At 36.8% G+C, this 60,948-nt stretch overlaps 2 protein-coding genes across 2 annotated transcripts; one reads left to right on the plus strand and one right to left on the minus strand.

Annotated features, from left to right (window-relative positions):
- Positions 1-16,629: 16,629 nt before the first annotated feature.
- Positions 16,630-18,395, minus strand: LOC127095008 (uncharacterized). The gene is made up of 6 exons (XM_051033760.1): positions 18,173-18,395; positions 17,985-18,128; positions 17,648-17,822; positions 17,166-17,553; positions 17,011-17,073; positions 16,630-16,923 (listed from the first exon to the last, which is right to left on the minus strand). Exons 1-6 carry the CDS (start codon positions 18,393-18,395, stop codon positions 16,630-16,632), a joined length of 1,287 nt encoding a protein of 428 aa, XP_050889717.1.
- Positions 18,396-36,281: 17,886 nt separating this feature from the next.
- On the plus strand, positions 36,282-37,730 carry LOC127095009 (uncharacterized). The gene has a single exon (XM_051033762.1). The coding sequence runs from the start codon at positions 36,282-36,284 to the stop codon at positions 37,728-37,730; it is 1,449 nt and encodes a 482-aa protein (XP_050889719.1).
- The last annotated feature ends 23,218 nt before the right edge of the window (positions 37,731-60,948 follow it).

Raw genomic sequence — 60,948 nt, forward strand, 5'->3', positions numbered from 1 at the left:
TTCCAGGGATTGCTTCCTGATGTAAATTCCTATTCAGAGGCCATTCAATCAATGAAATCATGTTATTCAGTATATCTCTGTGTTCATTTTTGTTTTACTGTTTTGTTTGCAAAAATGACGTCCGAATTTTTGATAAACATTGCATCATGAAACATAACAGCTTTACAGGTACATGCTTAATAAACATTTAAAACTGCTGTAAATTTTAAATGCTTTGGATCGTCTATTCAGAACAGGTACACTCGGGGCATTTCCTTAAGGTACCCAGTAGATGATCGCGGATGTTTTGCTTCAACAGTTGGAGTTTGGTATCTTATCCTTGCAGAGTTGGTCCAAGCATTGGATTCTTCAATCCCCGGCAGTTTCTCACTACTACACTCCCCCAAGCTTTTGTTTCAGATTATACACTCCCCAGTAGGGTCGACAGTACCAGACTGTGTATCCCCAGCGGAGTCGACAGTACCAGATTGTGTATCCCCAGCGGAGTTGACAATGCCAGACTATATCTTCCCAGCAGAAGCGGCTGCGCCATAGAGTTCGATGCCAGATCGATGATCTTGACACCAGATCCAGGGTTTCTTTCCTTGAAGCAGAATCTCAGTACCATATCGGTGTTTGCTTCCCCTGCTGAGTCGTCTCTCTCGCAGATTATGGTTGCCAGAACTACCGTCGCTTCCCTCAGCAGTAAGCTTTCACTGCCATTCTCTCCCCAGTCAGAGTCTCGGTATTTTGTTATTGCTAGAACACCGCGTGGCCGGTCTCTCCCCCGCAGAGTTCATTGTGCTGTGTATCTCTAACACCATTGCCAGGGTCCAGAAGATTGTGATCTTTTCCCCAGCAGAGTTCCTCGCCTCGGCTTGGCGTTCTCTCTAACCCAGCATTTCGCGTCCCTGCATGTAGAATCATATTGCATTGCATCCTCCCAAATCGCGTAGCATTTCCATTTTCATGGAGCATTACGCCATTGAAAAATTCAAACATACGCATAAAGCATAAGACATTCTCGGTATCCCAAGTGATAAGCCAGAAGTTTGTTTCTAGTACTCAGACTGGAGGTCCTTCATGACTCATCCTTTATTGTTCCCAGCAGGGGTCGTTGGCCCACGTGCCGCCTCAAGTGTCATTTTCCCTATTTCTGCCGATGCTGACAGGCATGAAAGTTTTCCAGTATTCAGACCGAAGTGGCATTCAGGTCAGTTTTTCCAGTATTCAGACCGAAGTGGCATTCAGGCCAGTTTTCCGATGATCAGATCGAAGAAGTTTCCGACGTTCAGGTCGACGCAACTTGTGGCATTCAGGCCAGTTTCCGGTATTCAGACCGAAGTGGCATTCAGGCCAGTTTTCTGATGATCAGATCGAAGAAGTTTCCGACGTTCAGGTCGATGCAACTTATGGCATTCAGGCCAGTTTCAGGTATTCAGACCGAAGTGGCATTAAGGCCAATTTTCCGGTATTCAGACCGAAGTGGCATTCGGGCCAGTTTTCCGATGTTCAGATCGAAAAAGTTTCCCACGTTCAGGTCGATGCAACTTATGGCATTCAGGCCAGTTTCCGGTATTTAGACCGAAGTGGCGTTCAGGCCAGTTTTTCCGGTATTCAGACCGAAGTGACATTCAGGTCAATTTCCCGATGTTCAGACCAATGTTTGATAATCTGGTATCTTCCGATGCTCAGATCGAAGTCATTTCCAGTATTCAGACTGATGAGCGGCATTCAGGCCATGGTTATTTTTGTGTTACCATTTATTTTGGTATTCAGGCTAACACTCTTCTTTCGGTGTTCAGACCGACTCTCACCGTACCAGACGGATTCTTTGTTGATACTCAAGACTACCTCTTTGCCGATTCTGACAGGCATTATTACTTCATTTTTCACTTCAGTGTTAATTTCCGGGTTTTTATTGTATTCAATCCCTTGATACCTCAAAAGTGCGAAAGTCGTTGCTATCTCCCTTTCGGGTCTCCAGTTGATTGAATAGGGGCAGCTGTAATACCCCAAAATTTACCTTTCATTTTTCTTGGAAGCATGGGATTGTGTCTTACATTTCATTAGCATCATACTAGGTCATACTCATTGCATACTGCATTAGTGACTTGGAAATCAGGGTTTGATTGACCACTCCTTAACTAGAGGGAGACCACACAAAGCAAGACTGAGAATTGAACTTCATTCTCCAAATATACAAGTCTCAAGGTGGTCCAGGTATCTTATGGTGGTCTACATTTCATCAATGGAGGATTCAGAGCTCCCAGAGTGTGCATCTGGATTTAATCAGAAATTAGGGTTTCATGGCTACCTGCAACAGGCAATGTTTGGTTGGAATTATAGAGGCTCATTCATGTCATGATTAGAGAGGCATCTTGGCCTAGAAAGATTCACAATTATCTCAGAAAGATCCATTGGCAATCAGTGCAATCAGTTCTTGACCATTTTGCCCTAAAATTAGGGTTTGGTATAAAATCAGTTTATTTCTGATTCCTTGGGTGAAACTCTTTTCCATGGCCCTCCATATGTCCACAAGAGTCTGCATACAAAAAATCAGCTCTTTATTTGAGCTAGAAGTGCTTCAATTGATCAATGGAATCAGGAATCAGACAGTTTGGGAAAAGTCAACTATGGGGCCAGAAAAGTCAACTCCTGACATTTTGAGAGTGGAATCTCAAAATCCATGCCTAAGGGAGCCTACATGTGAAATTTGATCAAGGTTGGATCATGGATTTATCATTTAATCAGGAATTGAAGAAGTTGCCTAATTTGGAAATGGTTGACTTTCCATTTAGGGCAAGTTTTCATGATTGTTGCACTCACTTTAAGCCCATTTTCCATCAAGATGCAAGCTCCATTTGAAACTTTCTCTAACAAGAAAGTTGTTCCTCTTGTTCCAAGCTTTCTAAAGATATAAAGTTTTCTCCATTTGGATTAAAATTGAGAAAGTTATGCTTGGTCAAAGTGAGACATTTTTCTAGGACACTTTGAAAAATTTCTAAGTCCAAAATCTACAAAATTTGTCAAGACTTCTTGGCCAGATTTCTTGCACTTCAAGGAATCTTTTGAAAATACTTTCTTCATAACAATTATACCTTGCCATGTCCTCTTTCACATCCTTTCTGAATCATCTCATTTTGATCATTCGTTTGAGAGATACACTCATCTAAAGTTGACATCATGAACTGAATCTCTAGGCAGCATTTAGGCCAAACTGGCCCAACCTGTTGGCATGATGAAACCTGAACTTTATGGCCATTTTTCACCTCTTTCCATTCACCATTTCCATTTGTGCCAAACATGAAAAGTATTAAGCTCCATGAACTCTTCCTACTGTTTGCATTGCCTTGCCATTTGGTCATGTTCTCATCAAGATACAAAGTCTCAAAGTCACCCTGTTGGGTTGTTTCCTTGCCAGACCAAGACAACCAAGTCAAGCTGCAAAATCGACCAACACACTCTTTACCTCATTTGGCCATGTACTTTTGTTGTCCACTCACTTAAGTTTTGCCAAAACTAGAAGCTTGCTTTTACACCTCCTTTTGCTTCAAATGTACATTTTGCACATAACCAAACAAGTCACTTCTTCAGCCCATTTATAACACTTTGATCCAACAAATATAAGAGCTTGAAACCCTAATCTGAAGAGGGTGGCTGCTATTGATTCGAGCTAAGCAAGAGCAAGCAAGCAAGGCAAGTTCAAGATCTGTTTTTTTTCATTCCTCTTCCATTGCACAAGCATCAAAGCAGCATCTTTCTTCTTCCTTCATTCCTCCAATACCAAGAGGCAGTGAACTGTTTTCCACTAGGTACCTTTACTACTCTCTTCCATGGCCATATTCATACTTGTTCATTACTTGTTTCTTTCATGTTCACCATGCTTATCATGTTACCATGCTCAACACCATGCTCATTTCCATGTTAATATTGTGCCCTACTTGCTTATGAAGTCCTCAACATGAGACATTGTTTGTGTTGCTTAATGTATGACATTGATTTCTTCATGTCCGTGTGCGTGTGGCTGTCTTGTTGTGCACATTTCTTTATGTTCAAGTCACTATTTTTAATGAAATAAGACACCATGATGTTCCTCTCATTGCATACTTGATTTTTGCTTTTTACTTCGTGCCATTTGGTGAACTGTAGCATGAGCATTGTTGTGTGGAAGATGGAAGAAATCATTTGCGTTTTTACATTTCCCAGCATGCATGGCGCTAGGGCTTTTGTCCTAGTGGAGAAGACGACCACGTGTCGTCATAGAGGCCGTCAGATCATGCGCGCCTGTTATTATCTTGTCCGTCCAGGCCTATTTTGTCTTTTTGTGACTAAAAGCCAACGTGACCGATTGATAAGGTTACATAAATTATATTAATAAAATGTTTTATTTTTCTTGCCGCACGCTGATTAAAACACTTGGACTAGGCTTCCAGCGCAATTGATGTTCCTACCCTCCATTCATGGCCCATGATCCATTCATTCACATTTATTTTCTTTTTCTTTTTTAATTCTTATTTTATTTTTCTGTTTTGTTGGTTTATTCTTAAAAATATTTTCTTTATTCATTAAAATACCCAAAAATTATTTTTCACATTCTTGATGTCTTATTTAATTTATTTTTATTTTTATTTTCATATTTATTTAATGTTAATATTTTATTTTAATTATTTCTTTCAAGTGGTTCATATTAGCGTACTTCTTTTTGTGATTTTTATTTTCATGACTTAGAATTAGTTTTAGTTCTTGATTTTTGGAATGAAGGTTGACCAATGTCTCAAGGTCAACCTTACCTTTTCTTGGAATTTTATTCCCCATTTTAAATTTATTTTGGATTTATTTTTGACCTAGTTTGTTTGGTTGACTTTTCATTTGACTTCTGTTTTATTTCAATTAATTTATACACTAATTCTCATTATTTTTTAAATATTTTTGGGGGATGATGATGTCCTGACCCCACCTCATTTAATTTAATTTTTCATAATTTTCTTGATTAATTTACTATTTATTTGATAATTTTTAAGTTGACTTAACTTTTCAGTTGACTTTTCTATGATTGATGTTTGACTTAGGGATTGCTTAGGGCAATTGAAGAGATCTTTTGATCCTCCCTTGTTCATCTCATATGCCATGTGTTAGAGGCCTTTCATCTTGATTTTATTTGATCCTTGTATCATTTCCCGATTAAATTATTCAGTGATCCTTTGTGTGCATAGTTTCATCTGTCATCTTTTATACTTGTTTCTTTCCATCCATGCTTACTACTGTTTGATTATTTAACATGTTCATACTTCCCATGCATTGTTTAGTGCTCCATTCTTTGATTCTTTGATCTGATTATGCATTTGTTTACTCATCTTATTGGTTGATTAGTTGTTGCCTACTTGTATGATGTAAGAGGCATATATTCTTATTGTTTGATTGCCATGAACAATCCCCATTCATAACAAATGTACCCCTCTCCCATGAAGTGTATAATATTTATTCTTTTATTCTTTATTCACCTGTTAATACAAGAATTAAAATGAACATCCGATAACCATTTCAAAACAAGATCAAAAGCTCGATCCAACGTCGAGTAATCATTTTCAAAACTTAACAGAATCAGCACGTATTCATCCATCCTTTTGTAAGTCGACTGCCTCAGGCATCACCGTTTCTCTTGTAAGTAGATTGCTTCATGCATCGCCATCTACCTCTTGTAAGTAGATTGCTTCAGGCATCGCCATCTGCCCTTATCCGTGACTCCTCTCCTTGCTCCATCCGTCGACTCTTGTTCCGTTTAGGTAGCACCCATTAGGTAGAATTCTCTCTCTCTCTTTGTATGATAACATAGGTAGAATTCCCTCTCTCTTTGTATGATAACATAGGTAGAATTCCCTTATTTCTTTGCATGCTAACATTAGGTAGATGTTCCCATTTGTAAATCCTAACACTTAGGTCCACATTGTATGACAACTCTAGGACAAAGCTTCCCCACTTTTAGACCTTCCGTGCGTCTCCGATCTTGTGGCATGTCAATCCGTTCTATTGCAAAGAGGTAACTGCCTAAGACTCGATTCAGCGAGCTGCGACACCTACTGCTAGGACGTTGAACACATTGCCCACTTTCCTTTGACACAACTGGTGTCCTCTGTTGTAAGTCCATGTTCAGATGGCAACCCTTAACCCCTAGTTAGTCGAACTACGACAACTCTGATTCTCATGTTCAGATGAGATACGTAGGCACGAGATGCGATGTCTTACCGAGTTTGACTGACGACTAACAACTAATCCTTGTTTGCTTTCGCCCTTGTTGCGATTCTTTTCTCTCGCCCTCGTTGCGATCGAGACCTCCCCTTTCTCTTGCCCCAGTTGCAATCGAGATCCTCGTTCCCGTAGTTAGCTAAACTACGTTTTGCTCTGATTCTCATTCCCGATGAGATACGTAGGCATAAGACGCGATGTCTTAGTGAGCACACTTCTCTTTAACCCATAGGTAGCCGAGCTACGAAGACTCTGATTCTCATATTCAGATGAGATACGTATGCAGTGGATGCGACATCCGTGCGAGTAATTTTCTTTTGACCCTCTTTTAGTAAATAGTACCTTAGATATACACACACCCTTTAGACAAGAACAACAAGAGTGGATCCCGTAGAGTACTACGGATACATAGGGGTGCTAATACCTTCCTTTCGCATAATCGACTCCCGAACCCAAGATTTGGTTGCGAGACCTTGTCTTCTCCTTTCTCTTCAGGTTTTCTTCGATCGTTTCCTTTCCCTTCCTTTGGGATAAATAACGAACGGTGGCGACTCTTCTGTCTTCTTTTCTCGCTGGTTGTTTTTCGCGTTGCGACACTTGCTCATGAAGCAACCTCAACCTATGATCAGATTCAATCAAGGGAAGTTCTTTCATTCATTATTTTATGCATATATCAGCCTATGTGAGTATCCTCAATCATTCATTCATCAAGATTCGAAGTTTGGCTTTGAGAAGTTGACCAGTCAAGTCATCTGACTAAACTGAGGATCACTGAGACACAACTTGTGATGTGTTTGTAAAATTAACATGACCCCAAGATAAAAAATGTTCTTAAGAACCATATGAACTACTTTCATGTTCATCAAAAATTCATTTGAAACCTGGAAGGTCATCATTGATGTCAAAACATTATAGGTCATTTTGACTGAAACCCTAATTTTGGGTCAACTTCCCAAAGACCTAACTTCCTTATTTTTTATGATTTTGAGGTGAGACCAATTTCATTGGAAATCTTAAGATGTCTAATTCAAATTTTATGTTGGACAAAATTTCATAATCCTAAAATAAACACATGTGGTAATACAAAACATTATAGGTCACTTTGGACCAAAACCATTGAATTTGAAAAATGTCCAACTTCAAGTGCCCATAACTTTCTCATCAAAAATGCAAATGATGCAAAATTTAAGTCTAAATTGATCATCTTGAAAATATATACAATGTTTATGTTGGAGGTTTTTCCATTTGAGGCTTGAATCATTGAAACATAAGGGCTTGAAGTTGATCACTTTTGGCAAAAAAACTCAAAGGAAACCTAGACATGTTTTGTACCTCAAACTTCAAAGCCAGTTTTCTTAAATTTCCAAACTCCAAATGGATTTCTTCCAAACATAGATTTTGTTCCTTATGTCAAGAGATTTCCAACCATTACTCACATGACCATGTTTGGATTTTCCATGTGTGATTTTCAAAGGGCTTAATGTTTATGATCAATTATGCAATCCACATTGAAACTTCATGCACAAGCTAATACCAGGCCAATTGCACGTCCAATTCAACTCAGTGTGATCTCAGCTTGCAATTCCATTCAATTTTGGGCCTCACATGCGCCTGTACAGGCCCATGCATGGAGGACCCAAATTTCATGCACACGAGCATTTCACTACCTTGCATCAAGCTCAGCTATAAATACATGTGCTTGCTCATTCAAAAACCAACCTCAAGGTGATCTGAAACTCTGCAGATTTGGAAACCCAACCTCACTCAAAGGAATTTCAGTTTTTTCATTTCTTAATTTCAAGCTTGAATTTCAACATCATTAGTTTATCTTCAAGTCTTAATTCCTTAGCCTTGCATCATCATCACATCTCCAGATCAAATTGGAATCAAAAGCTTGAAGAGATCGTGTTGTTCAAAGCTGCATTTCAGAGGTATATCACTCAACTGTTTTGATCTGAATCTTGCTATATAATGTGAATTGCTTGAGTTTGAACTGTTTTCTGAAGTCCTCGAGCAAGAGGCAGGCCAGTGGTGGTCTTAATTTCATGAATCGTGCCATTTCAGTTTGTGCACCTTGATTTTCAAGCTCAAATTTCTCATTAAATAGAAACATTGAGGAAGATCCAAGGTTACAGGGGTGATGTACATCACCCCAGCTTCATTTTGGTACCTGGCTTGTTTATTTTGGTTAAGGTTGAAAACCTTGCGTGTGGTGGCCGGAGTTTGTTCTCTGGGCGGAGAAGATGGTGGTTTCCACCACCATCCCCACGTGGATGCTTCAGATCCCTTGGATCTCTTTCGAATGTTATAATCGTGGCCATTGGTTCATTTGACTTATTTTAATTCATCATGTTACGCGCTTGGCGAAGGACCATGGTGTATCCGCGCCTCTGAGCCTTTGGATATGGGCCACGTCATTTAATGAACTCATCCAAGCACCCTGGATTTTTGATATTTTCTTATTTCTGATTTAATTTCTTTTAATTTCTTTTATTTTCAAAAATTCATAACTATTTTATTTGAAGTCACAAAAATATGAGACCAACACCAAAAATTTTCTTAAAAAATCTAGTTTCATAATCTGATTTTAAATTATTTTTGTGGCTTCATTTAATATTTTTTGTGAATTATTTTGTTTTTAATAGTTTTTAATTCATTTTAATTACTTTTTTATATCTGAAAATTCCAAAAATATTTTGTTAACACATATGGATCATGATAAGTCTATGAAAAATAGTCTCATCAATTTCTTAATTGATTTGAGATTTATTTGAGATTTTAATTCATTTGTGTTATTTTTCATTTTTTTTAATTGATTTTAAATAGTTTATGTTTTCAAAAATTGTTGAGAAAATTTGTCAAACTTTGTTTGACCATGTTAGACCTATGAGAATTTAATTGGACTTGTTCAAGTTGATTTGAATTGAATTTGAGGTTTGACCATATTTTGTCCATTTTGAATTTGCATTTATTTTAATTCCAAAAATACCAAAAAAATATGTTTGACTTGTTGAATTCTAATCTTCATTTCTATTCTGTTTAGCATTGGTTGATGTTGATTTGATTCACTTTTGACCAATTGTGTTTGACATTTGAATGTTCTTTCCATTTCATTTCATCTTCATCTTATTTCTTTTATTTTGGCCAATAAGTTAATCTCTTATGGTTAGTCTTGACATATGAGAGGCTTAACCTTCTTTAATCCAAATCAAACTCAACTTGATCCATGATCAAGTGAGTTGCTTTGTGTCCAAGATAGGTTGCTTCTTGGTCAAGCAAAAAACCTAAAGTCCATACAAGGTTTTCCTTCTTTTCTTTTGGCATGGCAAGTTGTAGGAGCTTGGCTTACTAGTCATGATCTCTAACTTGTGTTTATTTGCCTATAGTTTTATTGATCGACCTCAGATAGGTGTGCCTACTATATTAGTCCACTTACGATTGCTTAACATAGCGCTAAATTGTCTTATGACACACTAACATGACTGCTAACTACTAACTACTAACTTTAATTCAAGCATTTAATTCCTTGCAATTTACTTTATTTCTCATTTATTCATATTGCTTTTCCCTTTGCTCACTTGAGCACATATTTTATGTTTATGCCATTTTCCTTTTGCTCATTTGAGCTCATTATTGTATATAAATATATTGTTGCTTTGTGTTTGTTTTGTCTTTGTTTTGTGTGAACCCAATGCAAAAAGGAGAAAGAACTTACAATTAGGACCTTACCTATGCTTAAAGGAGTTCAAGAGCAACTAGGCCTCATGCCTTTAGAATGCTAAATTGGTTGAAGAGCAACTAGGCCTCATGCCTTGAGAATGCTAAAATCTTAAAGTTGACTTCAAAGGACCCCTAATCTAAACTCATTCTTTGTCCATTCCTCTTATTGTGTTGTGAACTTTTTGATTTTTGCTCTTGTGTGATAGGGATTCCATCTTGAGATAGTAATAAGGACCATTGTCATGAATAGCCAAGTTATGAGAGACAAGCCAAATGGAGATCCCAAGAGCTTGAATGTATACTTGTTTTGATTGCTTGTTACTTGCTAAGTCCAAAGGAAAGGAGCATCTTGAATCATCTTTATGATTTCAAGAAAAGGAACTCCAAGGGTTTTATCTCTTCTCTTATCCTTGCATGCTTTAGGACTAGCCCTTCTCTTCTTCTCCTCACTCTAACCCAAGCCAAACTCATTTTGTGCAAACTTTGACATTGTTTTCAAACTAGAAACCTAGACCTGATGCCTTTGACTTTTCAAAATCTTTTCATTAATACTCATTGTGAATGAATCTTAATCATACTTTGACTTCATTTTTGTAAATACTTATAACTTGTAAATACAACTCACTTCAAGTGATTTTTTGTGGTTCCAATGGCCACCTTTGTTAAAACTTTTCATAAACATTAGTCATAGGTTTGAGTTATCATAGTGGTTAAACCTGACAATCATGTTCTAAAAGAGGTTCCCATAGTCATCATCTCATCTTTCAGATATTATCGGATAAAACGACTACTCGTATTCCAAAAATATGGGAGCCTCTCTTGTATGCTTACTTTTGGTTTAGCCAATAAACCATAAGGTAACGAATACCCCGCTACAATTATCTTGAATCTTCTTCTGATAAAATTTGACCTGGTTTTCTGCAAACCAAGCCATATTTTTATAGATGATCTGACCCACATTATTGCACTGCAATTTCTTTTCTATTCTTTGTTTCAGATGTGAACAATTTTATCGTCGATTTATTGTAAACCGAGTCACCTCTCTGTTTCGTAAACAAAAATCGAATAACTGATGATCAAATATTTCTCCTTCGACATGGGCACTAATCATGTAATGATGTGTGGAAGACATTATGTTGAAATATTAAATATGTAGATAGTTTGAATGGAATTGGAATTGAATGCATTGCTAAGTTGTTCATCTGCACATCATAAATAGCTTGGCCATTGGTAAGTTGGTTGTTGCATTGATAACTTGGTCAGTGTATGTATAGACTTGACCATGCATGTAGTAGAAGGAATCCAGCACACAGAGAAAAGATTGAAAATAACACACATGCGCTAGGGAATCAAATAATCTCTGAGCTCTGTTCCCTAAGATTCCAACCTAGGCACCTATTCCCTAGGCGCCATAAAGTAACTGAGGCGCCAAAGGGTTGGGCGCCTCTTCACAAAACTACACTTAGGCGCCACTAGGAAGGGCACCCCTTCCAATTGCCCTACACTAAGGCGCCAAGAGGAAGGGCGCCTCTTCCTTGCATGTGAGAAATCACATGTAGGCGCCAAACTCAAGGGCTCCTCTTCCCTTGCATGTGCTTTCTTCACATGCGCCAAGAAGATTCCTCAAATGCTAGCTTTCTCTTCCATGCTGAATTTTGTCATTCTCTTGTCTCCTCTTGCATTTCCATGCAACCAATCACACTCTTTTTAGGTTCCAAACCTACTCACTCATTCATCTATAAATAGTCTCTCATATTAACAATATCAAATCATCTTCATCAATACTCAAGTATTTTCTTCTACCACACTTCTTTCATCTACCAAACTCAAGCTTTGCAAATTCAAATCATGTCTTTATTGACTATGGGCGATGAACACAGAGGCACAATCGAGAATATCTCAGCACTTGTATGTTATCTCTCTCTTTTAGTTTCTATTTTTGGATTACTTCTAATAGATATCTTCTTTGTGTTATACCTTTGTAATATCACTCTTTTAGTTTCTATTTTTGGATTACTTCTAATACATATCTTCTTTATGTTATACCTTTGTAATCTCTCTCTTTTTAGTTTCTATTTTTGGATTACTTCTAATACATATCTTCTTTGTGTTATACCTTTGTAATCTCTCTCTTTTTAGTTTCTATTTTTGGATTAATTCTAATACATATCTTCTTTGTGTTATACCTTTGTAATCTCTCTCTTTTTAGTTTCTATTTTTGGATTACTTCTAATACATATCTTCTTTGTGTTATACCTTTGTAATCTCTCTTTTTTTAGTTTCTATTTTTGGATTACTTCTAATACATATCTTCTTTGTGTTATACCTTTGTAATCTCTCTCTTTTTAGTTTCTATTTTTGGATTACTTCTAATACATATCCTCTTTGTGTTATACCTTTGTAATCTCTCTCTTTTTAGTTTCTATTTTTGGATTACTTCTTATAGATGTGTGTTTGTTGAGTATGTATTTCTTCTTCTAATTGTATTTTCTTACTTTTTTGTTATTAGGATCCGAAGCGGTTTAGATGCCGTGTACATGAATATGTACCCCACGATCCTTTAATAGAACCATATATTAGAGCATGTGGATTTGGAAATCTACTAAACATTGTTTCGTACTCGGTGGACTACAAGTTCATTCTGGCTTTGTTGGAGAGGTGGAGACCCGAGACCCACACATTTCACCTTCCGATTGGTGAGTGTACCGTCACACTTGAGGACGTGTACATGTTGTTGGGTCTCCGTATAGACGGAAAGGAAATGAATCGGCAAGTTAAGCAAGACAACAATATATGCAATGAATTATTGGGTGCCCCTTTGTTAGACGACGAAACTGAGGGAGACACATTCAGTCAAGCAAGGGGGCAAGGTATAAATTTAAAATACCTAATACAATATTATGCCAGTATAATATTGTCCAACGATTCAACCAAGTATGAGAAAATAATAAAAGCTCGGTGTTATATTATAATTTTATTTGGTAACTTTTTGTTTCCAGAAAGTACAGGTAATTCTGTGAATATAATGTATTTACCTTTATTACGCAACATTAATAAGGTAAACACTTATAGTTGGGGTTCAGCTGTGTTGGCCCATCTATATAGTGCAATGTGTAGAACTGCAAAAAAGAATATCTGTACTTTTTTTTCATGTGCATACTTGCTTCAAGCTTGGGGGTGGTCTAGAATGTTGTCACTCGCCCCGATAAATGAGCGCCCATTCGTGTTCCCCTTTGCAACCAAGTAAGTCTAACACTTTACCATTCACCATTTAGTTAATTATATTTATTATTTAAATTAACAGTAAATAATATTTTTCAATTCTTTTTATTATCTTAGGTGGTCAGTAAGGGGAATGAACTACAATAGGTGTCCGAAACACGCTTTTGTAGTCTATCGAAATCTATTGGACCACATTGGACATGACGACGTAATACTCCTACCAAACTATATTTTAATTTAAAAATACTTCTCAAATTATTTTCCATCTAACGATTTGGTATTGTTTTACAGTTTGTTTGGAGGCCATATCTGGGTCTGAATCATGATGTGAACCATGACGATGTTGCAGTTTGGACATTGAAGACACCGATTATCTGATTCACTACAGTGGAAATGCACCAAAGTGACCGGGTCAAACTGCAGTTTGGAATGCTACAACATATTCTAGAATCTCCCACGTAGTTGGGGAATTGACATCAAAAAAGGGTCGATGCACAATGGGATTATTCTGAATGGAGAGACTTTGCAAAAGACATGTGTCTCAATGGAGGAATCGACGACAACACATCTTGAACGAACCAGTCATCCAAGGTGCAAGACTGACTCAACAATATATGGCATGGTTTAGGTCTGTAACAACTCAGCAATTTGTATCTGAGCCGCGGTATTTGATGGATCCGCGCCAACTCGCTTCATCATCGTATGCCCCATGTCAATTCACCATCCAACACCAATGTGAACCCACCCAATACCAATGTGAACCCACCCAAATCCAACAACCAACCACACAACATCAACCGACCACATACACATAACAACCACACACCAAACATCACAACTCGTTCATGCCAACCACCCAACAACCAACCATCCAAATCGCAATCCATTCATACCACTCACCCAAACACAAAACCAAGAATCAAACCCCGCAACCACAACTGTCTATAGCCCAGATGATTCATATGGGTCACATCATCGTAGCCCCCCACCAATGAACACCCAACCACTGTTTAACTATAGTACGCCCCAGGAACCATTGCTTCATTTTTAAAACGACTAAATGGCCCAATTTGGGCAACTTTACCGTCCCTAATTCACCTAACCCCAACGCCCTAACTACGATGACATATGCACCGAAATCCATTACGGAAGCGTCGTTGGCCAGAGCCCCTCCGGATATTGGGAGCAAATGATGACACATCTGTCAAATACCGCTGGAACTTCCGCCGGACCTTTCAACCAGTCATCGCTCAATCAGGTCAGCACCCAAAGACCACAAACACCTCAAGAAAATCGTGGGAGACCTCAGAGACAAACTAACCCACCAGGATGTGGAACAGGGGGACGTTATAATCGGGCAGGTCATTAGTTTTTTGTCTGTCCAATGTAACCAATTATTACATATTTAATGAATTTATTTTTTTTCATTAATATTTTTTATGTATTAAATAATAAATATTAAATATTAAAAATAAAAAAAAATAACTAAATTAAATAACTAATTTTTTTTTAAAATTAAAAAATAATAATAATAATAGGAGGGGGTGTATGCGCCAGATAAATTGACGCATACACTCACCTTTAAAAAGACACTCAGGCGCCAGAGGCATTGGCGTCTCCTCATGAGGGCCAATGCAGGCGCCACAAGCATTTGCGCCTCCTCATGAGGCCCAATGCATGTGCGCCAATGCTACTAGCGCCTCCTCTTATTGGTATGGGGGTGCGTCAATTCATCTGGCGCATCCTCTACCAAACATGGTTATTTTGGTTTTTTTTTTTGAAAAATTGGTTATTTTCGATTTTTTTTTGAAAAATTTGGTTATTTTGAAAAAAAAAATCTAATTTCTGGTTTACTATTTAAAATCCCTGTATAATAAATTTTCTTTTTGCTGACTTATGAACTTATGATGGAAAGTTAGAATTCCAAATTTTGGCATTAGAAGTGATGGAGCATGCAACTTTTGTACATGTATAAAATCAATAAATAATATTTTGTTTGAATGCCAAACCACCAATGAGATTTTGAGATCTAGTCTAAAGTAGTTAGGGATCAATAGAAATTCTAAAGGCTGGAATATGAATAAGAAAAATATGAAGTTGAAATTATTAAAACAATATAAAACATGAAATTGAAGAAAAAAATAGACAAACTCACCTGAAATTTTTGGTAGGGTAGTTTGCAAAGCTATATCAACTTTTCTTTTTCTTTTTTCAGTTTTTCTACTTTTAATTTGTTCATATGTTCTTCACCCTTATCTAAAATTTCACCAACTTCCTCTACATAGCTTATAATAGAAGAATTTATTTTCAAACAAGTTCGATTAAATATTTTAACTTTGAAGTATGACTCGTCTATATATTTAAAAGTTAAGAAATATTCAAAATCTTAAAACTTTGCAAAATCATCCAAATTTTTATCAAACAAAATATCACCATCACACTTTACCCCAAAGTATGTTAATTTTGTGGAAATTTGGCATGTTTCATCTTAATTTTAGTTTATGTGGGGTTGAATGTCTTCTGGAATGATTTGTCTGTGTATTTGGTACTAAATATATATGCTTCGTGTTTCATCCGTAAGAAAAGAACGATGTAGAAGGAGTTATTAGAATTTAAATCAAAATTTCCTATAGGTGAGTGGTGTTTAGCAAGAGACTTTAACTCTATTAATAATAGTAGGTCAGAAAGGAAAGGAAAATGGATAATTATTAACATAGCAGAAATGATAGACTTTGGGAACTTTATTGGTAGTTTTGATGTAAAAAATATATTCTTGTGTTAGGCATAAAGTTCACGTGGTTCAGGGTGGATGGGAGTGTTATGTCACGGTTGGGCAAATTCCGATTATCATAAGGACTAATCATTAGATGGAAGATTGAATGTCAATATGTGGGGATATGGATCTCTTTGCTCCCTGTCCCATTTGGATTAAGCCTAATAATTTGAATTGGGGACCAAATTCCTTCAAGAGCACAAGGAATTTGTCCTTTTTGTTGAGAAGATCTGGAAGTCAACTAAGATTATAGGAAGATATAGGTTTGTCATAAAAGAAAAAAAAGGAAAGAGTTGAAAGGCTATTTGAGATGTTGGAATGAAAAAGTGTTTGACATCTTGGATTTAGAGGTGGAAACAATGTTGTCAGAATCGAGATCTTACATAAGATCGGGAGGAGATATTAAAATCGTAAAATATAAAAACGTAATTAAGATCGGAAGATCTTACTCAATTAATTTTATAAGATCGAATGGGAATAATAAAATCATAAAACATAAGATCGTAACCAAAATCGTAAGATTTTACTAAAAAAATTAATATTTAAAATATTTTATATTATTTATATTAAATAGTAAATAAATTTGCATATTAAATAACAAACCATCAAATCTAAAATCTTAACCATAAAATTAAAAATCTCAAATCTTAACTTAAAATAACAAAATCCATAAAATAAAATACTCAAAATCATATAGGGTAGTACAAATCACAAAGGCGCGGATAATTTGGATTTTCCTCCATATTGTCAACTCTTTCATCTTCATTAATCTCGTTATCTCCTCCACCATAATCATCACCCTCATCATCTCCTTCATCACCTTCATCTACATTTCCTTCTTCATTATCACTTTCTATAGTTTTAAGGACATCAAATTCATCTACATGTCCAGTTGATTTAGCACTGGTACTTTGCATTAAATCTTCATCTAAATCAGCCACATTTACATGATTATCACTTGCATTTTCTTCCTCGACAATATACTACCAATCATCATCATCTTGGAAATCATCAATTATTAGATCTCGCTTTTTCCTTTCAGCCTTATTCTTGGTCAATCTTGTATTTACCATCGCATACACAAGATCATTCATAGTATTTTGTTTCAACCGATTTCTTTTCTTCGTATGAACCTATAAAGGGGAAATATTAAATTAAAATTCATAACATATAGTAACTATGAAAAATATATATGATAAATTTAAAAACATATCATCTCAAAAACACTCCAATTTCTCTCACATCCAAAAGAACTGCGTGTCAAACTCAAGACACAAATAGCAAAGTTTTGCAACTCTGGGTGTGCATCTCCATAAGGTTTCAACCATTGAGTTGGTGTCTTGTTTTTTAGTCCACGTTGAGCTATTTCACTCCCAAAGAATTCTTTTTTACTCTTAAAATCCTCAAGTTGACCATCAATTTTATTCACCATATTCATGTCTCCTCCCGTCATTCTTTCTAAACATGCATGCATTACTTGCTTCACTTCATTATCTTCTTTGAAATTAGGTTTGTAATGCAACATTGTATTAAGATAATAGCCTGCAACATGCAAAGGCCTATGCAATTGTTTGTCCCATCTGCTATCTATGATTTTCCATAAAGGTTGGTAGCTTAAGAAAGAAAAGATTAAATTAGTTCATAAATAAATACTAATATAGTTTTTATATCAAATCAATTAATCTATGATATTTTATAAGATTATACATTTTTCTCTTATTATTGCAGCTAGTTTGTATTTCCTCTTTTGCATGATCCATTGCTTCATAGATATAGCTCATGGCTTCCTTCTCGTTAGAATCCACCATACGCAAGACTTTAAGTAATGGAAAAGCACCCTTAAGGCAAATACTCAAATTCTTCCAAAAGTCCTTGTTTGTGACTATATTTTCAACAAATTTTCCATCATTTGTCTTGAAAAATTGACTATCCTTCTATTGCTTGGAAGTGGGCATCTTATACAATCCTCCCTTCTTATCACTCAAGCAACCCAAACACAAACATGATGTTGCAAAGCGAGTGATGCTAGGTCTTATCAACTCACCTCCTTCAGTGTAATGATGCAACAAAGTTATAAGACCAGTCATAGCATAAATGTAAGTTGTGATCTTTTTATCCGAAGCAATAATCTCCTTATGCATAAGTATCTTGCTCTCAAAATCCTCTAATATTAGATCAATGCAATGATCTGCACAAGGTGTCCAATAAAGCTTATACCTTTCATCCATCAACATTTGTCAGCCAACTTGTAGTTTGCAACATTGTCTGTTACAATTTGGACAACATTTTCTTCCCCCACTTCCTCAACAATATCATCCATCATTTTGAAAACTTTATCAGTTGTCTTTGAAATGCTAGATGCATCAATTGATTTTAAAAAGAAAGTACCCATAGGACTATTAACTAAAAAGTTTATGATAGTCCTCCTCTTTTGGTCAGTCCATCCATCAGTCATTATTGTACATCCAAACTTTTTCCACGCAGCTTTATGCTCCACCAATATGCTATTTATAGACTGAACTTTTTTCTTTAAATATTTACCTCAAATGTCATGGTAAGATGGTGGCTTATACCCTTTACCATATTGGGCAACCAATTCACACATCTTTATAAATTCTTCATCTTTTACAACGTTAAAAGAGATATCATTATTGTAAAAATAAGTTGCAACTTGTAAGTCGGTGTCCTCATTCTCTCTTTTTTTTAAAAGCATCGTTGATAGTTGATTAAGAAGTTATCCCCCCCCCCCCTTGAAAATATTTGCAAGACCAGAAGATTCAACTTTTTTTCTTTTATCATCTTCCACATCAACCTCTACTACATCTTCACTTAGAGTTCTCCTTTTGATGAGTTTGCTTTGCAATCTATGAACAATGGTCCAATTTGTCCCTACTAAATGATGCTTAAATCGAAAAGCACCTTTGCTATACTCATTATGACAATAGTTGCACTTGATCTTTCTTGATCCATCATTTACGGGAGTGTCATGTTCCCATGCCACATCTTGTCTTTGATCAGGAGCATTTTTGGCAACTTTTTCATTTCTCACATTTCTAACACTTGGTTTTATTGGAGGAGGAAGCAACATACTACTACCAATACCACCAGCCATCTGTCCCATTAAAAAAACTAAGACAAATAACTTTTATATAAAAATTTAAAAAATACAAATATTTTTTGAAAATTAAAACATAGTAATATAAAACAAACAAAAAAGAGTGTAAAAGAATATCTTACTAATATGTATAAATAAATTTAAAAAGACAAATATTTTTTATAAAAAGAATAAAAAAAGAAATTTAAAAAGATAAATAACTTTTTTCTAACCCTATACCATGTGTTTGTAATATAATTTAACAAATAAAATGTTGCAATATAATGTCACTAACTACTACTTGTAACATAAAAAAAAAATATTTTTATTACTATATTATATTATATGTATGAATAAGTGTTGTAATAAAATCAATTAAAAAAATAACATGTGACCTAAAGAATCAAAGTTGCATTATTAAGAAAATAAATAAAAGATTTGATCGTGTACGCTAAAGCCTCCCCATTATTATTTTAAGAATTTAACAACTATTATATTATATTATATTATATTAGAATTTATGTATTATATTATTATTAAGTACAAGGATAATATAAAGATGCAATGAATAGTGATGGTTATATCCGGCAATATTTATGTGAGTGCAACATCTCTAAGAATATTACATTGCAATTGATGCGTGATTTTAAACTATTATATTTTATTAGAGTATATTGTATTATATATGTTCCATCGTTTAAGAATTCATCAACTATTATATTATATTAGAGTACATTGTATTATATATATATATATATATATATATATATATATATATATATATATAATATATATATATATATATATATATATATATATATATATATATATATATATATATTATTAAATACAAAGATATCTTGGACAATCTTGAAAGCTAATAATAAAGCCTGACTCATCCTATCTTAGTCACGTCATATCGGTCCTTACAAATTGTCAATCCAAACAATAAACAATACTAAAATAAAGATAACTTAAGTGGAAGATGAAACGCAGAAAAATAAAAAACAAACACGAAAACGAAAACATAGCAACTTACATCTTCTTCTCCGATAACAAAATTTGAGAAGGATGAAGTCTATGTCGCCGATTTTACATAAGACTAACAATTAGGATTCAAAACTATTGAAAAAAAACAGATATTTACGTATTTATAACACACGGATCGTAAACCGGGTCGCACTTGACCCGGTTAACTAAGTCCATATTTATGGGATTCTACCTTCAGATTTTGAGACTAATTAATTTCTCTGTGATTTCCACATAAAAACAATCTTGCTAGCGATCCAGATCGGTATAGGTGATTAAGATCGCAAAATCGTGTGATTCCACGATCTGGATCGCGATCTTGACTACATTGGATGGAAAGAGCTGTGAAGATCCTCAATGATTGGGATCTTTTGGTGCTTGATGAGTTAGAAATGAATATATAAGAGGATGTAGCAGAAAAAGAAGGGAATCTTAAAAAATAGTGTGGGATGTAATTCACTTTAAAGAAAGCATGTTGAGGCAAAAATATATGTAAAGAGGGATTAAAGAGGGAGACTCAAACACAAAATTCTTCCACAAATCTATGCAACCGAGGTTTAGAAGAAATAGTATCTTGAGCCCGGATACATAAAATGGTAGAGTTGAGCAAGTGGAAGAGGTTAAAAAGGAGGTAAAGGAGGGAGTTTTTTTTAAGGAGATCCAACGAGAAAAATGTGTACAGGCCAAAATTGGAGGGAGTCGGTTTTAAAAAATTATCAAATGAAGATAGGGTCAGCCTTGAAATGCCTTTTCAGATGGAAGAAATCAAAGAATTAATTTGGAAAGCGGATGGTAACCAAAGTTCGGAGGTTTATAAGCGAGTTTCATCAAGTTGCATCAGTTCCTAAGGCAGTTAGCGCATCATTTATAACTCTGATTCCCAAGATGGGTATCCCTCTAAGTCTTTGTTTATTTAGACCAATTAGTCTAATTTCCAATTTGTATAAAATTATGTCCAGGCTTCTTGCAAGTAGGTTAAAGAATGTTATGAACAATTTGATTTCTAAATGTCAATCTGTTTCTTGGCCAATAGAAAGATGTTTGATGGAATAGTAGTAGTTAATGAAACCTTGGATTTTGACAAGAGACATAAGAAAGGATGCTTTTTGGTGAAGGTAGAATTTGAAAAGACATATGAAAATGTCACTTGGGACTATCTAAGATGTGATGAAAAGAATGGGATTCAGTTCAGGTTGGATGAGATGGATGCAAGCTCTAATCTTCTCTAGCTCCATGTCAGCTCTAGTGAACGAGAGGCTTACTATGGACCTCTAAGTTGAGAAAGACCCCATGTCAGTAGTAGTGTGTAAGCATTGGGAGAGTGTGATGGTTCTTACTGGAATTGGAATTTGAGATTTCTCAAGGATGAGCTAAACTAAGAGGAACACAATCAGTACAATGAGTTTAGGGTTATTCTTAAGTCAATCTTCCTGAGGCCAACATGATATTAGCGACGAATTTAACAATCGATTTCGGAGTTTTTCAATCACTAATTAGATGAAAAAGACCGACATGATATATTTTGAAGAGTTAACAGATTAATATGAATTTTTTTTAAATTAAACGATCAAAATGAATAAGACTGATATACCTAAAAAAAATATTAAACCTAAAAAAAAAAGTTTGTATAGATCTTAATTAAATATAACTAATTATTATTGGTGTGTGGTTGGTGAGGCCTACCCTCTGCATTTGTACCAAAAATCTGGGATGTCATTACTAGACGAAATTTGTCTTGATGCATTTAATTGTGAGTAGTAATATCTCAATTTAATTTATAATAGGATGGTTCAATATTGTACAACTTTGCTTGTCGGTATTGACAAAGTTACTATACGTCTTAAATAGGTAAACATTTATTTCAACTACTTTATTGCTCTAGGAATTTTAATGCAATTGCAATATATGTTTCAAAGAAATAAGTTGTAATTTTCACCTTCGGTGCCACCTAATATTCACCTACCCAAAAAGTTATATGAGATTAATTACTATACACTGTCGGTGTAAAAAGTTTTACATCGTTGATTCATCAGCATCATCCGTTTGTATTACTTTATAGATTTTTAAAATAAAAGTCAAACTTCTTTTAATATCCGACGTCTATGATTAACTGACGGTGTAAAATCTTTTTACACTGTCAGTGTATTTCAATTAAACTCAAGTTATATACGGTATACTATTATATAATTTTTGCCACTTTTTTCTCTATAATTTTAATCAATTTTTCACTTAAATCTATTAATACTCCTATATATGTTTTAAAGAATATCCAGGTAACTTTCTTTCCACAATCTCTACTGTTTCCTATATATCATATCCAAGTTAATGCATGCAAATTTTCCACAATGCTGATGGTGGACCGATGATGATTGTGTGATTGTCAATGCCTTGATTGTCAATTTATCAGTGTAAGTTTTGAGGAACCACTAATATCCCCTAAATAAACAAAGGCATTTTATTTGTGGAGGTTTAGACCCCAACAAAACATTATAAATGTGTAAAAAATATCAAAATAGTATCTTGGTAAATATATGAGAAACTTGTATTTTGTCTGCTTGACTCGATTGTCTGCTTGACTCGAGAACCCTATTCGACATTTGAGTCAATAACAGATGGAGATGGAGTGACAATGACTTCCGTTTAATGTGTTTTTGTTGCTTAGCATAGCTTATTGCTATCTTTTTTTTTTCTGGTTAGATGTTGGTGTCATCTAGTTGTTTCCCTTTTGGTGTTTTGGATTTTTGTCATTCTACGGTCTTCCTTCTTTTGGTGTTTCGTCAATTTATCATGTTGTTTAATTAATTTGGTTTTATATTTTTGTTGTCACTTTAATGTGTAATATTGTCTTTAATATATATATATATATATATATATATATATATATATATATATATATATATATATATATATATATATATATATATATAAAGAAGACTAACAAAATACAAACATTCTTACACAAATACTCTTAATTTAAAAGCAATAAAAATAAGTCTTCATTTTTATTTATGCGTCCAGTTAGCCATTAATATAGATACAAAAATTCACTTCTAATTATGTAAACATTGTCTGTTTTGTAGCTATTTATGTATAAGTCAACAGTGTTATACACTTAAAACCTATTTTTCCCTTAAAAAAAACACTTAAAACCTAATATAAATTTTATAATACATATAAAAGTCAACTTGTTGAAGGGTAATTTAGTATTTTAGTATTTTGTTTATGTGACATTATTGTTTGTGTATATAAGTAGTAGTGTGCTTAGCCATTAAGTAATGTAATAGTCGGTACAATAGAGCAGTGTGAGTGCAATGTGTGTGCAACCATTTTGTTGTAACCGTTTTAGCAGAGTAGTGGAAGTTTGTTATTCTCTCTTCTCCCTCTTCTTCCATCTTCATCTCCTTCATCATGTGCATCAACAATTGGTATCTAGAGATCCAGTTTAGATCCACATAGAAACACGAGTGAACGGTGAAACGTTGTGTGATTGATTTCGTTTCTTGAATTTGTGTTGAATTTCTGAATCGGAATCGTAACATAATCACATTTCTTGATTCCGCGGGATTGGGAAATACTATTATTTGGTGAGATCAAAGTGATTTTCATAAGATTGAAGATGAACGGGAACGATAATATGAGTACTAAGCTTCCAGTGTTCGATGATAAGAACTGGAATCGGTGGATGAATCAGATGCATGTGTTGTTTGGCGCTCAAGATGTTCTTGATCTCGTCAACGACGATTAAGTTCTGGTTGCACTTCTAGAAAATGCAACGGGTGTGCAAATAAATGCTCAGCGCAATCTGAGGAAGAAGGATCAAAAGGCAAAGTTCTACATCCATTAGTGTATGAATGTGAATGTGTTTGAGAAAATCGCTAATTCGACGACGGTGAAGGCTGTGTGGGAAACACTAGTACATTGCTACGATGGTGATGCATCGGTAAAGAAGGTAAAACTTCAATCTCTACATAAGCAGTATGAGAATCTCAACATGAAGAATAATGAGAAGGTACCTGACTACATATCCATCGTGATTCTGATCAAGAATGAGATGAAGTCGTGTGGAGAAACTTTCTCTGAAGAAAGCATCATTGAGAAGGTACTTAGATCACTTACTCCTCAGTTTGATTATGTTGTTGTAGCAATTGAACATTCTAAGGATCTTAGCACCATGAGAGTTGAAGAGCTGCAAAGTAGTCTAGAGTCACAAGAGTTGCGTTTGACTGAGAGAAACTCTGAAATTGAGGTAGAACAACAGGCTCTAAAAGCAAATTCTAGTAAGAAATATCAGAAACAGTCTTGGTCAGAAGGCAGGAAGAGATCTGATGGTGTTCAGAAGTCATAAACATCAACTTCTGAAAGGCAGAAGAGTGCTCAGAAGGGAAAGGAAAAGTATAATGATATGAAGGTTCAATGCTACTTTTGTAAGAAGTTTGGCCACTCCGCTACTGATTATTGGTCAAACATGGAAAGGAAGTCAGAAGAAGCAAACGTAGCCAAAGGAGATTCTGATGATGAATCTATACTATTGATAACTTCTGAATCTGATGATGCATATTTGGCAGATTGGTGGTATGTGGACACTGGATGCTCAAATCATCTTACTGGAAATAAGAAATATAGGAAATGTCTGAGTATAGAAATATATGGACACTGGCTGCTCAAATCACCTTGTTGGTTTACTTTGACTCTGGTAAGAGGACAAAGATCATATGTGTTGATGTTAAATACCTCAATGCTGAAGGAATAGGAAATATCAAAGTAGTTCTGAATAATGGTAAAACAATATTGATTCAGAATGTGTGGTACGTTCCTGGCATGAAATGCAATTTGATGAGTGTAGGTCAATTAATTGAGAAAGGTTTTTCAATTATCGTGAAGGACAATATTTTGAAGATGCATGACTATCATCAGAAGCTGATTATGAAGTCAGAACAAGGAAGGAATAGAACATTCAAAGTGAATGTTAAAAATGAAAACTATGAATGCCTTAGTGCAATAAGTATTGTGAAGGAAAGTGAGTTGTGGCACAAAAGATTTGGTCATCTGAACTTCATAAGTTTAGGGCATCAAAATTTAAAGAAACTGGTACATGGAATTCTTGCAATTAATAAGCCATAGAAGTCATGCAATGTATGCATGAGAAGGAAGTAACCAAGACTACCATTTGCATCTGAAATTCCCCCAAGAGAAAAGCATGCTCTGGGTGTTATGCATTCTGACGTGTGTGGACCATTTCCAGTACCTTCACTTGGAGGGAATAAATACTTTGTGCCATTTGTTAATGAGTTCACAAGAATTACATGGGCATCCCTTATAAAGTTCAAACACGATGTGTTTGTTGAATTTAAGAAACTCAAAATCAAGGATCAGAATCAGAGTGGTCAGGAGCTGAAAATTCTCAGAACTGATGGTGGAGGTGAGTATTACTCTACAGAGGTTAGAAGGTTTTGTGAGGAGAATGAAATTGAGCATGAGGTGACTGCTCCATACACTCCACAACATAATGGTCTTACTGAAAGAAGAAATCAAACTTTGCTTGATATGACAAGGAGCATCCCGAAGGAGAAGAAGCTACCTCGTACCTCGTAAGGAGAAGTTGTTGCCACTGCAACATATGTGCTCAACAGGTGTCCAACTAAGAAGCTGAAAGAAATTGTTCCTTTACATAAGTGGATTGGAGATAAGCAAAGTGTGAGTCGTTTGAAGGTGTTTGGTTCTGTTTGTTACAAACATGTTCTAGATGCTAAGAGAAGGAGGATATATGACAGAAGCAGAGTTATGTTGCTTGTAGGGTATCACAGTACAAGTGCTTATAAGTTATACTATCCTGTCACTAACAAGGTTGAATTTAGCAGTGTCATATCCCAAAATTTGCCCTCCTTTTTTGCTTTTCAGCTAACCTATATCTGGAGATCCATCTAGACTCATCCATGCCTCATTCATGTGCATCATTCATTCATGATCAACATTTGCTAACAAGCATCATAGGTTCAATGCTTATGCTTAATGAAAACAATGGCTTTGCTTGAGGATTATGGTTTTCCTCATCATATGGGTTGAAACCCTAATGGCTTGATTCTTTGGAACCTTAACTTTTGAGGTCTACACCATAACATTCATTTGGGCATCCTAACCCTAATTCTTGATTATGCTCCTTTAGGATCTTGTTGCTTGACTTTCTATGCATTGACTTGACTTCTAAACCCAAATAGTGGGTCCTCAGTTTGATATGTTGCTTGGGGAGCTTTGTGTTGTGTTTGAAACCCTAATTAGGGATATGTGGTATTCATGTGCTTTACTGGATTGAGTTTCTGATATAAGGTTTATCAAAACCCTAGATTTTGATCTGGGAGGTTTGTAAATCATGTGACTTGCATTGAGGCATTGGAACCCTAGTTGGGATTCATGGCATTATTGCACTACTTGAGTTGACTTCCCACTTGGCTTGAGGTTCTTGTTTATGGCTTGGCATTGTGATTTTGACTTAGCTAAATCCTAATTCATGGTGTTGTATGATTGATTCAAGGCAGATTTGCATTCATGTTTCAGTGACTTCATGGTCTCATGATCCGTTTGGTCTGAGTCTTACTTAATTCCTGTAGCGGGAAATTCATGATCGTCAAGCTATTGACAACCTAGAGAGCAATAACAAGAGTTTCCACCGCGCTTTTATTGTTTCCAAGGGAAAAAGGGAAAAAGTACGAACAAAACCCAAAAGTAAGAAGTTTTCAAATAAAAACTAATAAAAGTCAGAGATCACAGGTAAGGGGGTTGGTTACACAGAGGGAAGGTGTTAGCACCCAAAGTGTCCTAGGTACTCCTAGGGAGCCCTTTTTGTGTGCATATGTATTTTGTACAAAGTTATGTTTACAAACAAATAAAATGGGGGGATGAGAAAAGAATTCATTAATTATATTTTTGTGTTTGACAAAACCTTCGGTCTTGTGCCTACGTACCAACATAAAAATGAGGGATCAAAACCTCGTAGTTCGTGATACAAATTTCAAAATGGATGCATTGATTTTAACAAAATTTATGTTTGAAAGGCACAAAGGCCAAAATGGTTTGAATGGGTTAGTTCTTTTTGGCTTTTTGAAAGTTTAAGTCAAGTATAGTTAAGTTTATTTACAAGTTTGATTTAGAAAAGAAGTTTGAAAATGCAATGGCATAAGGCCAAAGTTTCTATCTTTTTTGCAAAAGTGGTCAAAGTTTAGAACAAAAGTAGTTCACACAAAGAAGATTTTTTTGAAAAATGGAGAGAGATATTTTGAAATGAAAGAAATGGGGAGAAGATGAAAAGACTATCCTATGCACAAAATTAAAAGTTTAGAGTTGAAAAGATCTGACCAAGTGGGTAGCAATCCAATAGACAAGAATGTCAATAGAAACCCAGAATTCCCTTGGACTTTTAGAATCAAGCAACACACAGATGCACAATTATATTATCTTGAAGAGCAAGACATCAAATAAATATGGCCTCATCCAAGCTTATCCATTCCATGATCTTCTTCAAAATAGCCTATGTAACAGATGAATTCCACAAGCCACAGGTTCAAAATAACAGCTCCACAATGATCATGTTGCAGATGAACTTAGAGAGGTCTTCAAAGATGTATCAGATGAAGTTCAAATTGCAAGCACTTGGTTCTTCAACAAGTTGGCATTGGCCAAGTCCATTAGCATAGGAAGGTTGCCTAGATTCTAAGTCCATTTGTCCAAGATCAAGCCAACAGTCCATTCACAAGTTTTTTTAGGTTTTTTGTTATTATTATGTACATTAATGGTCAAAGACCACACAAACAAGCAAAGTATACACAAATAAAATATATCACACAATATGGTCCAAATGGACAAAGTGAAAATTGCATTAACATAAACAATTAGAATGATACGAACAATGGCAAATGAAATAGAGTGCTAAAAGTAAATTGCATTATAGTAAAAGCTTGAAATTAAAAGTTAGTAGTTAGTAGGTTAAGAGTTAGTATTGTTTTGCTTTTTCTTTTCATTTCAAGACATTCTTTGGAGAACACTCAACCCACTTATCACAAGCATGGATCCTTGAATCAAAACATCTTTCAAAGGAAGGAAAGAAGGCCAAGTTTCCACACAATACTATGAAAGAGGGGAGACTTACAATCTCACTAACTAGAATGCTTATGCCTTTTATGTAACAAATTTAGCGCTATGCTAAGCAATCGTAATTGGACTTATGTAGAAGTCGCAACTATTTGAGGTCGGGCAATAGAATTTTGGTGTTAATGCATGTTAGAGACATAGTATAATGGACTATGCTCATGAAACATACCACACACAAAAATAATATGCAAAAGGTGTGGCCTAATCTCATCCATACTCATGTTAATTTTTCAATTAACTAGCATTAGGACTTTGAGATATCATAGGACAAATGGAGTGAATGAATGAAGATGGGGAGTAAGATGAAGTGGGAGGGGGATGAATGAAATCACAAATTGGTCAAGGAGGACTTTTACCAAATTAATATCATTCATTCATTTTGGGAGATGGAATATATATTCCATCAATCCCCTAAATCCAATGATATTAATTTGACAAAGTCAAATCAACCTTGACCAAGGCCCAAAAAGAAGAATCAAACTTAAACAAAGTCATCACAATTGATCAACAAATTTATTTGACATTTATTCAATTAAAAATAATAAAATAGTGCATTTAAATTAAATATGGTTTGTCCAATTCCTAAAATCTCATCAAAACACCAAATAAATGGCCATGAGATTTATCATAGGTCAAACAAGGTCAAAGGACCTAGGAGAAAAAATTTCATAATTTTTAGACATTTAAAAATATTTTTAAACAACTAAAAACAAATGCAAAATCAAATAATTCATGAAAAATATTAATAATGATCCAAAAAATAATTTTAATTCAGAATATGAAAGAGCAAAATATTTGAAATTTTTTGGCGAAAGTCCCATATTTTTTGGATCAATATTGAATTTAATATGAATTATTGAAAATAATGCAATTAAATAAAAATTCAGAAAATCAAAAATACGTGGACCATCTGATCTCCCTCATTAATTAAGATGGCAGATCAGATGGTCCCTAGCGCGCGTTCCATGTGGTCATTAGTCAACTGCGTTGCACATGTGGTAATCAAAACCAACGCCTAAGATTAAAACAAAATGAATGGATCATGTGGTTCAGAGACTTGCCAACGCATCGCCGGAGCTCTAACACATCGCCGGAGCCAGAGCTCCGGTCTTCTTCTCAGGTGGACCTCACCGGACTGGTCCACCATCAACCATCACCAAAATGAAAAATAATGACACGATTTTAAAGTAAAAATGGCATTGAGCTAATATCTGGCCTCAATTCACTCTAACTCCAAGTATATTGAGAGATACATGGAGTTGAAATTCCTGGACCACCGTAGACATCCTTTGTTCTCCTTGAAGGCGATCGTCTGAGGCAAGTGAGAAATAAACCACTTGTACAACAGAGGCAAACAACACACAATGGTACCACCGCCCTTTGCATTCCTCATATGCAAAGAGAAATAAGTGTCACCCAACAGAGTAGGAACGAGATTAAGAGTAGAGAAAATCCTAATGGCGTTCACATCCACAAACTTATCGATGTTGGGGAATAACACTAGCCCATAGATGAGAAGTACAAATATGGCCTCAAAGGCGTCCTCACTCATGGCCTTTCCAAACATAGTAGCTTGATCAATGAGGAAATCAGACGGGAGACCTTGAATTCCACCTTTGGTAGTCACATGAGCACCAATAATAGATTCATCTATACGCAACAGATCAACAATCTCTTGAGAAGAAGGAACTCTCTCCAAGCCACTTAACGGAAACTGGTCTAGGATAGGTATGCCCACAAGATAGGCATACTCCTCAAGCGTGGGCAAAAGCTGGAAATCCGGAAAAGTGAAGCAACGGTATAAGGGATCATAGAACTGCACCAACACACTCATTAGACCTTCATCCACTTGAGTAGCCAAAATAGATAGAAGCTTCCCATGACAAGCCTTGAATTCCAAGGGATCTAATACATATGATGTCAAACTCCTTAACTCTTTCAAGTCCAGTTGTTTAAAACTGTACTTCTTTGTATTCCTTCTTTGCTTATCCATGTCTGAAAATTTTCAAATAGACCTCTTAAGTTCCTTGAAAGTTTTCTCATTGTTGATGATATTGATGTGTATGAATGCATGAATGCATGGATGAAACAATCACACTCAAGGATCAAGCAAATCACACCACACAAAGGTCATGGGATGGATCAAGTCATCCTTAATATCAATCATCCATTTTGGTGGATTATGGTTTACACCTTATCAACACCCAAGTTCCATTGATATTAAGGATACACAAGAACGGATCAACCACGAATCAAGGGTTTGTTGCGAGTCACGAGCATGGAGTCTTGGTTAAGAACCACCCAAAGGGAGTGTACTATGGTTAAACCTGACAATCATATTCTACAAGAGGTTCCCATAGTCATCATCCCATCTTTATGATATTATCGGATAAACGACTACTCGTATTCCAAAAATATTCTCAAGAGAGATTCTTATGAGTGTCGTATCGTGTAACAATCGTATCAAATCTTACACTTGAACGATCTTCACACTACGTCCTAAAAATAGGCCAAGATGGGCGTGGTAAACTAAGGTCCTTGGCTTCTAAGGCATATATTGGAAAGAGTAATGCCTAACCACGACTACTCGTGTGACATTATTGATCCCAACATAACCTCCACCAAGTGAATGGGCTTGCAAGTCAACTTGCTAAGGAATAACTCCACACAAGTCAACAAGCCTATGCCATTCTCCTATCTTAAGTGCACTCGAGTTTGGGTATAGAACTCCTCTCACGAAGATCACCAAGCATACAAGGAATTAATATTCAAACAATTCAATCATTACATACAATACAGTAATCCCAAATTGCACAAAAATATGTCACAAAGCAATATACCATACAATACAACAAATATGAAAAGTAGGCAAAACCCACTAGGCAAATTACAGTCCCCAGCAGAGTCGCCACTTTTCTGTAGCGGGGTATTCGTTACCATTAGAGATATTGACTAAATCCAAGGTAAACCATACAAGTCAAGTCGCCACCGCACTTCTATTTATCCAAAGGAATGGTTAGAAAGCGAACAAAAACCTAAAAGTTTTATCGAATCAAAAACTAGTAAAAATGTCAGAGATTTGGGTAAGGGGGTTGGTTATGCAGTGGGAAGGTTTTAAGCACCAAAAACATCCTAGGTACTCCTAGGGAGCCCTTTTCATAAGTGTTGTTCTAGTCTAAAGGGTGTAGGTATATCTAAAGTACTATTTACTAAAAGGAAGGTTAAAATAAAATGACTCGCAAGGATGTCACATCCACTGCCTAAGTATCTCATCTGAGTAAGAGAATCAGAGTCTTTGTAGCTCGACTACCAGTGGGTTAAAGAGAAGTGTGCTCGGTAAGACGTCGTGTCTTATGCCTACGTATCTCATATGGAATGAGAATCAGAGCAAAACATAGTTCGGCTAACTAGGGGTTAAGGATTGCCATCTGAACATGGACTTACAAAAGAGGACAACAGCTGTGTCAAAGGAGGGTGGGCAGTGTGTTCAACGTCCTAGCAGTAGGTGTCGCAACTCGCTGAATCGAGTCTTAGGCAGTTACCTCTTTGCAATAGAACGGACTGACATGCCACAAGATCAGAGATGCACGGAAGGTCTAAAAGTGGGGAAGCTCTGCTCTAGAGTTGTCATGCAATATGGACCTATGTGTTAGGATTTACAAAGGGGAACATCTACCTAATGTTAGCATGCAAAGAATAAGGGAATTCTACCTATGTTATCATACAAAGGGTTCTACCTAATGGGTGCTACCTAAACGGAACAAGAGTCGACAGATGGAGCGCAGAGAGGAGTTACGGATAAGGGTAGATGGCGATGTCGGAGGCAATCGACTTACAGGTAGATGGCGATGCTTGAGGCAATCGACTTACAAGAGGATGGATGAATGCGTGCTGGTTCTGTTAAGTTTTGAAAATGATTACTCGATGTTGGATCGAGCTTTTGATCTTATTTTGAAATGGTTATCGGATGTTCGTTTTAATTCTTGTATTAACAGGTGACTACAGAAATAAAGAAATAAATATTATACACTTTATGGGAGAGGGGTACATTTGTTATGAATGAGGATTGTTCATGGCAAACAAACAATAAGAATATATGCCTCATACATCATACAAGTAGGCAACAGTTATTGTAGATATTTTTTATTGGCTGTATTTTGTGTTAAAACACTAACTATACTCTGATGTCTTAACTGATGTCATGACATGCTTGAGTAGTATGCTGCAGGATTAGCTAATACAGAATTTACTGAATGTCAAACTGAATGTTATGACATTCATCCCTGACAGCAGATACTGAATTATAGGCCAGTTAGTTTTTCTGGTATAGTTCAGTATTTGTCATAGGCTGCTATTTCAGGAAACCAACAGCTGAGCTAGAATTAAAGATGTTTAGCATATGGCCTATGTTCTGGATGTCAAACTGAATGTTATGACATTCATTCCTGACAGCATATGCTAAAGTGTAGGCTAGTTAGTTATGACATTCATTCCTGACAGCATATGCTAACAACTGAGCTACAATTAAGAGGCCTAGCATATAGCCTATTTGTTAGCACCCTAATATGTGGAAATTAGGTTAACTTGCTTAACCTTAACTTTAGGAAATTCAAGTACAAGGCCTAAGTGTTGCATTATAAAAGGATGACAATCCTACTTTCAGCAACTCAGGGGTTTTGAAGCGTGAAGCATTTATTATATCATCATATTTCACGGCTGTACTTTATTTTGTGTCTTGTATTAGATTTTACTTGTGAGCCAAACAATTATCACCTAGATGATTGCATTGGACTAGGGTGTTCATTGAGTTGTAATTGTTGTGTCACTCTAAGCTTTTAAGTGTGAGTGTTGTATTTCTTGATTAAAGCTGTTAAGCACAATCAAGAGTTGTTTGAAGTATTACTTCGCCATTGACTTTAAACTAATTAAAGGTTGTAATCACTATGGTGATTAAGGGGGAGTGAGTAGGAACTCCGGTCTTAGTTTAGATTGAAATTGCATTGGGTAGGTCTTAAGTGATAGGATTAAACAGTCGGTTTAAGTCCTAAATTAATACTACTTATAGTGGATTTCCTCCCTGGCTTGGTAGCCCCCAGACATAGGTGTGTTTGTCACCGAACTGGATAAACAATTGTCTGTGTCTTTTACTGCCTTTTTCATTTACCTTCTGCATACATTTCCTGTCTGTGCAGAATTGGATGTTATAACATCCAGTGTGACATCGATAGTTTGTTACTAGAATTTCAATTGGTATCAGAGCAGGCACCCTGCCTGTTAATTTCTGGGTGAGATCTAGGGACGTTACTTTCTAGTACCATGGACAAGGATGTAGGATTCTCAAATCGACCACCCATGTTGGATGGTTCTAACTATGATGATTGGAAACCTCGTATGATAGCCTTCTTGAGGTCTCTGGATAACAAGGTCTGGAGAGTTGTCAACAAAGGATGGGAACATCCAACGAAGACAGGTAAAGATGGAATCATTATGCAAATTCCTGAAGAAGAGTGGGACAAGGAGCAAGAGGCATTAACCCTTAGAAACTCTAAGGCCTTGAATGCACTGTTCAATGGGATAAATAAGAACATCTTCAGACTGGTGCATCACTGTGAGTTGGCTAAAGAAGTTTGGGATGCTCTCAAAACAACTCATGAAGGTACCTCCAAGGTAAGGATGTCTAAACTTCAGATGTTGACTACTAAGTTTGAAAATCTGAGGATGAAAGAGGATGAGACTATTCATGACTTCCACATGAATGTTCTTGAAATTGCCAATACTTCTGGAGGCTTAGAAGAGAAAATGTCTGAAGAAAAACTTGTAAGAAAGATTCTCAGATCATTGCCCAAGAGATTTTCCATGAAGGTTACTGCTATAGAAGAGGCTCAAGATATCTGCAATATGAAGGTTGATGAGCTTATTAGTTCTCTCCAAACTTTTGAAATGGGCTTGTGTGAGAATGTTGAAAAGAAAAACAAAAGCATAGCTTTCGTATCAGATACTGAAGAGGATTCAGAAGAAGGAAGTATTGGAGGTGATGAAAGCATATCAGAAGCTATAGCCATGCTTGGAAGACAGTTCAACAAGTTCATAAAGAAGGTGGATCAAAAGGGCAGACCAAATGTCAAGAACTCTTCATCTGACATCAGTAGAAGATCAAAATCTGAAGAAAAGTTCAACCAAGGCAAGGGAATCCAGTGTCATGGATGTGAAGGCTTTGGACACATTAGAGCTGAATGTCCCACCTTCTTCAAGATGCAAAAGAAGGGACTATCTGTCACCTGGTCTGAGGGAGACTCGGAGAGTGAATTTGAAGTAGAATCTGCTAAACATGTCACTGCACTAACTAGTGTCTGTGCCTCTGATGATGACTCAAGTGGAGATGAACTTACATTTGATAAACTTGTTGCTTCATATAAAGAGCTATGTGTCAAAAGTGCAGAAGTGTGTATACAAGGAGAAAAGCAGAAGAAACTCATCAAGGAGCTGGAAGCTGAGAAGAAGAAGCATCTGACAGTCATAGATGGTCTAAATGGTGAGATAATCTTGCTGACCTCTAAGCTAGATCAAATGACAAAATCCATCAGAATGCTGAATAAAGGAACTGGCACTTTGGAAGAGATTCTAAAGGTGGGACAGAAATCAGGAACCATGTCTGGTTTAGGCTTTGCTAAGAAATCCTCAACTGAATGCAAAAGCTCAAAGGCTGAAGTTCAGAAAATCAAGCAGAAGTCACAACCAATGTCACAACATCAGGGAAACAGGAGGAGTAACCATCAGAAGAAGAAATTTCAAAGATGGAGACGTCACTACTGTGGTAGATTTGGTCACATAAAACCCTTCTGTTACAGGTTGCATGGTTATCCTAACCAGACCCCTCAAGTCAGACCTAAGCAGAAGGGATCTAAGCATAATGCCCCCATCAATAAACAACAATGGGCTGCTAGATTAGCTCACACGTATCTAAGGGCATCTACCAGAGAAGACTGGTATTTTGACAGTGGTTGCTCAAGACATATGACTGGGATGGAGAACTTATTGGTAGATAGACAACCTCATGCTACCAGTTATGTGACCTTTGGTGATGGAGCTAAAGGAAAAATCAAATGTGTTGGTAAGCTGAACAGTCCTGGAGTTCCAGAACTGAAAAATATGCTGTTAGTAAAAGGACTGACTGTTAATCTCATCAGCATAAGCCAACTATGTGATCAAGGCTTCAATGTACAGTTCACTAAGGAAAAGTATGTTGTGATGAATGGAGAAAATAAGGAAGTAATGAGAGGAACCAGATCCAAAGATAACTGCTATCTATGGGAACCTGAAATCTCAAACTATTCCTCAATGTGTTTCTTAGCCAAGGAAGAAAAGGAAGTGAAACTGGGGCATAGAACACTTGGGCATCTACATTTAAGAGGCATGAAGAAGATCATATCCAAGGAAGCAGGTAGAGGAATTCCCAAGATGATTATGGATGAAGGAAAAGTCAGTGGAGAATGTCAGGTGGGCAAGCTAGCCAAGATGTCACATCCTAAGCTTGGACATCCTAAAACATCCAAAAATCTAGAAGTTTTGCACATGGACTTAATGGGACCTATGCAGATTGAAAGTCATGAGTTGTCCTCACCTATTATTCCTCATCAAAATGGTGTAGGTGAAAGGAAGAAACAGATTTGTGTATCATTATCCACTGCAGCTGTTGAGTACATAGCCTCTGGTAGCAGTTGTTCCCAATTGGTATCGATGAATCAGATGCAGACTGAGTACAATGTCACTCAGAATGTCATGACATTGGATGCTACTCAGTTTGAAGACTTAAGGGGCAAAGTGGGAATATGCCTTTCTGAGGAATTATAGCAACGAATGATGTTAGGTATTTACTGTTTAATAATTCAAATTATTAAACATTTGAGAGTATGCTCTGATTGGTCAACAAATAATAGATTTTACTCTTGCTACAAGCGTTACCTCTTCCATCGTTTCAACTTTCATTCACGCAAGCATTCTCTCAAAGAAACTTTTCATTTCGCCTCTAAGATATTCATCATGTCTCAATATTCCAACTCATCTTCCTCCAAGAACATGTATGATTCCTCTAGCTTTGAACCATGCAACCCTAACAGAGAAGATCCTGTTGCTGACTCTGCGAATACCTCACATGCAAGAAGACCTAAAGAAACTGTATCAGGCTTCTCCTCAGCAATCGCGCTTGATGAACAAACCAGAGAAGGTTCTAGGTATGTTCACAATGCCATTGCCACTATGGTAACTGGAATACTGTCTGGTAATCATAAGGTCCTTGGGGTTTCCATTCCCTTAAACAATATTAAACCTGATAGTGTTGCTTATCAAGAAAATATTGAGTCTTTAGGAAAGAATATATCTGATGATGTTGAGCAAGCTGGTGCTCATAAGGAGTCAAATGTTGACAAACCCTTAGATAATGTGGCTGGTGAGGAAGTTCATGTCGCTCGTGATGTCAGTAACAGCCCTAACTGTGAGGCTGAAACATTAGACCTGGAGGAATTTTCTGATAATGAGTTGTTGTCCTCAGTCGTCCCTAGTATAGCCAAAAGGGTGAGGACTAGGAGAGAAAAGAAAACAGTGGCTCAAAGGTCCCCCAGAAAGAAGATTGATGTGCCAACCTCTCCCAATCCAAAGGAGACAGTCGAGAGTTCCCTCAAGAGGAAAGTTCATGGTCCAACAAAATCTTGGAGGAAAGGGGTGCCCAAGAAAAAGAAGACCAAGTCTGTTGTTGTTGAGTCTGACTCAGATGTTCCATGTGATGTCCCTGACACTCTGTCAAAGAAGAAGCCATCCACTAGCAAGCTTGTAGCTAGTGTCCCTGAGGTACCAATTGACAACATATCGTTCCATTTTGCCTCAAGTGTAAATAGGTGGAAATATGTTTATCAGAAGAGACTGGCTTTGGAAAGGGAATTGGCTCAGAATGTCCTGGAATGTAAGGAGATTATGGACCTTATTCAAGAGGCAGGTTTGATGAAGACTGTGACTCAGTTCTCAAAGTGCTATGAGATGTTAGTAAAGGAATTTATTGTCAATGTGTCTGAAGAATGTGCTGATGGAAAGTCTAAGGAATTCAGAAAAGTGTATGTGCGAGGCAAGTGTGTAAATTTCTCTCCCGCAGTGATCAACATGTATTTGGGAAGGCTTGATGTAGCTCAACTTGAGCTTGAGGTGACTGACAAAAAAATCTGTCAAGTCATCACTGCTAATCAGGTCAGGAAGTGGCCTCTCAAAGGTAAGTTGGTGGCCAGCAAACTGAGTGTCAAGTATGCAATGCTGCACAAAATTGGAGCTGCTAACTGGGTGCCCACGAATCATAAATCTACAGTTGCTGTAATGCTTGGAAAGTTCATATATGCTGTTGGAACCAAAGCCAATTTTGACTATGGATCCTATATTTTTGATCAAACTTTGAAGCATGTAGGAAGCTTCAGTGTGAAGGGGCCTATAGCCTTTCCTTCTCTCATCTGCGGTATTGTTTTGAATCAGTTTCCAAACATCTAAACAGAGAATGATTCAGCGAAGAAAAGAGACAGCCCATGTTCCTGACATTGCCATGGCAACAGGTGAGACATCAAGTATAAGCAATCAACCAAGTAAAGATGCTGTCATTGCAATGCTCAAAGAAACGTGCAAGGAGTTAGAGGCAAGGAAGCTCAATTTGGAAAAATTGATTAGCAAGTTGGAGATGACTGAAGGTGATGTGCTTGGTGAAGCTGCTGCTGCTGCAGAAGGAGCTGGAAGACAAGGTGAAGAGGGAGAAGCAGATGCCAGTCCTGATGATGGCACGGATGATGATGCTGACTCTGAGTCAGATGTCTAGAACATTTCCTGTGGTTCTGAAAATTATGTGTAATTTTATTTTTGTTGGTCTGTAATATTAAGTGTTGCTTTGGCAACATTTTTGACAAAAAGGGGGAGTAACACTTGTACCCCAGGACAACAGATTTGTTTGAACAGATTTGTTTGAAGTTGAAGGTCCTCTAAACCAGAGGTTATGCTGCTGTTTGAAGTTTTTAACTTCTATTTGTGTTGAATGTGTTGTTGTTCAACTTCTATGTGTGCTGAGTGTATTAGCTAATTTAATTCTCTGCTTGGATGTGTGCTCTCCGCTGCTGTGAACTCTGTTGTGATGCCAAGTTTTTTTAGCCAAAAATTTACCAAAGGGGGAGTTTGTAGATGTTTCTGATTGGCTGCATTTTATGTTAAAACACTAATTGTACTCTGATGTCTTAACTGATGTCATGACATGCTTGAGTAGTATGCTGCAGGATTAGCTAATACAGAATTTACTGAATGTCAAACTGAATATTATGACATTCATCCCTGACAGCAGATACTGAATTATAGGCCAGTTAGTTTTTTTGGTATAGTTCAGTATTTGTCATAGGCTGCTGTTTCAGGAAACCAACAGCTGAGCTAGAATTAAAGATGTTTAGCATATGGCCTATGTTCTGGACGTCAAACTGAATGTTATGACATTCATTCCTGACAGCATATGCTAAAGTGTAGGCTAGTTAGTTTTTCTGTTTCAGTATTTATCTCAGGCTATTTTTCAGGAATCTAACAGCTGAGCTAAAATCCAGGAAACTAACAACTGAGCTACAATTAAGAGGCCTAACATATAGCCTATTTGTTAGCATCCTAATATGTGGAAATTAGGTTAACTTGCTTAACCTTAACTTTAGGAAATTCAAGTACAAGGCCCAAGTGTTGCATTATAAAAGGATGGCAATCCTACTTTCAGCAACTCAGGGGTTTTAAAGCGTGAAGCATTTATTATATCATCATATTTCACGGCTGTACTTTATTTTGTGTCTTGTATTAGATTTTACTTGTGAGCCAAGCAATTATCACGTAGATGATTGCATTGGACTAGGGTGTTCATTGAGTTGTAATAGTTATGTCACTCTAAGCTTTTAAGTATGAGTGTTGTGTTTCTTGATTAAAGTTGTTAAGCACAATCAAGAGTTGTTTGAAGTATTACTTCGCCATTGAATTTAAACTAATTAAAGGTTGTAATCACTGTGGTGATTCAGGGGGAGTGAGTAGGAACTCTGGTCTTAGTTTAGATTGAAATTGCATTGGGTAGGTCTTAAGTGATATGATTAAACAGTCGGTTTAAGTCCTAAATTAATACTACTTATAGTGGATTTCCTCCCTGGCTTGGTAGCCCCCAGACGTAGGTGTGTTTGTCACCGAACTGGGTAAACAATTGTCTATGTCTTTTACTGCCTTTTTCATTTACCTTCTACATACATTTCCTGTCTGTGCAGAATTGGATGTTATAACATCCAGTGTGACATCGATAGTCTGTTACTAGAATTTCAGTTATCAATCAGATCGGATAAATAAACAATATATAATCAAACCAAAGAATCAAATAATGGAGCATTTAAACAATGCATGGGAGTATGAACATGTTAAATAATCAAGCAATAGAAAGCATGAATGAGAGAAACAAGTATAAAAGATAACAGATGAATCAAACAGATGAAAATATACACACGAAGGGTCCACTGAATAATTTAATCAGGAAATGAGGTAAGGACCAAAAAAATCAAGGTAAAAGGCCTCTAATACATGGCATATGAGATGAACAAGGGAGGATCAAAAGATCTCTTCAATTGCCATAAGCAATCCCTAAGTCAAACATCGATCATAAAGAAGTCAACTGAAAATTCAAGTCAACTTAAAAAATAAAAAATAAATAGCAAATTAATCAAGAAAATTATGAAAAATTAAACTAAATAAGGTGGGGTCAGGACATCATCATACCCCAAAAAGATTTTAAAAATAATGAAAATTGGCACGTGAATTAATTAAAACAAAACATAGGTCAAACCAAAAGTCAATTAATAAGACTAGGTTAGAAATAAATCAAGAATAAATAGTAAATTAAACAAGAAAATTATGAAAAATTAAACTAAATAAGGTGGGGTCAGGAAATCATCATCCCCCAAAAAGATTTTAAAAATAATGAAAATTGATACGTGAATTAATTAAATTAAAATAGAAGTCAAATTAAAAGTCAACCAACCAAATTAGGTCAAACATATATCCAAAATAAATTGAAAATGTGAAATAAAATTCCAAGAAAATATCAGGTTGACCATAAGACAGTGGTCAACCTTCATCCCAAAAATAAAATGCTAACAATAATTTTAAGTCATAAAAATAAAATAAAATAAAAAGTGTGTTAAAATGGACCATTTAGAATAAATAATTAAAATAAAATATTAATATTAAAAAAATACGAAAATAAAAATTATATAAAATTAAATAAAACGTTAAGAAAAGTGAAAAATATTTTTGGGTAATTTTATGGACGAAGAAAATATTTTAAATAAGAAAAAGAAATATGAAAATGGAAGGATTAATGGTGACGAACATGGTAAGCAAGCTTAGATATATCAAAACATGACCATGGAAGAGATGATTACCTAATGGAAAATAGAAGTGGAATGGAATCTGATATGTGATGAAGCTTTGCCTCCTTGCCACGAAATTCCAATACTCCTTTAGGGTTATGGTTTCAGCTTCTTAAATAGGGTGGATTAGGTGTTCTCATGGGCTTTTTAATAAGTGATTTATCCATAAGAATAAAAGTGTGAAGTGAGGTGTAAAATATTGTTATTTTGGGCCAAACTTAAGTGAATGGATGTCCAATGCATGGCCAAAAGAGGTAAAAAACGTGACTGGTTTGTGCAGCGTGCTTAGAAAATCTGATTGGGTCAGCCAGACCCAAAATCTGCCTAGAAAATCAAGTCATGGTGCCCACTTTAAATGAATGTATCTCTCAAACCATGGATCCAAATGAGATGATTCCAAAAGTATGTGAAAGAGGACATGGAAAGGTACAATTGTTGTGAAGAAAGTATTTTCAAATAATGCCTTGAAGTGCAAGAAAACTAGCCAAGAATTCTTGACAAATTTTGAAGATTTTGGACTTAGAAATATTTCTAAGTGTCCTAAAAAAATGTCTCACTTTGACTAAGCATAACTTTCTCAATTATAATCCAAATGGAGCAAACTTTATATCTCTAGAAAGCTTGGAACAAGAGGAACTACTTTCATATTGGAGAAATTTTCAAATGAAGCTTTTATCTTGATTCCAAATGGGCTTAAAGTGAGTGCAACGATCATGAAAACTTGCCCTAAATGGAAAGTCAACCATTTCCAAATTAAGTAACTTTTCCAATTCCTAATAAAATGATGAATCCATGATCCAACCTTGATCAAATTTCACATGTAGGATCCTCTAGCCATGGATTTTGAGATTCCACTCTCAAAATGTCAGGAGTTGACTTTTTTGGCCCCACAGTTGACTTTTCCCAAATTGTCTGATTCCCGATTCCATTGATCAATTGAAGCACTTCTAGCTCAAATAAAGAGCTGATTTTTTGTATGTAGACCCTTGTGGACATATGGAGGGCCATGGAAAAGAGTTTCACCCAAATAATCATAAATAAACTGATTTTATACCAAACCCTAGTTTTAGGGCAAAATGACCAGGAACTGATTGCATTGATTGCCAATGGATCTTTCTGAGATAATTGTGAATCTTCCTAGGCCAAGATGCCTCTCTAATCATGACATGGATGATCTCCTCTACTTCCAACCAAACATTGCCTGTTGCAGGTGTAAGACCCCAATTGTGGCCCTAAGATCCCTCATGGCATCATAACATTGCATTTGCAAAGCCTCAAGGATCATGAGCATCTTGGTTCCCTTTGCCTTTGGGTGAGATCTCTTGTGATGTGGTTTGAGATCACCAAGCATGCTTGAATTGTATATTATTGCTTTTATCATTTTATTTACTAACCAAAATCCCAAAAATATGTCACTAACATTTCTTGTTTGTAGCTTGAGCAGTCACAAGGTCAAAAGCTTCTAGGTGATCCTTTGTGCAAATATATGGCCAAGAGACGATGAAAGCAAGCATGGCAATGGTTCCCAAATCTCTCATGCATCAAATATGCCTCCCAAGTATCTCAATTCATCATTTTGATCAAAGCAAGTCAAAGGGTTTGAGGTTTGTTTCTCAAAGAAACCCTAATTCATCTGATCATCAATAATGCCTTGCTCATGAAGCAACCTCAGCCCATGGTCAAATACAATCAAGGGAAGTTCTATATTTCATCATTTCATGCATATTTGAGCTTATTTGAGTGTACTTTATCATCAATTCATCAAGATATGAGTTGTGGACTTGAGAAGTCGATCAGTCAATTCATCTGATTATTTTGAAATGCACTAAGACCTAACTTTATATGTGTTAGCAAAATGGAGATGATCCCAAAAGCAAAAATGTTCTTAAGGACAATATTAACAACTTTCATATTCATCAAAAATTGATTTGAAGCTTGGAGGGTCATCTCCCATTCCAAGACATTATAGGTCATTTTGACTGAAACACTAATTTTGGGTCAACTTCCCAAGAACATAACTCATTCTTTTTTTATGATTTTGAGGTGGGATCAAATTCATTGGAAAGATTATTATGTCTAATTCAAATGTTGTGTTGAACAAAATTTCAAAATATCAAAATAAATACATGTGATAATGCAAAACATTATAGGTCACTTTGGACCAAATGCATTGAAAGGCAAAAAAGTCCAACTTCAAGTGCCCATAACTTCTTCATCAAAAATCCAAATGATGCAAAATTTAAGTCCATATTGATTGTCTTGAAACGATATACAACTTTGATGTTGGAGTTTTTTTCCATTTGAGGCTTTCATCATCAAAATATAAGGGCTAGACGTTGACCAATTTGACAAAATTCTCAAAAGCATGTTTTGCACTATGAACTTCATGGCCTGTTCTCATAAATTTCCACACTTCAAATGAGTTTTTGTCCAACATAACATTTATTCCTTATGTCAAGAACTTTCCAACCATTACCCACATGCTTATGTTTGGATTTTCTAATTGGCATTTTCGAAGAGGTGAAGTTTTAGGCACAATTATGAAATTCATGTTGAAACTTCATACACAAGCCATTGCCTTGCAAACTACACGTCCATTTCAAGTTGTTTGGTCATCAACATGCAAATACAATTGAGTTTAGGCCTTTCACATGATCATACAAGCCCATGCAAGGAAAATCCATTTGCCATGCACACGAGCAAACTCACTTGTTCAGCCAATTCCAGCTATAAATACATGTGCTATGCTTCATTATGAACTAACCTAAAGGCGCCTAAAGCTCTGCAGAAATCAATTCCCAACCATACCAAAGGAACTAAGTTCACATTTCTTCAAAATTTCAGATCTGAAATTCAATTGAATTTGGTTGAATCTTCAGATCTAAAGTTCCTAAACCTTCATCATCTAGTCCATTGAAGTTCTGTTTGGCAAAAGGAAGCAAGGAAAGAGACTCAAAGCTTCACAGTTCAAAGGTGTGCATCAACTGGTTTTTTCTTCAAAACTCCTTATTCCTTGATCTATTGGCCTTGATATTGTGTTGTCTGAAGTCCTCTCTATAGAGGCATCATTGTTGTATGCTCAATTTTCAAAATCAAGCAAGTTCATGATGAACACCATCAAGCTTCCATCTCTGATTTCTCTCTCAATAGGAATCTAGAGTGGAAGTGAGTGGTATAGGAGTGATGTACATCACTTCCTCTTTCGATTGATGCCTAGATCGTCCATTTTGGTGAGCGTTTGAACCTCTGTGTTTTTTTGCCCTCACCGGAGAAGACGGTGGCGCTGGCCACCGTCTCTTTGCCAGATTGAATCTGGACCATTGGATGCTTTCCCAGATCTAATCATAGCCTTTCATTCTTATGACTTTCAATAATGCATTGTGCTTCGCCTTTGACTCTGGATCACCATGAGCGCGCACATGTGGAGCATTTGATCAACCACGTCAATTAATGAGTCTTGATCAGACGCCTCTCCTTTTTTCTGTTTTTTTAATTTCCATTTTATTTTCTTTAATTCCATTTTATTTCAAAAATTCATAACTCTTTCATTTTAATTCCAAAAAATATGGGACCAATTGCATTATTTCTCTTTTTAATTCTAGTTTCTAAAAATGATTTTTAATATTTTTTATTTCATCATTTGATATTTTTGTGAATTTTCTCTTTTCTGGTCAATTTTAATTCATTTTAAATAGTTTTTGATATTCAAAAAATACAAAAATATTTTCTCAACCTATTTGAATGATGATGGATCTATGAAAAATATTCTCATCAATTTATTATTGAGTTGAGATTTATTTGAGATTTTAGTTCAATTAGGTTATTTTTATTCATTTTTAATTGATTAAAAATAGTTTCTGACTTTTAAAAATGCTGAAATTTTTTGTCAAACTTTGTTTGACCTTGTTGAACTTGGGATAAATCACTTGGTCTTTTCAAAGTTGATTTGAAGTGATTTTGAAGTTTGACCCTTCTTTAATATTTTAATTCAAGTTTATTTTTTAATATTAAAAATGCCAAAAATATTTTGTCCATTTCTTGACTTCCAATCTTCATCTCACTTCTATTTTTGATTGTTTGACCATGATCCTCAATGTCATTGGTCAACAGTTGTTGATTGGTACATTCTATTTGATCTAATGTCCTTTATTCTTTCCATTTTCATTATCCATTATTCATCTCCTTCTTCTTCTTCTTTTCTTTTTGATCAATGAGTTAAAGGTTGATAAGTTAGTGTTGATTAGGGAGGCTTAATCTTCCTTGATTCAAATCTAATTCATCTTGATCAAATGATCAAGTGAATGGCTTTGCATTAAGGATATGTTGCTTCCTAAATCATGCAAAGGACTTAAACCAATACTAGATCAATTCTATTTTCTTTTTGGCATGGCAAGTTGTTGGAACTTGGTTCACTAATCAAGACTTCTAACTTGTGTTATTGCCTACATTATTATTGACCGGCCTCAGATAGTTGTGACTTCTACATAAGTCCAATTACGATTGCTTAACATAACGCTAAATTTGCCTTATGGCACACTAACTACTAACACTAACCATTAACCATTAACATTTACTTTTTGCACTTTACATTTATGCAATTTACTATTCTTGTACATATTATTCATTTGCTTTTCCCTTTTGCTCATTGGAGCACATGTTTATGTTAATGCAATTTGCCTTTTGCTAACTTGAGCATTTGATTTTGTATATACTTTTGTGCTTGTGTTTTGTTTGATTGTTGTTGACCGCAATGCAAAGAATTGGACAAAATGGACTTAGACTTTAGGACTTTCCCTATGCTAATTTGGAGTCAAAGAGCAGTTAGGCCTCATGCCTTTAGAGTGCTTAAAATGTCAAAGAGCAACTAGGCCTCATGCCTTTAGAATGCTTAAAGCTTGAAGATGACCTTGAAAGGACCAACTTCTAAACTCTTCTTGTCCATTCCTTGTTTGTTTTGCTAGAATCTTTTGATGTGTGTGTTCTTGTGCTAGGGATTCCAACTTGATCCAAATTGAGGAACCATTACCATGAGCTTCTAAGAGAGAGGGATCCAAGATACATTGAGGAGTCTTCCAAGAGTTCATTTGATTGTTGATTGCTTGAGTTTATGCTTATGTGATTGCTTATTCCAAAGGATGGGAGCTACTTGGATCATCAATATGATCTCAAGAGAGGAACTCCGTTTGTGGTTTTGCTTCTTGTCCCTTACCTCTTGTATGTTAGGACTCTAGCCATTCTTCTTCTCCTCTCCACTCTAACCCAAGCCAAAACCTTTGTGCAAACATTTAACACTTCTTTTCAAATATTAGAAACCTAAGCCTTATGCTTTTGATTTTCAAACTTTCTTTTCATAACACTTATTTTGAATTGAACTTCTAAGTAAACTTTGACCATTTTGTACATACTTCTCATTGGTAAATATAACCCATTCAAATGTCCTTTTTGTGGTTTCAATGGCCACCTTCTTAATCAATTTTTTTCACAACATTAGCTATTAGGTTTGAGTTATCCTAGAGGTTGATATAATACTCACCTATATCCTTAGTGATGGACTATAAGTCTTCCATGCTTATTATAGGGTTAACCCCTCACTAGCATGTTGAAGCTCTCCTCACATGGTGGATTTGTGGTTTTAGGTTGAGTTTTCTCCCTTTGATAACAAAAGACCTTAAGGCTTTTGTCCAAATCAATTCACCAACTTATTTTGAGATTTTTACCCCGAACTACGAGGTTTTGATCCTAATCTTTTTTTAAGATGGTACGTAGGCAATGGGTTTATCCATCCAAACACAAAATGTAAATAAACTTGTATATTCTCTTCTCATCTCTTCAATCATGTTTGCACAAATAAATTTTCACAAAATACCAACCTTACAACAAGTATGAAAAGGGCTCCCTAGGAGTACCTAGGATGTTTTGGGTGCTTAAAACCTTCCCATTGCATAACCAACCCCCTTACCCAGATCTCTGACATTTTTACTAGTTTTTTATTCGATAAAACTTTTAGGTTTTTGTTCGCTTTCTAACCATTCCTTTGGATAAATAGAAGTGCGGTGGCGACTCGACTTGTATGATTTACCTTGGATTTAGTCAATATCTCTAATGGTAACGAATACCCCGCTACAAAAAAGTGGCGACTCTGCTGGGGAATAAGCATTTGCCCAGTGGGTTGTGCCTACTTTTCATATTGTGTTGTATTGTATTGTATATTGTTTTGTGACGTATTTTTGTGCAATTTGGGATTATTGTATTGTATGTAATGATTGAATTGCTTGAATATTAATTCCTTGTATGCTTGGTGATCTTTGTGAGATGAGTTCTATACCCGAACTCGAGTGCACTTAGGATAGAAGAATGGCATAGTCTTGTTGACTTGTGTGGAGTTATTCCTTAGCAAGTTGACTTTCAAGTCCATTCACTTGGTGGAGGTCATGTTGGGATCAATAATGTCACACGAGTAGTCGTGGTTAGGCATTACTCCTTCCAATATAGACCTTAGAAGCCAAGGACCTTAGTTTACCAAGCCCATCTTGGCCTATTCTTAGGATGTAGTGCAAAAGTCGTTCAAGTGTGAGATTTGATACGATTGTCATGCGATACTACACTCATAAGAGTCTCTCTTGAGAATATTTTTGGAATACGAGTAGTCGTTTCTCCGATAATATCCGAAAGATGGGATGATGACTATGGGAACCTCTTGTAGAACATGTTTGGCAGGTTTAAACCCTAGTACACTCCCTTTAGGTGGTTCTTAACCGAGACTCCATGCTCGTGACTTGCAACAAACCCTTGATTCGTGGTTGATCCGTTCATGTATCCTTAATATCAATGGAACTTGGGTGTTGATAAGGTGTAAACCATAATCCACCAAAATGGATGATTGATATTAAGGATGCCATGATCCATCCCATGACCTTTGTTGGTGTGCTTTGCTTGATCCTTGAGTGTGATTGTTGCATTCATGTATCCATGCACCCATTTGCATCCATATCATCAATAATAAGGAAATTTTCAAGGAACTTAAGAGGTCTATTTGCAAATTTTCAGACATGGAAAGACAAAGAAGGAATATAAAGAAGTACAGTTTCAGACAACCAGATTTGAAAAAGCTAAGGAATTTGACATCCTATGTATTAGATCCCTTGGGTTTCAAGGCTCGTTTTGGGAAGCTTCTTCCTCTTCTGACTACTCAAGTGGACGAAGGATTGATGAGCGTGTTGGTGCAGTTTTATGATCCTTTGTACCGTTGCTTCACGTTTTCGGATTTTCAGCTTTTACCCACGCTTGAGGAGAATGCCTACCTTGTGGGTATACCTATTCTAGACCAGTTGTCGTTCAGTGGCTTGGAGAGTATTCCTACTTCTCGAGAGATAGCTGATATATTGCATATAGATGAATCTCTGGTTGGTGCTCATATGACTACCAAAGGTGGAATTCAAGGTCTCCCTTCTGAGTTCCTCATTGCTCAATCTACTAGGTATGGGAAGGCCATGAGTGAGGACGCCTTTGAAGCCATATTTGTACTTCTCATCTATGGGTTAGTGTTGTTCCCCAACATCGACAAGTTTGTGGATGTGAACGTTATTAGGATTTTCTCTACTCTTAATCCCGTTCCGACTCTGTTGGGTGACACTTATTTTTCTTTGCATATGAGGAATGCAAAGGGTGGTGGTGCCATTGTGTGCTGTTTGCCTCAATTCAATGTCAAAAATGTGACACAAATTGTCACACTTTTCTCTATGTGTCAAAAATGATGATAACATGTGAGAAAAAATCCAAACCAGTGGCCAAAAATTCATGTCATGTATGCAAAAGATTGGATCAAAAAGCTCAAAAATGAGGATTTCACAATGCATTGAATGCAATAAGTCAATTTGGCACAACATGGATTCAAAAATTCACACATAAAAATCCAGACATCAAAAAATTCTTGAAACCAGCATCATAAAAAAGTAGACATCCATACAAAACCATGAAAAAAATTTGGAACTCATTTGGATCATTTTTGCATTTTTTATGAATTAAACAAAATGAGCTAAACAAATGAAATAAAACAAGAAAATGGAGGGAAATGCATTTATTTGAATAAAGCCAGAAAAATCAACAACCACACGATATGGCGCGCTCATCAGATCAATGGTCCACGTTTGAATGATGAAACACATTGTTTCATTAAACACAGTCACACGCACAATCAGCATTTCAACGCTTGCATGGCCTAGTCAAAGAACTCCTATCCAATCAAACTTCCATGCAATGGCACACACGACACACAGTCAGCAAACCCTAGCATTTAACACAGACGCCGGAGCTCCGCTCCGGTCGTCTTCTCCAGCGAGCCTCACGGTGGCGCCGCCCAAAAAATTTCCAGAATCTCACGAGGCCTATACCATTCGACTCGTCTTCCAACGTAGGTTCCAAATATCAATTCAATTTCTCCTAATTCTCCCTAGGTTTTGCAGATCGAAGGGAAACATTTTCTAGATCCAAACTTTCAGTCAACATAACATCCTCAATTCTCACTCAATTTTAATTCTAAGCATATGTACATGACCTACTCAACGAGATCTATAAGTCTATAACCTAAAAACAGCAAAAGGAGAGATCGAAAATAGCATCACCTGGAAATGGAGCTTTCAGAAATCGTGTCCTCGCGTGCTTAGCTGCTCCAGATCACTTCCTCTACACTTCCTTTGAAGCTTTATGCAAAAATAAATGGATGAAACTCCTTGAACACACCTCAATTTGCAAATCCGATCCACTTGATAATGCTCTTGAACTGCTTGAATTCTTGATGAATTGCACCAAATGAATGATATTTCTTGATCAGTGAAGCATGAGGATCAAGAATATGCAAGAATATTTGAGGTTTGTGTGAAGAAAAATGCAAATCGGAGAGAGAGAATTTTGAGAGAGTTCTTGAATTTTGATCTGAAATTGGTGGTTTTTTGCAGTTATGATTAGGGTTTAGCTATTTATACTTCATGCTAATGACAATGCTAATCATATTTTCCATTTGCTAATCATGATTAATGAGATATGAAGCAATTTGCAAAAATGCACATTGAGCTCACATGCCCATAATACACGTGCACATCCTCATGTTAAGCTTCCAATTCACTTATGGACATCCAAGGGTCAAGATTGAAGTGTTATTTTGCTTGTACCTTAAGCCAAAAATGAATGGTGAAGATTCACTTTAATTTGAACATGTGTGAAATAATGAGCATACACACTTTTCCCATGCATGGCAAAGCTCATTTTGAGATGTCTTGAACATGAGAAGCATTTTGTCAAAAGAATGAATCAATTTGAAGCATTACATCAAAAGTTATGCCATTTTGAATTTCCATGCACACTTTGTGATCAAATGACCATAACTCCTCAACCATTCATCATATCGACATGAATTAGGACTTTTTGGAAAGGGAAGACAAAGATCTACAACTTTCATGTTCACCAAAAATCCATTCGAAACTTCTTTGACATTGACAAGTCAAGTTGAAAGTGGACCAAAACTTGCCAAATTTGGAAACTTTGAATTAGAGGTCATTTTCCATTTTTAGTAACTTTTGCCATGACCTTTGAATCTTCAAGATGGATGTTTAGAATGATGAATAGACCCCATTTGAACATGATTGAGGTGTCTCAACTCATTTCCCCACCTCATAGCCCTCAGTTGACTGCACAGTTGACTTTTGGTCCTCAGATGACCTTGAAATGTCTTGATTAACTTGAACCTCTACCACTTGGTGAAATTGATTCAAAATGAAACCTAGCTCATGTAAGCTCCTTATAATTATCATGTGATCCTCATCCCAAGAAAATACCTCATCTCTTGCACAAAGGATCTTCTTGAAGCTCTTGACCTGGTGATTGCTTAAGGTACAAACAAAAGATGTTAGTGACATATTTTTGTGCTTTTGGTTAGTAAATAAAACAAGAAAAGCAATGATATACAATTCAAGCATGCTTGGTGATCTCAAACCACTCACAAGAGATCCTTACCCAAAGGGAAAGGGAGCCAAGATGCTCAATGATCCTTGAGGCTATGCAATGCAATGTTATGATGCCATGAGGGATCTTAGGGACAAAATTGGGGTCTTACAGGGACCAAAGCATCTATCTAGGTAAGAGCTAGAAAGAAAACAGTCAATCAAGACTCATCCCATTGAGGACATGACTCAAGGGGAGTAATTCCATCCAGGAAATCTACTGGAGAGGAAACTGAAGTAACAACCATCCACGAAGAAACAAACTCAGTGGAGAAACAGAGAAATCTTAAAGTCTTTCTGCTTAATGGCCTGACACTCTACAATTGAAGGAGGACAAACACTAGATTTTGTATGGGGATAAAATATCGCCATAACAGAGAATAAGAATCTAAAACAAATCAAATATGAAGATGCAGGATATGCAAATTATGAAATTATATGAATGTATATGTATATGTATATATGATGATTATGCTGACAAAACGATCGCAAAGGATACAGAGGTGTCGCAAAGAAATTGAACCACTGGTACAATCCTCGGTCAATCCATACAATATGGAGAGAACTACTGGAGAACAGAGAGATCAACATCCCAAAGGTTCAAACCTAACTGGGGAAAGAGGAGATCTGCTGAGGATAGATCATCCAATCTGTGGGGAATTTTAGGTCAACACCATAAAAATGGGAGACAACCCTACAGAGAAATAATCAACAAAAGCTGCTCAGAAACCGGGAGGAAACTCTGACTGGGAGCAAAATAAATGGCGATTGGTAGGGACCCCAAAGCGATCTACTAGGGAAAATCAACCATCTCTGAAGATCGACCCTGCTGAGGAGATATGAACAATGCTGGGGATATATAAACTCCGTTGAGGAAGGCAAAAACTCTGTCAGGGAAAGCAACACGCCGCAGGGTATCCAAATCAACCAAATTAGTTGGGGATAAAGAAATTCCACCGAGGATCAAACACTCCACCGAGGAATTGAATCAACACTAATGTCTAGGGATACCCAAAGGGTTAACTTCTTGGGGAACCACTGATGCTTCACACTTAAGGACTTGCTATTCATTGAAATGCTGTTGATATTCCTTTTACTTGCTTTGGAAAAATTCTTGCTTTTATATATTAAAGAAAACATGATTTTGATTTAAAAATTTAATTTCAAAATGATCATAATAAAATTTAAAACTATTGGCTGAAGTAAATAAGAGTAGAAACAATTTAGATAAAAGCTCAACTTTATTTAATGGGATGGTAGTCTGTAAATGACAAGACTCCATAGATTTTACAAAGTTGAAAATAGTAATTAACATGGAAAAGGGTTACATTGAATACAAATGATCCTTAATCCCTCTACCAACTCTTGATATCCACTGTGCTCTTGACCACTGCTGGGGTGATGAACTGATGTCAGCCCTTGTGCTCAAACAAGTCTTCAAAACACTGAAGATTAGCAGAGTGAAGTTACTTGCCATAATCCCTAATTTTTGCATAAGTTTCCCCAAGGTGGGGTACTCAACTTATCGGGAATTTCTTTCTGTTTTATGTCTATGATTTTTGCCTGGATCTCCCTTTCGGGTTTTCAATCCACCGAGATGCATATTTTTGCCTAAGCCGCCCTTTCGTGTTTTCAACTTAGCGAGCTGTTCTTTTCTCTTTTTTAGGCAAAGTATTTCTTGATTGTATCTGCGTTCACAGGACGAGTGAACTCTTCACCATCCATAGTTGTAAGAATCAATGCACCGCCTGAAAAGGCTTTCTTAACAACATATGGGCCTTCATAATTAGGAGTCCATTTTCCTCTGGAATCTGGCTTGAACGTCAAAATCTTTTTGAGCACAAGGTCACCTTCTCTGAACACTCGAGGTGTGACCTTCTTATCAAAAGCTTTCTTCATTCTCTGCTGATATAATTGACCATGACACATGATAGTTAATCTCTTCTCTTCAATCAAATTCAACTGGTCAAACCTGGTCTGACACCTTTCAGCTTCAGTCAACTTGGCTTCCATGAGCACACGTAATGAAGGAATCTCAACCTCTATGGGAAGCACTGCTTCCATACCATAAACAAGAGAGAAAGGGGTTGCCCCTATTGAAGTGCGGACGGATGTACAATACCCATGCAAAGCAAATGGGATCATCTCATGCCAATCCTTGTACGTGACAACCATCTTTTGGATAATCTTCTTGATGTTCTTATTTGTAGCTTCAACAACCCCATTCATCTTGGGTCTGTAGGGAGAAGAATTATGATGTGCAATCTTGAAGTCTTTGCAAAGAGATTCCACCATATTGTTATTCAAGTTCAATCCATTATCAGTAATGATCTTACTTGGCACACCATAATGGCATATGATTTGATTCTTGATAAACCTTACAACAACTTGCTTGGTTACATTTGCATACGATACCGCTTCAACACATTTTGTGAAGTAGTCAATTGCCACCAAAATGAAACGATGTTCATTCGATGCTTTGGGCTCAATCATCCCAATCATATCAATTCCCCACATGGAGAAGGGCCATGGGGAAGAGATAACATTCAATAGTGTTGGAGGAACATGAATCTTATCAGCATAAATTTGACACTTGTGACACTTCTTCACAAATTTGCAATAGTCAGATTCCATTGTCAGCCAATAGTAACCTGCTCGCAACATCTTCTTTGCCATTGCATGTCCATTGGAATGAGTTCCAAAGGAACCTTCATGCACTTCGGTCATCAACAAGTCTGCTTCGTGTCTATCCACGTATCTGAGCAAAACCATGTCGAAGTTTCTCTTGTACAATATATCACCATTCAAGTAGAAATTACCGACTAATCTTCTCAAAGTCTTCTTGTCTTTCAAAGATGCCCCAGGCGGGTAAATCTGACTTTGGAGGAAATATTTGATGTCGTAATACCACGACTTCTCGTCTTTGATCTCTTCAACAGAAAACACATGAGCTGACTTATCAAGACGCATCACAGATAAATTGGGAACTTCATTCTAATACTTCACTACAATCATTGATGCCAACGTTGCAAGAGCATCTACCATCCGGTTCTCATCTCGAGGGATATGATGAAATTCAACCTTTATAAAGAAAGTTGAAATCCTCGTCGCATAATCTCTATATGGTACTAAACCGGGTTGATTTGTCTCCCATTCTCCTTTGATCTAATTCACAACCAAAGCCGAATCACCGAAGACATCCAAATACTTGATTCTGAGATTCATGGCCTCTTCAAACCCCATAATGCAAGCTTCATATTCTGCCATGTTGTTCGTACACTTGAAAGTCAATCTAGCTGTAAATGGTCGATGCGTGCCTTGAGGAGTAATAATCACTGCCCCAATGCCATTTCCATATTGATTAACAACTCCATCAAATACCATGCCCCAACGGAAACCAGGTTCTGGCCCTTCTTCAAGCAATGGTTCATCACAATCTTTCATTTTTAAGTACAAAATGTCTTCATCAGGAAAATCATATTGTACTGACTGATAATCTTCAATTGGTTGGTGAGCCAAATGGTCAGCCAAGATACTACCTTTGATCGCTTTCTGAGATCGGTATTCGATATCATACTCTAATAACAACATCTACCAACGGGCAATTCTCCCAGTTAAAGCAGGCTTTTTAAATATATACTTGATTGGATCCATTTTGGATATCAACCAAGTGGTATGATTCAACATATACTGGCACAGACGCTTAGCAGCCTAAGCCAATGCACAACAAGTTTTCTCAAGCATAGAATACCGAGTCTCACAGTCGGTGAACTTCTTAATGAGGTAGTAGATTGCAAATTCTTTCTTTCCAGTCTCGTCTTGCTGACCAAGAACACAACCCATACTATCTTCGAGCACAGTCAGATACATAATCTACGGTCTTTCTTCAACAAGGGGAGACAAGATAGGAGGTTCAAGTAAATATTCCTTGATACTATCAAAAGCTTTCTGGAAATCTTCGGTCCAATCACAAGACTGATCTTTTCGAAGAAGCTTGAATATAGGCGCACACGTGGCAGTCATGTGGGAAATGAATTTGGAAATATAATTCAAGCAATCGAGAAAACCTCTTACTTGCTTCTCAGTTTTGGGCGTAGGCATTTCTTGTATTGCTTTGACCTTGGCAGTATCAACTTCAATACCCTTCTCGCTGACAATAAAGCCCAACAACTTACCAGAACGAACACCAAAAGTACACTTATTGGGATTCAAGCAGAGTTTATATTTCCTCAAACGCTGGAATAGCTTCAACAAATGCTCAACATGTTCCTCTTCATCAATTGATTTAGCAATCATGTCATCGACATAAACTTCAATCTCTTTATGCATCATATCATGAAAAAGAGTAGTCATTGCTCTTTGGTAAGTTGCACCAGCATTCTTTAGACCGAAAGGCATCACTCTATAACAGAATATTCCCTAGGGTGTAATGAATGTGGTCTTCTCCATATCTTCGGGTGCCATCTTGATCTGATTATATCCGGAAAATCCATCCATAAACGAAAAGACTTTGAATTTAGCAGTATTGTATACCAACATATCAATGTGTGACAGAGGGAAATCATCTTTCGGAGTGGCTTTATTCAAATCTCTATAGTTGACACACATGCAGACTTTTCCATCTTTCTTTGGCACATGCACAATATTGGCCACCCATTGCGGATACTCAGTTGTTTTAAGGAAACCGACATCAATCTGCTTCTGCACTTCCTCTTTGATCTTTACAGCCATATCAGGATGCGTTCTTCTCAACTTCTGCTTGACTGGCAGGCATTCTGGCTTCAACGATAATCTATGCTCCACAATCTCAGAATCCAACCCAAGCATTTCTTGATAGGACCAAGCAAACACATCTGATTATTCTCAAAAAAGATCAATCAACCCCTTCTTAGCATCTGGACACAATCGAGACCCAATCTTAACTTCCTTTGCATCATCTTTGGAACCCAAGTTGACTAGCTCAATCTGCTCTTCAAACGGCTGAATAATCTTTTCATCTAGCTCAAGAAGATGAGACAATTCATCACTCACTTCTACATCACTTTCCTCCTCGGCCTCAAACACAGGGAATTCAAAATTTGGAGAAGGAGAAGGATCATTGTATTCAATGGGGTTAGGAACCAACCTGCATAATGATTTGATATTTTGATTTTAGAGAAGTGAGTTTGTGATCAAATATTATACAGATGGACAATTATATTGTTTATTTATGTTTTTTGTGATTACCATTTTCAGAATAAAGCAAAAAGCAAAAATAAACATCAAAGATGTGGATGAATAGAATTAATTTTATTGATGATCAATTCAAAATGCCCAAACAAAGTTCACTTCTCCCTTAGGTATAGGGGGAGGATTTTAAAATATAAAAGCAATTACTTAGATCTATGCAAAATAACAGGAATATCAACAACAATCCAATTGTTGCATGTATTTCCATGCGTTACAAAGTTGGTGCAGTCTTCCTCTTCGTTATCCTCTAGCACAATAGCTAAGTGTTGTTCATTGCCATGAATGAACCCTCTGCTACAAAAGCTGAGTTGCATATCTTCAGATCTAACAGTTAATGAGCCTTTATAGAACCCCAAACCGGTTCTGCCTTTGTTGTCGGAGACCTCTACCATGTGCCCCCACTGATCAACATCACCTTCTTCTACAATTTTCTGAGCATCTTTCAACGAGGACATAGGTGCCCCAACTCTCTTCTCAGCAACAATAGATAAGGCTTGGAACAGAGTTCCAACCTCATCCTCAGCTTCAACATACGAGAAAGATGACAGATGGCTAACCAACAACGCCTTCTCTCCACCAACAATCACTAGCTTGCCATTCTTGATAAATTTCAATTTCTGTTGCAGAGTGGAGGTAACAGCCTCTACCTCATGAATCCATGGCCTTCCCAATAAACAGCTGTAGGCCGGGTGGATATCCATTACTTGAAAAGTAATCTGAAAATCACTCGGACCTATCTTGACTGGAAGGTCCACTTCACCAATTACCGTTTTGCGCGAGCCATCAAAGGCTTTGACAATTACACCATTATACCTCATAGGCGCTCCTTGGTAAGATAGATTTGACAAAGTTGACTTCGGAAGCACATTGAGTGACGAACCGGTATCAACAAGCACATTTGACAAAGCATCTTCCTTACAGTTCATTGAAATATGCAAAGCCAGGTTATGATTTCTTCCCTCCTCAGGGAGTTATTCGTCACAGAAGCTCAAATTATTGCATGAAGTGATGTTAGCCACAATATGATCAAACTGATCCACAGTAACATCTTGCTCTACATATGATTATTCAAGAACTCTTTGTAGTGCTTCTCTGTGTGCTTCGGAATTCAAAAGCAGAGACAACACGGAAATTTTTGAGGGGGTCTGGAGCAGTTGCTCTACCACATTAAATTCGCTCCTCTTTATCAATCAGAGTACCTCATCATCATCATTGGCTTTCAAGTTGTTGCATTCACTAGACTTATCCTTTGAATAGCCAACTAGTTCTATATTAGGCACCTCCGCCTTCTTACAAACAATCATTTCTTCTTTGTTTTCTGGGACCACCGACCCAAACACTCGACCACTGCGGGTCACCTTCGTTACATCGACAATGCTCACTACTGAACTAGTCGTAGGTAACAGGACCTCTTGCCCATTCTTTATCATTGTAGCATTGTACTGGTACCGTACAACCTTATCAGATGAATACGGGACTGGGCCCGCTAACCGTATTACCAACGGCGATACTGATCTATTGCTGACATTCTTACTGTTGCTGCTATCATACTGGATTACCAACCGCTCTTGTTGCTTGAAAACGGGCACTATGACATTGACGTCGACGAGATTGAACAATCTGAATCATGCCTTCATCCATCAGACGCTGGATGTCCCTTTTCACCACATCACACCCTTTTGGGTTCATACTACAAATAACACAACCATCATGATCATGTTCACAGTCACTCACCAAACAGATATCCTTATGGATCTGCACCAAGAATCCTCGGATAAACTGGACGTCAAAAACCTTGAATTCTCCAGGACAACCGTCCACCATATTCACTGAAGAGTTCCCATGAGCGGGAAAAGGGTTTGCTTTCACATTTGGCGCGCGGTCCTCAAAGGACACCATACCATTCTTCATAAGCTTTTAAACCTCATACTTCAATGGATAGCAATTTTCAATCTCGTGTCCGGGTTCTCCTTGGTGAAAAGCACAACGAAGCTCAGGTTTATACCACTAGGGAAGTGGTTCTGGGATCTACGGTGGGTTCCTCGGTTGAATTAAGTTCTTAAGAACTAGCGAGGGATACAACTCTGCCTACGACATAGGAATCGGGTCAAAAGAGATCTTCTTCCTCTTAAAGTTCTGCTGATGATGATTATTGTTGGTATTGTTATTGTTGTAGGTGTTCTTTCTTTGTTGCGGTTGTTGTTGTTTTTGTTGATGTTGTTATTGTTGAATTGGTGTAGCTTGTTGATTAGAAAATACCGGAATTACTGATGACACTTGATGATGATGATGTTGACGGGGTGGTGGATTTCTTCTGATCTAAGGCCTCCTCTGCCACCCACTAATTACTGCATTGGTCTCGCTATCTTTCTTCTTACCAAAGTTGCTACCATATCTCTTACTTGTTGATGCCTTATCTCTTTACAATCGTCCCTCACAGACTCCTTCCTCGAGCCTCATCCCCATGTTTACCATTTCGGTAAAATCACTGGGAGCACTAGCGATCATGCATTCATAATAAAATGAACTCAGAGTCTTCAAGAAGATCTTCGTCATCTCTTTCTCCTCCAAAGGAGGAGTGATCTGGGCAGCCAACTCCCTCCATCTTTGTGCATATTCTTTGAATGTCTCTTTGTCTTTCTGAGACATAGACCTCAACTGGTCTCTATCTGGCGCCATGTCCATATTATACTTGTATTGCTTCACAAAAGCCTCTCCCAAGTCGTTGAAAGTGTGAACGCTTGCACTATCCAACCCTATGTACCAATGGAGTGCAGCACCAGTCAAGCTATCTTGGAAATGGTGAATAAGCAATTGATCATTATCTTTCTGTGTAGACATCTTACGGGCATACATCACAAGATGAATGAGTGGACAAGAGTTTCCTTTATATTTTTCAAAGTCAGACACTTTGAACTTCACCGGGATTTTGACATTGGGCACCAAACATAACTCGGCAACACTCTTCCCAAACAGATCTTTACCTCTCAGCGTCTTCAATTCCTTGCGCAGCTCAAGAAACTGATATTTCATCTCATCCATCTTCTCATAAACATTCGGACCCTCAGACGGCTCAGAATGATAGATGGTATCCTCTACGTGAGGCAGAGTGTGCACAACGGGCGGTGGCACGGACATGACCGGGCTAGATGGCGACATGGAAGCAAATGTAGGCGCAAAGCCTTCGGGCATAAAGTTGGGCGACTTTCCCCACGGGAATCCGACAGGCAGGTTCGGCGTGAAGTGGGAGGTAGCAGCAGGCATGGTAGAGGTAGCCACCTCTGAAATAACAGTCCTCGCGGGAGGAGTTGCAGGTATTGGAGAAGCTTGACTCTGAGCAACAAGAACTGACTCCATCATGGCAGTCAGGCGGGCGATCTTATCTTTCAGCTCTTTGTTCTCTTGCTCTAGATGCTCCATGATTTTTTGATGATTAGCTCGGGTATTATACCGGTCAGTCAGCTTGGCTAAAGCATAGAAGAAACACCAATCAGACACCTGGCGAAAACCTGCTTATGCAAATGATGCATGAAATGCAATGATTGATTATTTTTATTTTCAAGGAACTTACTATATCATTTGCAAATATATAATATTTAAATGGCAATTGCAACAATTTGTTATGACCAAAAATCTCTTTTTATTTATATAAACTGGAAGGATCACACTGATTACAATTTCAGAAACCAAAATAAAAAGATACAAGAGAAAAGGAGACTAGTCATCCTAAGGATCCATAACAATAATGTCAAAAGATCTGGCTGAAGGCGCGTACTTCCTTCGAATGCGACGGATCTCGGTCTCAAAAGAAGCTTTCATCTGAGTCTTCTCGAGGACAAGCTGATCAACAATCTTCTTCCAAGCAACGGAAGGCTGAGGCATGCTAGAAGATGAAACCTTTGGCTCTCTCTGTCTCTTCGTCACTCAGTCTTCAAGTAGCTCAATAAGTGCATCTTTGTCTTTAGACTCCAATTGCAACTCTTCATGCTTCTTGCTCAAAGCACAAAAACGCTCTTCCCACATATCCTTCTCTTGTTTCATCTTGGCGAGCTCGTCTTCCAACTCCTCTACATCTTGGTTAGGGAGAGTTGATAGATCAACCATAACCATATACATAGGTCTTTCACAAGGATAAGGCATCTTCAACTCCAAAGCTCTCTTCTTCACCCAAAGAGTGTAAGCTTCCAAAGCTACACAATTGCGCGGACCAAGCTTGGATCTTCCTTTCCTATGCACATTATGCCAAGCATGCACAATCTTCTGCTTCAAATATTGGGGATCTTTACCCTCTTTATAGAAAAGACCTTCTAACAACATGTTATTAGGTTTGTCTCTCAAGGGGAACCCAAGTTGACGACGAGCCAAAGCAAGGTTGTAGTTAATTCCTCCTTGTGTACCAATGAGAGGCACATTAGAGAATTCACCACAACTATCAATAATCTCCAAACTGCTTAAGGACGGATCATACCAAACTATATCATCATTAGTGAGAGACATAAGTCTCTGAGACCACCTTAGACATTGTTTGTTCTCCATAAAAGCAGGCGTCTGCGGAAAGTGTGAAATAAACCACTTGTATAGAAGAGGAATGCAACAGACAATTGTTCCACCACCCTTAGAATTCCTTAGATGCAAAGATAAATACATATCACCCAACAAAGTAGGCACATGATTCCCAATCAAGAAAAGTCTAATGGCGTTAACATCAACAAAACCGTCAATGTTAGGGAACAAAGCTAATCCATAGATGAGCAACACAAAGATAGCTTCAAAGGCGTTCATACTACCAGCTTGAGCAAAAGTATTAGCTTCCTTGATGAGGAAACCAGATGGCAACCCAAATGATCCTCATTTCTTCACCCAATGAGCCTCTATCTCAGACTTCTTCAAGTGAAGAGTTTCAGCAATACTAGATCGGGGAATCTCCTCCAATCCACTAAAAGGCACTCTAATAGAAACAGGTATCCCCAAAAGATAAGAATACTCCTCCAAGGTCGGCACAAACTGAAAATCTGGGAAAGTGAAACAATGGTAGAGAGGATCATAGAACTGCACTAGTACACTCAA

Source organism: Lathyrus oleraceus, chromosome 6, assembly GCF_024323335.1.
Source record: "Lathyrus oleraceus cultivar Zhongwan6 chromosome 6, CAAS_Psat_ZW6_1.0, whole genome shotgun sequence".
Classification (NCBI taxonomy): Eukaryota; Viridiplantae; Streptophyta; class Magnoliopsida; order Fabales; family Fabaceae; genus Lathyrus; species Lathyrus oleraceus.

What these genes read in the sequence shown, in the direction of transcription:
- LOC127095008 (XM_051033760.1), bottom strand. Translation starts at nt 18,395, where the DNA reads ATGACTGATGGATGGACTGACCAAAAGAGGAGGACTATCATAAACTTT. An exon ending in GCATCATTACACTGAAGGAG is followed by an intron (nt 17,823 to 17,984) that starts GTGAGTTGATAA and finishes TTGAAAATATAG; the next exon opens with TCACAAACAAGGACTTTTGG. An exon ending in TGCAATAATAAGAGAAAAAT is followed by an intron (nt 17,554 to 17,647) that starts GTATAATCTTAT and finishes TTCTTTCTTAAG; the next exon opens with CTACCAACCTTTATGGAAAA.
- LOC127095009 (XM_051033762.1), top strand. Translation starts at nt 36,282, where the DNA reads ATGTATGATTCCTCTAGCTTTGAACCATGCAACCCTAACAGAGAAGAT.